General features: G+C 36.0%; 1 protein-coding gene across 2 annotated transcripts; it reads right to left on the bottom strand.

Annotated features, from left to right (window-relative positions):
• Positions 1-8,276: 8,276 nt before the first annotated feature.
• Positions 8,277-48,464, bottom strand: LOC127864228 (uncharacterized). 2 transcript variants are annotated; one of them, XM_052403918.1, is made up of 10 exons: positions 47,889-48,464; positions 25,660-26,648; positions 24,467-24,825; positions 23,751-23,816; positions 19,182-19,341; positions 16,107-18,059; positions 13,247-14,431; positions 12,626-12,739; positions 11,222-11,396; positions 8,277-10,658 (listed from the first exon to the last, which is right to left on the bottom strand). In XM_052403918.1, exons 1-3 carry the CDS (start codon positions 48,221-48,223, stop codon positions 24,476-24,478), a joined length of 1,674 nt encoding a protein of 557 aa, XP_052259878.1. In that variant the 5' UTR covers positions 48,224-48,464; the 3' UTR covers positions 8,277-10,658; positions 11,222-11,396; positions 12,626-12,739; positions 13,247-14,431; positions 16,107-18,059; positions 19,182-19,341; positions 23,751-23,816; positions 24,467-24,475. The 2 variants fall into 2 exon arrangements, 1 of the variants encoding a protein (XP_052259878.1); XR_008041603.1 differs by lacking the exons at positions 23,751-23,816; positions 24,467-24,825; positions 25,660-26,648; positions 47,889-48,464 and adding an exon at positions 23,008-23,086.
• Between the last annotated feature and the right edge of the window lie 20,347 nt (positions 48,465-68,811).

The raw sequence follows: 68,811 nt of genomic DNA, 5'->3' as shown, positions 1-68,811 counted from the left end.
AAGGTTGTACTTTGACCAAACGAGTTCAAAGATGAGCATGTGATTTACTGATACTCACTAGTATCAACATGTAATCAACGAAATAAATAAAAAACAAACTATGATTCTTTGTTTGTTCATTTTAGATAGTGTTTTCTAACACCTTCCATTGTTCGTTAAACTTGCAATAGGGGCATCACGCTTTGAAGCGATTAGTATTTGTCACAGTTATTTTACTGAGAAGGTGTAGTACCATTGCGGGTAGATAATTAAACTGTTAATTGAAAAACTACCCCTATCGGGTGAAACCATTGTTTAATACCGGTTTACAAGGTTATTAGCCAATTAACGCAAATGTAATGGTCCGTTGCCCTCAGGCATGCAGCTGCCGTCTTATGATGTTAATCTGTTGTAAAACACCCTGATGAACAAAGTGTTCATTAGATATCGAAAACAGGACCGAAATCGGAAAATAGCGCTGTTAAAAATACTGTCCGAAAAAACTAGAGACATTAATATGGACAGGAAAACTCGTGTGTCCAAAATAAGAGTCACGAAAAATAATTATTTTTGCTAAAAAAAGAGGGGTGTCCGAAAACATAGAGTTATACGGTATAATATTACATTTTTGCAAATTATGTTTTTGGTCAATTATATTACGCTTTAACAGAACCATGTTCGTAAAATTGAATGTTTGTGTCGGAACCTCAAAACCAAATTCCCGAAGGCAATGGCGGACAAGCGTTGAGCGTCGAGTATAAAACAGCAAAACAAACATATGCAATCACGAACAGAAATATAAGAAAGTGTACGTCTGGTACGACCGCTAACTTAATAACCGGCCATTAATTCAAACCACCGTCCCAACATAAGGACCCCGTGGTAGTTTTATATGTCCCATATCGTTTGTCAAACAAAAGACGAACTTTGATTTCACAATTATAACCAATATAAGAGATAATATGTTTTTCACTTAACATGGAGTACACACATGCAAAAACAATTTTTACAAACGTGATTTAATTTATATAATTCGTATCGGAAACTACATTTCCCAATGTTTGGACCGATTTGACCGGCGGTGCGCCTGGGAAACGGTCCAAATTTGGAAAATTTAGTGCTTGTCATATGACGCTCTGGGAAAACGACGTTTAATGCATGTGCGTAAATTGTCGTCCAAGATAAGTCTGTGCAGTCTGCACAGTTTAAACCACAGACGGCCCTTTCTGGATTTTAAAAAAAAGTTCCTTTAAAGAAAAAATCCATGAAGGTCTGAATTTAAACGGACATGCATTAAACCCAGTTTTCACAGAGAGAGGTTCATGAAGTAATTGTATTTGAATCCAGTCAGTACTTTCTGAGTTTTTTTAATCCAGTCATACTTTCCGAGTTATGCGAATCCAGTCAATACTGTCTGAGTTATGTGAATACAATCAATACTTTCTGAGTTAGGTGAGTCCAGTCAATACGTTCTGAGTTATGTGAATCCAGTCAATACTGTCTGAGTTATGTGAATCCAGTCAATACTTTCTGAGTTATGGGAATGCAGTCAATATGTTCTGAGTTATGTGAATCCAGTCAATACTTTCTGAGCTATGTGAATCCAGTTAATACTTTCTGAGTTATGTGAATCCAGTCAATACTTTCTGAGCTATGTTGAATCCAGTTAATACTTTCTGAGTTATGGGAATCCAGTCAATACTTTCTGAGTTATGTGAATCCAGTCAATACTTTTGAGTTATGTGAATCCAGTCAACTTTTTGAGTTATGTGAATCCAGTCAATACTTTCTGAGTTATGTGAATCCAGTAATACTTTCTGAGTTATGAATCCAGTCAATACTTTCTGAGTATGTGAATCCAGTCAATACTTTCTGAGTTATGTGAATCCAGTCAATACTGTCTGAGTTATGTGAATCCAGTCAATACTTTCTGAGTTATGTGAATCCAGTCAATACTTTCTGAGTTATGTGAATCCAGTCAATACTTTCTGAGTTATGTGAATCAGTCAATACTTTCTGAGTTATGTGAATCCAGTCAATACTTCTGAGTTATGTGAATCCAGTCAATACTTTCTGAGTTATGTGAATCCAGTCATACTTTCTGAGTTATGTGAATCCAGTCAATACTTTCTGAGTTATGTGAATCCACTCAATACTTTCTGAGTTACTAGAGTATGTGAATTCACTCAATACTTTCTGAGTTATGTGAATTATTTGGTATACTTAAACGGAGCGTCCAGGGGTAGATCAGATCGGCTCAGTGGCATAGAGGGCAGGGTTAACTGCCAAAAATGCGAGATCACGTATGCTTGCTCATATTAGTAAATGAACACGCACATAACCTCCTTGTTTTGTTTCACTGTTTACTAATAAGTCTTTAAAACGAATATTGTGTTTATTCACGCAAGAAGTTATACTTTTCGAGTCAAGTTCAAAGCGCTCTTTGCTTAATTGGGTTTTCACTCCGATAATAGTGAACACAATACATTGGAACGCAATAAGTTCACATGCTGGTCAACATGTTTATAAAGTTATATCACTTTAGCAAGCAATTATGTTTGACTTATGCATGAACAGTTCAAAGGTAATTTTATATTTGCTTAATTATGTCCATAACCCCGCTTATTTAAAACAAAAATGACCAAAATGTTGTTTGTGTTTTTTGTTGACTGATGGCCTTAACTAATTGTATGTCCCAAAACCATTAAAAGCTGATAAATATGTATGTACTATTTCATCACTTAAGCAAATATCGTTTAAAGTTACCTCGCAACACAATAATCTGACCGCTCGGACGGACTAATATACACATCCAACTGCCCATATCGTCCTCCTAAAACTTGCATGGGAAGAACTGAAGTCACCATAAGTTAGAAAACATTCATACAGATTCAAACTCTTCTGAAAGAAAGCATACAATGACTCTCCACAGACTAAGTTTTGGAATATTTCACGCAAGACATTGCCTGATGGTGCTGAAAAATCATATGAAGTCATATCAACGTGTCGTTAATACCATCTAAAAGTTCGTATATAATTTCATTTAAGTCTAAAAAAGGTGACCTTGTGTGACATTGACTTACTGAGCACAAAACAACCATGGTCTTGTTCCCATACAGACACAACCACCATATGATATATGAAAGCTCTGTAACTAATGATTCTCATGATTTTAAAACTGAATTAAAGTATGATAGCGAACTGTCTGACATACGAACAAAATGTATGCGTCCTCGAAATTTAGTGGGGGGGGGGGGATTTTTAGTAAAACAACTATTATAAGAATAAGAACATGAAACATATTTTTTGTATTGTGCTGGTAACAAATAGTCAAACGTACAACAATATTTGAACTTCAGGGATAAGCCGTGTTCATTTACGATAATGGAATAAAACACTTGATTCAACATGTGTACATATATATAGACACAGTATCATTATATAGCATCTACAAACAAAACAATGATTACAGTAGTGGTTGACCCTATCCTATAATTAGTATAATGTTGGCGCTGGCTTAAAAAAATATGGCAGTTTTTGTACAAAATAACTATAGAAATCATATTCAATTAAATTACATTGACAGTAAAAACATGTTGGAAAAACTGAAACGTATATGATAACGATTAATTTATATAGCAAAATATACATACTTAACATTAACCTAAGAGGAATGTGCGATTTTGAAGATATTGACAAAATGCACATTCTATGAAGAACGAGATAAACATGCAATTTGTAAAACGATATTGCAGACAACTGTAATGCTTGAATATAAACGGGCGTGTTTATAGATTTTGCATTTTTTACATTTGGCGTGAATTGCTTTTAAAGCTTTACAATGATAAACAAGAGGGCCATGATGGCCCTGTATCGCTCCACTGCTGAAAAAAGGGCTGAAACAATATTCTCGGCATGTGCAAATACTTAAAAAATAGGGCCCGATTTAAGCACATGTACACTTTTGTGGACCCCCTTGGCTGAGTCAAATTTAACCCCAGGGGCATAATTTGAGCAAACTTTGTAAAGGACTACTATACCCTCATTACATACAACAGGTGGTAGCCCTAGGGACTATAATGCTCAATTTTTGACCCACAGGTTAGTGTCAAATTTGACCCAAAGAGAATAATTTGAACAAACTTGGTAGAGAACTATAAGATGTTTACTGCAATACCAAATTGGGTAGCCATTGTCCGAATGGTTTTCGACAATAAGATTTTTAAAGATTTCACAAAATAGGCGTTTTTATAAGGCGTTTATTCAATTTTATGACTCCCCGGGGGCAGGGTCAAACTTGACCCCAGAGGCATTATTTGAACAAATTTGGAAGAGGTTTATTAGATGTAACTACATATCAAATTTGGTAGCCCTAGGCCCTAATGGTTATGGACAAGAAGAGTTTTTCAAGTTTTCACAAAATAGGCCTTATATAAGCAAATTTTCAATTTGGTGACCCAGGGCAGGGTCAAATTTTACCGAAGGGGCATAATTCGAACGAACTTGGTAGACAATTATTAGATTTTCACTACATTCCAAATTTGGTAGCCCTATGCCTTATTGCTAAGGACAGAAGTTTTTGAAGTTTCACACAAGAAGATTTTGTGGCCCCAGGGCAGGGTAAAATTTGACCCCTGGGGTATATTTGAAACAAAACTAAGTAGAGGACTATACAATGTCACTACATACCAAATTTATAGCCCTAGGCCGGATGGTTATGGGACAAGAAGTTTTGAAATTTTCACAAAATAGGCCTTATATAGGCATAGTTCAATTTTGTGACCCCCGGGGCAGAGTCAAATTTGACCCCAGGAATAAAATTTGATTTTTTTTTGTAGAGGACTATTAGATGTCACTACATACTTAACTTGATAGCCCTAGGCCCAATGGATATGGATAGAAAGATTTTAAGTTTTCACACAAAATAGGCCCCATATAAGCGTATGTTCAATTTTGTGACCCCAAGGGCAGGGTCATATTTGACCCCAAGGGCATAATTTGAACAAACTTGTTAGAGGACTATAAGATGTCACTACATACCAAATCTGGTAGCCCTAGGCCCAATGGTTATGGACAAGAATTTTAAAGTTTTCACAAAATAAGCCCTTAATATAAGCATATATTCAATTTTGTGACTCCCGGGGCAGTTTCAAATTTTACCCCAGGGGCATAATTTGAACAAACTAAAGAAGAGAAACTATTACATATCACTACATACCAGATTTGGTAGCCCTATGCCATACGGTTATGAACAAGAAGATTTTTAAAGTTTTCACAAAATAGGCCTTATATAAGCATATGTTCAATTTTGTGACCCTCGGGGCAGGATCAAACTTGACCCAAGGGGCATAAGTTGAACAAACTTGGTAGAGGACTATATGATGTCACTACAACATCAAAATTTGATAGCCCTAGGCCCAATGGTTATGGACGATAAAATGTGTAAAGTTTTCACAAAATAGACCCAATATAAGCATATGTTTAATTTTGAAAACCCCCGAGGCAGGGTCAAATTTGACCCCATGTGCATAATTGAACAAATTAAGTAGAGGACTATAAGATGTCTCTACATACCAAATTTGAGAGCCCTAAGCCCAATGGTTATGGACGAAAGATTTGAAAGTTTTCACAAAATAGGCCTTATAAAAGCAAATTTTCAATTTTTTGACCCCCGGGGCAGGGTAAAATTTTGATCTCAGGGGCATTATTTTGAACAAATTTTATAGAGGTTCAATTCCAGGAACATTCCTGAGAAATTTCATCAGAATTGGACCAGTAGTTTAGGAAGAATATGTTTAAAGGAAGTTAACGCACGGACGCACGCATGACGGACACAGAACCGACCATGACATAAGCATCTCTGGGCATTCGCCAGTGGAGCTAAAAAACAACAAATTTAAATTTAAACAAAAACACAGACACAATCGTTATCCCTACCTGGGCTTGAGCCCCTTACCTTGGATTAAAACAGACTGTCACTGTAAGAGCTTGTTCATCCGAATTTTTACAAAAAATCAAACAATTGTATTCATAACATAAACAAACAGAAGCCTTCAAAATTTCCAAATACTTTTGCCGTGTTACTCTCTTCTTGTTTTATCAATTTATTATTATTTCTTCATACACGCATATGTTTGTTCATGATGATCATGTGTCTATTGTGTTATGCGCTATCTGATTTACAGTGTTCTTTAAATATGTTTCAACCTATACCACACAGTTGTAAAAGTCCCTTTAAATACAAAATCCGCTATACATGAAGTTCAATGAGCCTATATTCAACATTATAAAGCCCATTATTTCACCCGGAAGTGATCATATGGTCCTATACAAACTGCCAAAGTCAATACAGATGTTGTGTTGTAAGAAGTCAGTTCTACATATTATGCCTATCTTTTCTGCAACTGGTGTCAATGTTTTGCTATCTTAAGTCTCCTCAAAGTTATATCTGACGGCTCTACGAGAGATAAGAAGATTGTGCATGTGTGTTTTGTCAATGAAAAATACAAATTGGTGCAGTCTGAAACATGGGCCATGTTCATTTTAAGGTGGGTTATTAAAATGTATTAATATATTAGAATATATTTAGCTTGTGTGCTTACAACTTTAAAATAAATAAGGCAGTTTATATTGATGTTATGTATTTGTAGGTAGGTTCCGGGTCATATACAAATAGCATAAAAACCGTGTTAGAAAATGTATAATACAAGCCTAAACAGACCTATTTTGTTGAATGTTAATAATCCTTGTAATTATATATTTTTTAAAGATATTCGTAAGTTGTGATATAGCTGCCCTCTTTATTTCAAGGTTGTTAACTTATTTAACTTTTACCTGTATAGCAAGTGTACTATAGACAGTATTAAAACAAATATTAATAGAATTGTATGAGTATAGAATTAAGTACGTTCCCTACTGATTTAACATATTCGTTTAATAACCATTATTAAGCGAGTTATTTCACCAATAGTACAATAAAAGCATAAATTAAGCAGCATTAAGGTATTTATATACTGAAAGCTAACATCTTGGCATGACAGTGTTTTACCATACATTCCTCATTTGTTTACCGTTATATTTTACATGTAGTTACATTAATATAACTTAATAACAATGGAAATCCCACATGATTGATATAGACATGTCCAAGACCGTGTTTTAGTTTTAATTATGTTAATGGTTCAGGTATGTCCTTGGTATTGCCCTGTGTTGTATAGGCAATTAGTCGCTTGTCTTAGGTAAGAGATAAGCGGGTGTAAGTACTGTTTTATCGGATACCGCCTCCGGAGGTTTCATTATTCCTATGGAGATTTTATATTTTGTATTGTTGTCAATGATTGATATGGTAAATTATGCATGAGGTTAAAGTGTGCTGGAGGACTAACAGACGGAATGACAGTCAAAATAAAACAAAATGAGCTCCCCATGTTCAATAGAGGCAAGTTATATATAAGTGACAAGACAATCATTCGGGATTTAATTGGCAAAACATGTCGTTTATTGAGAGTTCAACATCAAACTTAGATCGGGAAATACATATCATCAACATAAACATATTTAATTATTTACATACAACTTGTATACATAGAAATGTTGGACAAAAACAACATATCAGTATAATGATGTTTGTCTTATAAAACACAATTAAATATGCAAGATTATAAACAATATAAAACTCAGGGAGCCAGAACATATAAACATGTTAAATAAATGCAACAGATGTACGGTTACAGCTAAGATACTATTTTAACTTTTAATATTGAAATCCTCTTAACAGTTATCTCACCATGTTGAAGCTATTTCACAATTCAGACAGGGATAACCAATCATGAAGTAATTTAGAAAGACCCTGATCAATATGAGGTACACAAGCGATTGCATGGGGCCTACGGATACTTTCCATAGAGATATTATATTTGCTTATTCAAAATGCTTATTTGGAGAAGATGAACATATAAAGACATGATTTTAAAATTGCATTTCATTCTGTATTTCAAATAAAGACAATACTTATATTGTTACAAAATACTTATATTTGTGTTTGGTAATTAACACATACAAGTTAACTAAGATTGTGTTTTTTTCTATGTAACAATTTGATCAACATTTGTCACACAATCTACACACATCAAGCTATGTTTAGCTATTCAACAACGGAACACACATGTTTCATGCATTCAATAAAAGTAAAATAATAACACCCCCAAGTTTAAGGAAATCTGGTCTTAAAACATTTGCTGAACTTAAACAGTGGGATATTTACAAACAAGAGATGTGTTCGTCAGAAACACAGTATGCCCCCTATTGCGCCGCTTTGATTTTTTTTTTACCTTTGACATTGAAGGATGACCTTGACCTTGAACGTCCACCACTCAAAATGTGCAGCTTCATGAGGACGCCGCTTTGAATTTTTTTTTTACTTTTGACCTTGAAGGATGACCTTGACGGTTGGCCTTGACCTTGAACTCACACCACTCACAATGTGCAGCTTCATGAGAACGCTGCTTTGGATTATTTTTTTGACCTTTGACCTTGAAGGATGACCTTGACTAATGACCTTGACCTTGAACCACTCACAATGTGCAGCTTCATAGGAACGCCACTTTGATTATTTTTTTGACCTTTGACCTTCAAGGATGACCTTGACCTTTTACCACTCAAAAGTGTAGCTCCATGAGATACACATGGCTGCCAAATATCAAGTTGCTATCTTCAATATTGAACAAGTTATGGCCAATGTTAAAGTTTTGGACGGACGGACAGACGCCATAAATTTGACATTTGACTTTGAAGGATGACCTTGACCATCACCTTTCACCACTCAATATGTGCAGCTTCATGAGATGCACATGCATGCCAAATATCAAGTTGCTATCTTCAATATTCAAAAAGTTATGGCCAATGTTTAAGTTTTTTTCGGACAAAAGGACAGACTGACATACTGACGGACAGTTCAACTGCTATATGCCACCCTACCAGGAGCATAAAAATGACCCTAATGAAGGCACTGCACTGACAGCAAGTGTGGGATGGTCAACGTGAAAGGTCAAATGCGCTGTTACAAAACTAAATGAAATGTAAAAAATTTTATCAGCGTATACACGCACATATATTTATTTAAGTGTTTATTCAAAAAAATCCTTTTAGACTTTAATGTATTTACGTGTTATGTTGAGATGTAAACACAATTATTAATTTACAAAGCAGACATCTTTATTTTTTAAGCAAATAATATTGCTCTCTAATTATTACAAATAGAGACAATTGCAATTTTATACAATTGTTAGCATATGACAACACTTTCCCTTACTGTGTAATTGACTATTTTTTTCTGGTACTGTGCATTATTTTAACAGTTTAATATATATATGAGCATTCACACAGAAATGTTTTTTTTACAAAGGTTTTTACAAACTAAGGTAAACAGTTAGTTTATATTATACAAATGGCAACAATACAAGAATAATTTACATTTAAAATACAATTGTTCTACAGTTGCTTTATGTATAAATGGCAAAATATACCTACAGAATATATACAGTGATCAATAAATCTTGATTAAGTTACTCACTTATTAAAGAGGATACGCATAATGAACTATTGTGTCCAAAAACAAAGTTTAACAATTGTGAGCATACACATCTATGATCTAACAACACAAATTAACAATAATAAGTTTTGACAATTTTCATAAAACTCTTTATTTGTTTTTTTGTTTTTTATAATACTCAGTTTCATTAAAAGCTTTCCCAAACACGCAATAGTCATACTATATTATTTTACAAACAATATCCATTGAAATCAACAAAGTGGTATTTACAGAATCAATAATTTTAGTTAGATTAAATAATTTTTCCCAGAATGTATTATTATTCCAATGAAATAGTATGCTACTAAACAAGATTCATGATCGAATACCGACCCAAATCAGCAAATTGACTAGTATTGTTTTCGGAAGGATTAAAAGACAGAAAAAGCTGAAGTGTAAAAGTTATAAACCTTCGTGAACAATTCATTAAATTAGCTTATCTATATTACGGGTAAAAACAGACAACTGAAACATATCTTATAATATGAAAATACTCCTTTTTTTTTCAATTTTGTCAAAGTTACCAGCATCATTTAAACAGACTTGACAATCTTAGAATATCTTTGATAAAATTGTTTTTCCCATACATTTACCATTATAAGGATCAAAATATGTAGTGAAAAATTCATTATACAGACAAAGACATTGGATATAAAGTGCAATATGTGTGCTTTAAAAAAAAAATTAACATGCTATTTTTAACCAAAACTTTCAACATAAAGAGACTGACAGCATCATAATTCCCATGAAACATTGGTCAAATAAAAAATAAAATGTAAAATATTGTTTTTCTTTAAAAACAACTTGGCTGTTACACATACAAAATGTGGCTGTTGACATGACTTTCTGGCTTTCCACTTGAATTGTTGTGATGTGTCATTTCGAACTGAACAAGGTCATTCATTTTCACCCGTCATTAAATTAAAAGAGTCAGAGTAAGTGCTGAACAAACCAGGAGGTACGTAAAGACTAGCACATCTAAAAAAGTATTTATCTATGGACTTCTTAGGTTTGACTGGGGTCAATATGGTAACAACTGCTGCAACAGGCTGTGTTTCTGATTGAATGGTTTGATTTCATCAAATGGCATCTGAAAACAAGAAATACTTGTTACTGTAAACGCCAGTATTTCATTTTATTTTTGATACCGATGAAAAAAAACAAGAACAAGCACATGACTTGGTATTTCAAGGTTTTACAACTAATCTGATTTGAATCCATAGAGGAAATGAAGGTCCTGAGACTATTTATAAAATAATAATTGATAATACATATTTATATTGAAGTATGACCATTTTATTACCAAACAATTTGGATTAAGATTTGATGAAGATACATTTTGCCATTGGACTCAAATATCTTTTGAGAAGTAGTAAAAAGGGTTTGCCACCATGCACCCACATTTTACTTTAGTCTCAAAATTCCACTTATGTAAAAGAAAAAGAACCAAAATACAAAAGAAGGCAAGTTCACAGTTTTGCAAATATCTTTGTTTTAATCAAACTAGAAGCAATACTTTTTGAGTTTAGACTTGACATACAAATTCAACAACTGGATGCACGTATGGACGGACACAGGTAAATCCTACATGAATCTACACATCTGTGGACATTGGGGGCATGCTAAAAACATTCACACGACTTGAATACTCACCTGAGGTTCGCTCTGCATGATCTTTGCAGACCGAGGGTCCTGCACCATGGATATACCAGAATCTTGAGATGATGAGTGCCACTGGTTCATGTGCTGTTATGATGTTCAAAGACGGAGGGTTCCACACCATAGAGATGCCAGTAACTCGAGATGATGACTGTTGCTGGTGCAAATGCTTCAAAAAACAACGCTTTGATATCTGGGATTCTGCAATTAAGTATGTCATGTGTCAATTAAGACAACTATTTTTAAGAATTACTAGCATTTCATAAAAATTATCAAGTATCAAAATGCGGGTTCAACCCTGGCAACACAATACTCTCTCAAGAAGATATTAACTTTAAAAAAACTTGAGCTTTGACACAGAGGTGACGAACTCCCCCACCTGAAGAGCGGATGAAAATAACTTGAAATAGGGAACACCATGCTGAATGTGTAAAACGCACCCATGACCCCCGTGACCTAGTTTTTCGCACGGCATGGCCCATGTTCGAACATGACCTACAGATCATCTAAATAAAACTTCTGCCCAAGTTTTTTGAAGAGGGGATGATAAGTGCTTGAAATGGAGAGCAGGAGACCAAACTGAAAGTGTAAAACGCATTAAGTGACCCCATGACCTAGTTTTTGGACCAGCATGGTCCATGTTCGATCATGGCCTAGAGATTATCTATATAAAAAGCCTGACCAAGTGTGGTGAAGAGCGGATGATAAGTAATCGAAATAGAGAGCGGACACCAAACTGAATGTGTAAAACGCACTAAGATGACCCCGTGACCTTGTTTTTTGCCCTCATGGCCCATGTTCAAACTTGGCCTAGAGATCATCTAGATACAACTTTTGACCAAGTTTGGTGAAGATTGGATGACAACAACTTGTATTAGAGAGCGGACACTTAATACGGACAGACCGACAAACAGACCGACAAGTACACTCCTGTATACCCCCCTAAACTAAAAGTACGAACAGCACTGATCCCTCTTTGTAATTCAATGTTAGTTTAAGAACCATATTTACAGTTCATATGGAACACTGATTTTGTAAAGAGTGAAAGAGTCAGATATGTTGGTACCTGCTGAGAAATTGTTTGCTGTTGTTGTTGTTGTGGTTTTGAGTTTAATATAACTCTAGATGTTAAATTTTAAATGCAAATTTGAGGGTTTAGCTTTGAACTTGTGCACTGTCTTCACATTTCTTTATAAGATAAAGTAGTTTGTGGCTGAACCCTTAAACTTAGATTAGATAATCTGGTAATTAATTGAAGAGCAGAAACCCCAGTTTGTATGGGTTTTACCTATTGGGTATTTGTGAAAGCTTTATTGCATCAAAGGTTTAGGCTATTACAACTGGGTCTCCTGAATGCTTTGACACAGTGGCCCCTTTTGCAATGGCAAGGTGACTTACCTATTGATATGCAGAGTTTGATAATGTGAACATCGCTCACTGGGCTTGAACTTGTGAGTATGAAGACCTTTGTGAACAGATAGAGAAACCTTAGGGCATCCAAGGAATGTGTCCCTGTAAACAAAATAATTTAATTGCATTCTGAAATGGCATCAGTTATATAAGAAGTAAATCAATGTCGTTTGAGTGATAACAATATTTAAGAAATAAAGTATGTTTGAAGGATCTTGATAACAAATGGGCTTTAAACTAAACACTTGATACAAACATAGCCTTCTATATATTGTACACTTGATACAAACATTTTGTGTCCCTCTGGAACTAATATTTATTATTATAATAAGTTATGTGCAACACTAGAAAGGTGGGACGGACATAAGGATGAAAGTAAGGACGAGTAGAATTGCAGACAAGTACACATGTGTACGCCTCCCCCCCACTGAGCCCTTTCAAGGCAATACAAATGGCGGCTATTATAAATATTTAACACTTACATAAATGATTTGTTTAAGTTAGCAGCCAGGATAGAGTTTTATCAATATTTAACACAAACTGTTTGAATTAAAATTTGGAGTGAAACACTGCATGTTATAAATAGTTAATTACATGTACATTACCAACCTACATGTACATTATTGACAAGGTAAACTTGGCCCCTGGCCAAGAAAGTATGGAGCCCCAGGTTCAGAGTGGCTCCACCCTGCGGGTAGGTATAGTTGAGCATTTGCCCCAAGGTCCTGGGCCAGGAAGTGTCACTGGGCGTCTGGGACCAGCTGACCATACAGCCTGTTGTTCAGCTAGGTACCGATCTATGATTGCATAGGTTCCTGTAGGAACAGGCTCTTAAAACAAAATCCAAGAATTTAAATAAAGCTTGAAAATAAATGACGAAAAGACTTTTAAAATGAGCTGAAGGCTTTTACATAATTATTTTACTAAAATTAAATATAATTTAACAATTCTATTAAAGCAGATTTTTATGCAAGGATAAACTTTTGGTTCAGGGGCTTAATTTTGGTCGAAATTATACAAAACTTAATGCCCTTACCTTCTATGATTAAAATTGATATCAGATCAAGTGCTATTTGCATTTTATTTACTAAGTGTGATCAATGTAAAAGCACATAATTCCCATTTTATGCTAGGAACTTTTCAGGCACATAAAATACTGATGTAAAGTGAAGTATACGAGTCTCATTCTGGGAAAATAGGGCTTAATGTATGTGCAGTCTGCACAGGCTAATCTGAGATGACACTTTAATAAGACTATGACACTTTAATAGGACTTTATGTATGTGCAGTCTGCACAGGCTAATCTGGGATGACACTTTAAGCACATACATGAAGCCCCATATCCCAGAACACCCCTAAGATACTACTTATTTTTCTTGTTGCTGCTGCTGCGACTGGGCCATGGACAGAGATGGAGCGAGTCCTGACGCCGAAGTCGCCACCCCAAACCCGAGAATTGCCAACAACAACTGTTGTTGAATGGCGTCAATTCGCAAACTGCTCTCCAGGCCTAAGGTTCACATTATTCGAGAACAACATAATGAGGTCAGTCACATTAACGGACGTGTCACGCAATGCCTGCTCTACCTGTTGGATCAGATCGTTTCAGTTTGAGCGACTTGTCCGGCCTAATTTGTCGACGCCCATCATCCAATTGTTGCTAAGCGACATCGATGCCTGAGACGGAAGTCGAACTCACCAAGGCTCTGTTGGAAGTGTTGATGAAGCCAACATGGGAGGAGATATTGATAGGAGGCTTGGTAGTCTGACGCAAGATGTCTTCGTGCTGAATTTCTTAATAACGTAGAATCAATTTTTACGCGCACCAACTTGAAATTGGAATTTTTGGTTTTGTAGCAAGGTGTTATACATGTGTTGTGTATTTATTTTTTGTAAATCAAAAACAGGCATAACTTGAGCAATTTAGAATGTGAGATAGTACACCTTTAATTGTGTGACTATAGAACTTTAAATTTGAGACTACATAATTTTAAATGTGATACTCAGCAATTTAAAATGTGAGACAACACAACTTTAAATGTTACAATCTACGTACTAGTATTTAAGTGTGAGTCTGCACACCTTTAAATGTGACAGTTTATGACTTATACCTGAGACTTAACAACTTTAAATGTGTGACGATACAACTGTATGGCATTTAATAAGAAACAATAGATGTGAGTTCAAAATAGTAATTAAACTTAGTGAAATAAGCAAACTAGAGCTTTGTCACAGATGTGACGAATACCCCCACAAGCCCCATTGATACATAATATTTTGCATGTCGTCTTCACGAAAAACAGCGGGCACCATGCTCAATTTTTAAAATGCACTAAGTGACCCCTTGACCTAGTTTTTCACCCAGAAAGGCCCATGTTCTAACTTGGCCTTAAGATCATCTCCATAAAACTTCAGACCAAGTTTGGTGAAGATCGGATGTAAACTACTTGAATTAGAGAGCGGACAACATGCTGAATGTTAAAAATGCACAAAGTGACCCGGTGACCTAGTTTTTAAGGCCCGGAATGGCCCATGTTCAAACTTGTCCTAGAGATCATTTAGAAAAAACTTGTGACCAAGTTTGGTGAGGATTGGATGAAAACTACTTGAATTAGAGAGCGGACAACATGCAGAATGTTAAAAACGCACCAAGTGACCCCGTGCCCTAGTTTTTAACCCGACAAGGCCCATGTTCGAACTTGGCCTAGACATCATGTAGATACAACTTCTGACCAAGTTTGGTGAAGATCGGATGAAAACTATTTGAATTAGAGAGCGGACACTTAATACGGACCGACAGACAGGCCGAAAGACCGACAGACAAGTTCACTCCTATATTCCCCCCTAAACTTCGCCTGTTATTCTGATAAAAAACTTTTATATGTGCTATAACTAGGGACTAGCTTTGTGCAGAGTTTATTTTAACCATTTTTGGATTGGGACAATTCGTAAAAAATCATAGTGTTTTGAATTTAATTGGGAAAATGGTTGTAGATTTTGCTAAACATAATTTAAAAAAATAGAATAAGTGCTATCAAGATAAATTGCACTAAGGTTCAACTTATAGAGCTGCATAAGGAAACAAACTCAATTTGTAACCTATTAAAACATTGTTTGGGGTCAAATCTTGAATTGAGAACTTTAGCCAGTAATTATGGAAAAAATAAACTGTTTAAGATTAGGAATGGGACTCAATTTTGGCCCCAATTTCGACAAAATGAATAACACTGTATGATCTTACCTGAAGCTCAAGAAGCTGAGCTGATATGCTGGCCTCGGGATATTGCCAAAGGCTGAATTTGAGTTCTGATTAATTCAATGTTGCAACCTATCAAAACATTCTTTTTCTTCCAGGAAACCATGAATTGAGAACTTAAGCCAGTAATCATGGATATAGACTTTTTGAGATGAGAATTGGGCTGAATTTCGGCCCCTATTTCAACAAAATAATTAACACGTAAGGTCTCACCTGAAGCTCAATAAGCTGATATGACATGCTGGCCTTGCTGATATTGATAAGAGCCGAGTTTGAGTTCTGCTTTCTTCAGGTTGAGAGTCGAAGGGCGTACTAGACCACACAACAAAACTGCTGTTATTTTTCAAAGCCTTCTCTTGCATCAATTCAATGCGAGGCCTTTTAGGCTTGGAGTGCTAAGTCCTCATACCAAAACCAGACATGTTCACTTTAAGCACCTTGTTCACAATAGTGGGCGTAATTCGGGCTGTGGCACACCCCATGGATGTATGGATCTCTTAGTGTTTACAACAAGGTCTTTACTGCCTTTCTGTGTCATCATGGATGTATTGTGCTCTGGGTGTTTACAACCAAGTCTTTACTGTCTTTCTGTGTCAGCATGGATTTATCGTGCTCTGGGTGTTCACAGCATAGTCATGACTGCCTTTCTGTTTCCTCATGGATGTATTGTGCTCTGTGTTCACAGCCAAGTAATTACTGCCTTTCTGTGTCAGCATGGGTGTATCGTGTTCTGTGTTCACAACCAAGTCATTACTGCCTTTCTGAGTCAACATTGATGTATTGTGCTCTGGGTGTTTACAACCAAGTCATTACTGCCTTTCTGTGTCAGCATGGATGTATTGTGCTCTGGGTGTTCACAGCGTAGTCATTACTGCCTTTCTGTGTCAGCATGGATTTATCTTGCTCTGGGAGTTCACAGCATAATCATTACTGCCTTTCTGTGTCAGCATGGATATATCTTGCTCTGGGTGTTCACAGCATAGTCATTACTTCCTTTCTGTGTCAGCATGGATGTAGCGTGCTCTGGGTGTTCACAGCATAGTCATTACTGCCTTTCTGTGTCAGCATGGATGTATTGTGCTCTGGGTGTTTACATCATAGTCATAACTTCCTTTCTGTGTCAGCATGGATGTAGCTTGCTCTGGGTGTTCACAGCATAGTCATTACTGCCTTTTTGTGTCAGCATGGATATATCTTGCTCTGGGTGTTCACAGCATAGTCATTACTTCCTTTCTGTGTCAGCATTGATATATCTTGCTCTGGGTGTTCACAGAATGGTCATTACTGCCTTTCTGTGTCAGCATGGATATATCTTGCTCTGGGTGTTCACAGCATAGTCATTACTTCCTTTCTGTGTCAGCATGGATATATCTTGCTCTGGGTGTTCACAGCATAGTCATTACTGCCTTTCTGTGTCAGCATGGATGTAGCATGCTCTGGGTATTCACAACCAAGTCATTACTGCATTTCTTGGTCAGCAAGGATGTAGCGTGCTCTGGGTTTTCACCATCAAGTCATAACTGCCTTTTTGTGTCAGCATGGATGTATCGTGCTCTGGGTATTCACAACCAAGTCATTACTGCCTTTCTTTGTCGGTAACATTGCCAAAAGTCCGTTCTATTATGATATTTTGGCCGCTGAGAGGACAATCTGGGGCAGTCCGTAAACCTATTGTCGTCCAAACTATCAACAGCAGAAGCATCCCACTAGGAAAGCTTACGCTTTTATTGTTCCTTGATTTTCTCCCGTCCAATTTCTGTTTGTCCCATAAAGATTGGAACAAGTTATTGAACTTTTTATTCTTCAGGATATTTGTTGTGATGTCCAACAGCAACAACTGACTGTTAGCGTTACCATAACTACAGCTATAACTTTTCGTGTTTGTAAAACTCGTCCCTCTCAGGCCCACGCGGAACTCTAGCTTAACAGAACTACCCAGGCTTATGTGTGGACAACTTGACGTGGGCATTGTGTTTGTTCAGACCAGAATCATGCTCAGAATTTTCTGCAGAAGGGAGTTGTTCAACGATGCTGACTTTTTGAGTCAGGAGGTCAAGGGGGAGGAGTTAGAAGTCAGGGGAGGGGAAGGGTCGTTCTGGACTGGGGCTCCTGCAGGCGGGACTCGTGCGGTTGCTGGGCCAACTCGATATCAATGCTGGTGCTCTGCTGAAAACAACAACAACACAGTGGGTGATAGGAACTTGTAACAAATTATATTATTATCTATATCTATAACAAACTATGCCTCTTGACAGGTTGTGAAGGTTTTCAACAACATGAATTTCTAATCTGGCATTTTATTGGTTCCTTGTTTTTAATAGCATGAAAATAAATACAATTAAGTCATTTTGTACTAAAACAAGAAAAGTGTTGGCTAATGCTATACTTATCTGTACATTTATATCTATTATCTTTACTCCATTTTCAGAGATGTATTTTCATAAGCCAATATGCGGATCACTAATGTCAGAAAGTGTCGTCCCAGATTAGCATGTGAAATTCACATAAGCTAATAAGGGAGGGTACTTTCTGACTAGACTGGATTTTCATAAAGAGGATTATTTGTTCAATGAAAAATACCCTTAAGAGGAAAGTGTTGTCCATGATTAGCCTGTGTGGACTGCACAGGCTAATCTGTGACAACAATTTAAGCACATGCATTAGGCCCCATTTTTCCACATCACAGCTTATTTATCTATTAGCCAATTTTTTTGCTGCATAACAAAAAGAAAGAAAACCATCTGGTTTAAAATTTTATATTTTTTAATTGTACTTATTCTATTTATCACATTACTTTTAAAATGCCATTAGATATGTTTTATTGTTAATATATATTTCAATAAATGAGAGGCAACAATATTAATATTTGGTTTAAACCTATTTATTTTAGCTCGATTGCATCGAAAGCCTAAGGCTTATATAAACGCTCTCGAGTCCGTTTCCTGGGCCTAGAACCAGTACTTGGTGTCTTTGGGGAAGATCTAAAGAACGCTCCCACGGTGGGGATCGAACCCGTGACCTCCCGGTCGCTAGGCGGACACCATATCCATTACACCACAGCGACCTATAATATTAATTAATATTAATATTTAAAAATAATATTAATGTCTCACCAACGTTGCAAAAAACACACACACACATTTTATTTTACCATGCCTTTACAGATCTTTGATGGTTAAAATATGTTTAAATTCACACTAGAAAACAGTTTTAAAGTCAATCAACATGTAAGTTGTAAGACATAAAATAATAAATATAACATTAAACAACTGAAGGGCAACAACTCACTGCTGGTGCAGATCTACAGTTCTCTCCCTTGTTAGTTTCAGCTAAAATGTCCTTCATGTTGCAATACAAGGACATGGAAAGGCTGTGTCACCCTCACATCGCTGGACTTTGATTTGGCTGAGCCTTTCACTACTCCGTTGTCTTCTGTGCTTAGCAGTTGCTGTAACATTGAGAAACCCAATATGAAGTCTTTTGAAATAGTAAATTATTAATACACCAGCAATTTTTTGCCAAATTGAAAAAAGTATCTGTACCACACCAATGAGGAAAATTAGCGTAATAATATCAAACATCGGGAAAATTCTATCTTTTAATTTGGGAATTATAGGTCTTTTTAAATGCATGGAACTTAATAGCAAAAATCCAATCAAAATATATTCTTTGACATGCGTTTTTGTTGAAATGTTCAGTTTCAGTGCTCATTTTATTAGTCCACTTGCATATAAGGAAGTGCCTATTATGTGTACTTTATAAAGATGGAAAGAAAAGGCTTTTTTTCACATACACCTTGAAGTAAAAATTATGTTACAGGCCATTTGCCCTTAATAACTATCATATTACAATACTAGTTTGCCTGTACTTTGTTGAGGCCTATAAATCTATATTTTCAAAGTTACCAATAACAAAACAATATTTTGTCCAAGTTATTTTAAACATTAACTGTGTTTGATATGATATTTTGTGAACAAAATACAGCTCAAAATTTTCAATTTTGTGAAAAAATGAGTAGCCAACTCTTAAAATGGCAAACTATGTTAAATTGGGAAATTGTGAGCTACTATTAGAATTGCTTAATATGTATGTTAAATTTGCATTTATATGTACACCGATGTCTCAATTACCAGTTTTTAATCATAGTGGTTTTATACCAATTATTTGTTCTAATCAGAATTTACAAATACCAACAGACTGGAAGCAGACTGAACTTGAGCCATATTCCGGACAACTGGGCTTAATGAATATGTATAGGACCACATTTGCCTGTGCAGTCCACACAGGCTAACTTGAGACTACACTTTCCACCAAGACATGATTTTTGTTTAGAAATAATTTCTTTAAAGCGAAAATTTCCTCAAAAATGGAAAGCATTATCCCTGATAATTCTGAGTGCGCACTGCACAGGCTAATCTGTGGATGGTACATAACATGCATTAAGCACCCTTTTCCCATAACAAGGCTCACCTGGTATCATCTTGTACAGCTCTGTAACAGACAGTAGGCGGATTTACTTTGAGCCTCATTCCGAGAAAACAGGGCTTTATAAATTGTGCACTCAGTGTCTGCCCAGATAAGCCTATACAGCCACACAGGCTTATCAGGGACAGCACTTTCCGCTAGACAAATTTCTTTTACTTTACCTTCAATTGGGAATTTTAGAAAGTTGTTTGGGAAAAATACATAGTTCCAGCATTTGATATGGGGCTTATTTTGGCCCCTATAATTGACAAAAAAAAACCGATAACACAGTATACACATAAAGAATGTAACAGCTCCTTGCAAACAGGCTCTATAGAACCAAGGCATTCAAAGCTTAACTAAATATCTCACAACTTCATACAAACTCAACACTGTAAACATGATACATAAAAGAAAAGACACAATTTTAACTTCTATGAAATCATATCATATTCTTGTCCACTTCATATTTAGCATTTTTAATACAGAGGTAACACTGTAAAACCATTATAATGCGTTTGGGGCTATTTTTTGTTGATTTTAAGGTTTTACCGATCCACAAATTTATCACAAACACACGGGAAATGAACTGACACAAATTCCTCATTTATTTTTCCAAACTGAGTAATCCACATATTAACTAATAATATGTCCATGAAATACTTTTGTAATCACCAAAATTTGATGAGGAGGAATATCAATGATTTAAGAAATAATCCACGGGTAACCGTTGGTTATTGCAGTAATAATGAACGGTATGGAGTTCCGATGCGTAGGAATTAAACCACGAGGGCGTAGCCCGAGTGGTTTGATAACATGCATCGGAACGACATTACCCGTGGATTATTTCGATTCTAACACGTTTTCATTAATAAGTTATCCGCGATTTAAAGGTTATAGATGAGAATTATATTAACCGAACGTCCTCCACTTTTCCGCGAAACATGACGTCACCACAACAATTACAATCAAATGACGTCGTCTTCATTCATAAAATGTGCGCGGACAATCAAAGTGACGTCACTTTAAACAACCGTTGGTAATAATAATCGGAGTAATAACCAACAGTAGTTTTTCTTCTTTGTATATAGAAAACAAGTCACGTGACGTGGGAGAATTTGCAATATACAAACAATTTAAGAGGGTATTTTACCAAATGTAATATACAAACAATTTAAGAGGATATTTTACCATATGTACAATATACAAACAATTTAAGAGGCTAATTAACCCAATGTAAATTCATTATGTTCTTTACCACCTCATCTTTTTGCATCCTTAATAAACAGGAAATACACAAGACGGCGCATTCCTGGTGTATTTATGGTATTTATGGATCTGTAAAACGGACCCATACCCGAAGCATTTTATTTGTTTTTAAATAAGTGCCTTACCAGGCTTTTTCCGCCCTATGCCACGGGTCCGAAATTCGGCCCCATTCCCAATGCAAATCTGGTCGTTTTTTTCCCAATTGATTTTTTTTTTCCCAATTCCAAAAAAAAAAAAAATAAATATTTTTTATTTTTTTACCTTAAAATATATAAGTTTACCTGATCCGGTGTAGAAAATAGGAAGTGTTGCATAATTAAATTATCTGTTTCATTGAATTTATTTTAAAAACTGTAAAATATGTTAATGATTATTTAAGATTTGCACGATTTTTTTCACCTCAAAAAAGGCCAGGCCTTTTCCCCAAAATCAGATTAAAAAACCTGCACTTTTCTCACATTTTCATAATACTTTGTAAAATTTTAATAATAAGTTATCAAAATAGTCGTTATTTACCAGTTAACAGTTCTTTGAAATATAAGAAACACTATTTACATGCGATAATTTTTCCCAATTGAGCCAATTTTGCAAATATTTTTTTCCCAAAATGGGGGTTTTCACGACGCCAAATTCCCAAAATTCCAGTGTCGAAAAAAGCCTGCTTACATGTATTAAAATTACAGTGCTTTCAACAAGAATTTATTCAGGCCCCCCCAGGCCATGGGGGGGGGGAGGGCTGCACCCTACATATGTGGATTTTTTTTTTACAGAGTGAAATGACGTTATGACAGTGCGTTATGACTCTTCAAGAAACAAGGGCTGTTTGTAAAACATGCATGCCCCCCATATGGGCTGTCCGTTGTAGTGGCAGCCATTGTTTGAATACGTTTTTTGTCACTGTGACCTTGACCTTTGACCTAGTGACCTCAAAATCAAAAGGGGTAATCTGCGAGTCATGATCAATCTACCCATGAAGTTTCATGATCCTAGGCATATGAGTTCTTGAGTTATCATCCAAAAACCATTCTTCTTTTTCGGGTCACCGTGACCTTGACCTCATGACCTCAAAATCAATAGGTATCATCTGCAAGTCATGATCTATCTAATGATGAAGTTTCATGATCCTAAGCGTATGCGTTCTTGAGTTATCATCGGGAAACCATTTTACTATACCGGTTACCGTGACCTTTGACCTAGTGACCTCAAAATCAATAGGGGTCATCTGCAAGTCATGATCAATCTACCTATGAAGTTTCATGATCCTAGGCGTATGCGTTCTTGAGTTATCATCCGGAAACCATTTTACTATTTAGGGTAACCATGACCTTGACCTTTGACCTCAAAATCAATAGGGGTCATTTGCGAGTCATGATCAATGTACCTTTGAAGTTTCATGATCCTAGGCCCAAGCGTTCTTGAGTTATCATCCGGAAATCACCTGGTAGATGGACCGACCGACAGACAGACCGACCGACCTGAGCAAAGCAATATACCCCCTCTTCTTCGAAGGGGGGCATAAAAACAGAAATATAGTCATTAACAACAAGATTTAACAAAAATTGTTTTAACCCTTTTCTGCATAGATACGCATAATCCCGTCTCGATTGATTCCTTAATACATCCATATGAAACCAAACTTTTCATCTATTACTGCCAACTTACTACTTTTATCGTTGCTACTCATTGCCCGATACTCTCGTATATTCCATTATTAAAAGGACATTCTGATAAATATTTACGATAAAAGTGCTCAAAATTTCCAATAAACACAAACATTCACCATTTGTTGTCAAATTTTGGCATATATGTAACTGTGTAAAGATGTGATAAAAAACGTCCAATCGGGGCGTTTTTTTCCACTAAACACGCGTAAATTGTCTGACGTGATGTTCCTGTTTTTATGCATTATAATTATTATATCTCAATCAAATTTCACTTAGATTTATAAAAGTATATAACTATCGTAAAATGATTTTATTCGTATAATTTGATATATTAAAAAGAATGATATTAAATTAGTTTTTTCCCAAATCAATTGACTTTTCACAGGAAAATATTCCAAAACCACAATGGCATTTTCCCCCAAAATGACAAAGAAAAGGTCTGACAACGGGTCTATGTTACCTTCTGCGTAGTCATGTCATCCTTGTCCACCACATCCTCAGCATCCTTGTTCTGACTCAGCAGCCACTGTAGCAGCAGAATAGCTTGATGTATTTCTTGTATGTATATTTAGGAATCAAACAAATTTATAAAAAATGTAATTAACACACACACGTTTATATAAATGTAATGAAAAATCAATAACAAATTTTCAACAGCATAAAACATGGCAAATTAATAAATCTCACATCAAGTGTTACATTTCTGTAAACATTGCGTACAATATCAATATATGCTCCTCCAAAGATTGCTTAAACAATTTCATATTTTATAAAAAAAGTATTCATCCATATACATTTCTTACATGGCATGGTGTTTATAGAAATGAAAGTCTAAAAATAGCCTCAGTTGCTATGTACATGTGCATCTATGTAGAAATATTAAATTTTCAGTTGAAATGCTTTGTTTTTCCATTCAAGAACTTTAGTTTACAAGAACTAAATTTTAGGACCATAATGACACAAACGTTATGACAACATAACATAATATGCATTAGATCTAATGTTGTAACAAAAACCCTCACATTGTATAATCAGATAACAATATGTGCACATAAATTATTTGTATCTTTAACTACACACACAATGTTGTATTGTAACATCACACACTATGTTCGCATGCTAAACAACACATTGTCATTGAAATACTAATCACTAATTACAACAACTAATACATACATGTACACACTATTCCACTCTGAACACCAGGATGTTGTCCCTCCTCTGTCCCACAATGATGGATGATGTAGTGCTGCTGTAGCAGACTGACCATGGCCTCCTCACTCCATCCTCCTGAGTAGCAAAAGTAGCCAGCTTACTCTCTCCCTCCCAGCCCACCTGTAGTACAGTGTCGGACCAGCGTCCACAGACCAGCACCTGGTCTGCAGGGGTCACATGTAGACCATGTGGGCCACCTAGTGCTGTGTCTGTGTATGTAGCCAGGAGTGTGCCATCCCTGGCCAGGGTGAGAAGCTTGTGCTGCCAGAAGCTGGTGATGTACAGCCTGTCTCCTGTGGGACTCACAGCACACTTCCTTACTGCAAAACAGAGTAACATCAAGATATTGAATTACTGTCAATGTTAAATAATCTTATTAAACATACTGCAGTGATATTGTATTACGCATATGTTGCTATAAAGAGGCCTTTACACATCTAAAATATATGCATACATTTCAATAATTTAATAGTTAAGCGTGACAATAAACTTCAGTAGCAGAGCTATTTAGTTAACGTTTGACATGTTGAAATGCGACTGTTGAGTAAGATATGAATTGAAGCAAAACAAGTACACAGATGGAAACAATTACACAAACTGAAACAATTGAACAGTTCTATCAACAGGTAAACATATTGTACATGTACAATCATTTTACAACCACAAAATTAAACCCAGGTCAGAAAGTGTCTCTCTCCCAGGAACACAGTTTCTATTTATAGACATGTCATGTAGTTACTGTCAAAATATTTCATTACTCATGTTTATAAATCAATAATTCTGAATCTTCTTTTGGCTACAATGTACTGTAGCATTCAAAGGGCACATATGAATTAAAGAACAATTTTTTTATAATACATCAGCAGGTTTTTTGCTATTACATCTGAATTTTATTTTATTATCATCTCACAAAGTATGTAACTATAATTTATATTATTTTTTCAAAATAACAAGATAAAGGCCTAATGGGTCAATATTTGTTGATTAAAAAAATAAATCCCAACTCGGTTCATTTAGTCAATAAAAATTCCCAAATTTGTCATTGTATGAATTTAAAATAACACAATTTGACTAGACTCCTTTGTCCACAATGGCTAGACAAATCCCTGTACATAATACACATGTTATCAGGATGGATTCACCATGATTCTTACCTGTATAATCACCTGATCTATCTCCATAGAGACTGCAGATCAGTTTGCCATTCAGTGAGTATTTGTACAATTCTTTACCAGAGGTGACAAAAAGGTCTCCTAGGTGATGGGCAATACCTCTACATTCATGTTGTAACTGAAACTTCCTGCCAGGAACAAGCTTTCCCTGGTTGACAGTGATAAACTGGACCTCATGTATCTTGCTATCATCGTCATTCACAGCCACAGCAACCTCATTCGGTGTGATCAAACATATGTCCCGTGGATAAGCATTCACATCCCAGTGACTCACCACCTGGTACTGCTGGCTCAGAAGCTTGACTCTCTTATTATCGAAGTCTGCAACCAGGACCTGTCCGTCTGGAAGAACACATATGCCTGAGATATCACATGTAACTGAATCACTTGGTATTCTCACATTGTGCACAGACTTCCGCTGGACGTTAAACGCCTTGCCTGACTTTCCTAGCAGAGTCAATGCCTGCTGTATTATATGCTTACATTTTATGCTGGCTATAAGACAGAGCTCCTTATTATCTCCAATTTTCTGAACAAGTTCATGGAATTGTGACAAGTCATTGTGAAGAGTGGTGCATTTATGAATAGAACTTGTAACTGACTCTTTAATACTTATAACTTCATCTTTCATCTCGTTAAGTTCCTTCGCAGTAATATTATCAAATTCATTCACGATAGAGAGAACACTCCTACACATCTCTTCTTTTAAATATTGCTCATTTCCGCCTGATGTACCCACAGAACTATTATCACATTCATCTATATAAGTATTTAAATTGCCAAGCATTTGCTCTATCATAACTGCACTATGTTCCTTGTATGTTCTCTGCAATGACTGAATGCTGGCCTTCTGACTGATTTGCAGGGTTTTAATTTCCCCCAGGACAGTTTCCAGCTCCACTGACAGCCCCTCTAGGCCTGTGGGCTGCGAGTTGGTCAGCTCCGAAATCTGGGTCACTTTACTGCACTGGCTGAAATAAACAATTAGTACATGTACATACTAAGGAATAGTAAGTGATATTATGTAATGCTTCAAACAAGTATAAAGTGTCAAATAAAAACATACATGGACAATAAATTAACGCTTCTTGGGCTTAACCCTTAAAGCGCTGGAGCTGAATTTTAAAGGCCTTTGCAAACAGTTTGGATCCAGATGAGACGCCACAGAACGTGGTGTCTCATCAGGATCCAAACTGTTTGCTATTCTGATAGTATTCTTTGAAAAAAATGAAGAAAATGCTTATTTTACAAATTCAGCAGACGACATTTTAGCAGACGACAAATTTCCCAGCATTCAAAGGGTTAATATGGAGGTATATAGATTTGCACTTTTCCATCCATCTGCGTGACTTTTCTGGCTTATATAACTCAACATGTATTCCTGCAACTTTAAAGTACAGTAACCAGGCATGTGAGCTAATGCACACCTCTATATGTTGTTTCTGTTGTTTTCATCATAATTGTAGTAATGTCTCATATTTATACATAAATGACATTTTAAAATATGTGTAGAGTGTAAAATAATCAGTATTGCTTGCTACAAGAGGACTAACACTTTACATAAATATTTATCATTGTGTAATTTTACCCACATGCATAGTTTGATATATCTGTACAGCTGATAGAGGGATGAACTAATCTTAAAGCATTACCCACCATGTGAAATTATGCACCTTGATATTTTTTTTTATTTTTTATTTTACATAAGAAGAGTTATGTGACAATCCCTTTAACCAAACAATAATATTTTTTCAATTGCGAGAAGCGTTACTCAAATAGAGGGATACTTCTACAGTAACATAGTAATTGTCAGGTTAACGTGTGCAACTCCATATGTTTGTTCATAATTTAAAGACATTTGTGCAGTTGTGGGACAAATTGGATTGTAGAGGTATCCATGTACTAAGAATACATTTCTAGTAGTTAATATTGTTTTCAGTTTTAGTATCATTGTACACCTTGACCAAACTATCCATAATAACACATGCAAGAAAAGATCATTAATGCTCTACCATCCCACAAAAAACAAGCATGACGTATATTAAATGTCTATTCCCAAACTCAGTATGTACAGTCTAGCCTGTGATGAGCGACATATGACATGCAACCTGGTCTACCATCTCCCAATATTTGTTGTTATTTAACCTCTTGTGATTATTTTGCTTTTGTTGTTGTCATGTGATCTATTTGTGGAAAAGTAAAGACGCCATTGTTAAATGTTTGAATGGTCAGGTTAGCGTGTGCAACTCCATATGTTTGTTCAAAATGTTCCTAATTATTCTTGAGTAATCATCAGGAAACCATTTTACTGTTTCGAGTCACTGTGACCTTGACCTTTGATCTAGTTACCTGAAAATCAAGAGGGGTAATCTGCCAGTGATGATCAATGTACCTATGAAGTTTCATGATCCTAGGCGTAAGCATTCTTGAGTTATCATCCGAATACCATTTTTCTAAGTTGAGTCACCGTGACATTTTAATTGTCAGGTAAACTCGTGCAACTCCATATGTTTCTTCATATTTTTTTGACATTAATGCAGTTGTCTTAAATGGGTTAAAATTCAATGATTAAATGCATTTAATAATAGCAGTACTGTAATATAACTTTTATCATCATTGAAAATCTGCTTATAAAATTATGGGTATAACAGGAACTAAAACTGACTACTAAGTCTTTATAATTTCATGTTATAATCTTCTGTGACCTTTGACCTATTGACCTTAAAATTGATTGACCTCTTAATTTTCCTCAATGTAAACACAAAACATGTTGCCTGGCTGTAGGTCAAAGCATTCCCTAGATATACTGTGGAACACAATTGGTCTACGGACCAACGGACTAAAGAACAGATGCAAAGCAAAATAACCCTGCTTCTTACAAAAGGGTCCTCTATTTCTAAATATAGTCTGAGTATTAACATTCTAGCCTGTGATAAGCATCTTATGACATGCAACCCAGCGATTTTTTTTTCTTCTTTATAAAGTACCTGTAAAGGTATACTTTCCCAATTGAAGAAAAACTACGAAATTCCAAATTGCTGTCTGAAAATTTCCAAAAAGAAAGACAAATTCATTCTTTTTTTTTCAAGAAGTGCATTTTTTGCAAGTTAACAAACAAGTACAAGAGGGCCATGATGGCCCTGTATCGCTCTACTGCTGAAAATATTCTTGGCGTGTGCAAATACTTAAATATAGGCCCTATTTAAGCACATGTACACTTTTGTGACACCCGGGGCAGGGTCAAATTTGACCCCAGGGGCTTAATTTGAGCAAACTTTGAAGAGGACTACTGTATCTCACTACATACAAAATGTGGTAGCCCTAGGTCCTAAAGTTAAGGACAAGAAATTTTGAAAGTTTTTACAAAATAAGCAAGATATAAGCATACACTACGGTGGTCGGTGATTTAGGCAAAAATCGCGGGGCGCGTAGTGTATTATAATCTGTCTACTCCAAATTAACATTGACCAACTCTAAAATATATTTGACCTCTGACCTTGAAGGATGACCTTGACCTTGAACTTTCACCACTCAAAATGTGCAGCTTCATGAGATGCACATGCATGCCAAATATGAAGTTGCTATCTTCAATATTACAAAAGTAATTGCAAAATGTTAAAGTTGGCGCAAACAGACCAACAGACAGACCAACAGACAGGGCAAAAACAATATGTCCCCCACTACTATAGTGGGGGACATAAAAAATGAGTTAATGGTTTTGTGTAGAAGCGTAGTGTTGAGCACCCCTTTACAGTTTACAGTTTTTAAATTATACTATGTTAATATGACAGAAGTGGTTTCATTTTTTTTTAGATGCTTGATCTACATTACAGCCAACGCGGAACAAACATAATCTGCGGCTACATGTACGCCACTACCCAAAATTTAGTTTGCGGCGGGCGTGTCGAGTGTTCACGGGCGTATTGCTGAGGCACTCGGCATCGATCTGCGCAACGACGCAGAGTCTGTTTTAACCTCGCATACTTTCACGGAGTAAATCCGCCGCATACATACTCGGCAAAAGATATACACCAACATTTGTGTAGCATAGAAAACTAGATTTATGCTACTTTCATATTTATTATTTTCACGTTTTAATAAGCGATATGGCACGTAGTGCGCTTTAACAAATTATCGTTGAATAAATTACGCACAATGTTAATGTTTCGTTCGATTCTGAAATGAGCTTTCTTAAATTTGTAATCCGCAACACGCTTCCGAATGTTAATGCAAATGCTACATTAACAAATTCTAGCGTCAAATAAACAGTGCTAAAATATCCTTTGTCTCCATAAAAAGCGCGCGAAAATTATGCAGACATGTACAACGTCGCATGGAAAGTTTGGGTGTATTTTGTGTTGTATAAAAACATTCATCACGTCAGGCGATTTATGCTTGTTCAATGGGGAAAAAAAAACGCCCTGATTGGGCGTCATTTCATCACATCTTTTAATGGTAACAAACGCCAAAATGTACTTGATACTTGAGAATAATTGGGAATAAGTGCGTGTCTTGAGCACTTTTATCGTAAATATTTACCGGAATTTCCTTTAAAACTGGAATATACCGGATTATCGGGTAATGATAAGGGATATCAACTGTAAAATATAAACAAAATGAAACTAATTTATATACACATAGTCAAACGATAGTTATAATAAGCTGATAATTAACAAAACAACAATTTAGTGTTGGTTATTGATGTGGCTTCAAACTGCTAATTGTCTCAGCTAAAATATAATAGCAAAAACAACAAGCAATTATAAATCAACCAACTGCTGGATTCTTGACCACTCGTATGTGCAAACACATAATTACGTGACATTTATGTGTGAAATACATACACTGCGGGCAGGAAACAAACTAACTTGGCCAGCCACATTAAATGTGCTTATATGCTAATACATGTTGTCGTAAAAATTAAACCCAAAACAAATATGACTGTTGATCGTTTTAATATAAAGACAATAATCATACAGTGCAATAATTAAACGCACAAAAAGTAACTTAAAGTACTTAAGCCGATTCTATAAATGACAATGGCAAATGATTATTGGAATTTTATTAATACATGCCTGTGATAATCGTATTTTGTTTTAATTAATTCGATTTTTTTTATTTGCATTCTTTATAAATAATAATTATGTATATCCGGATGACAGCAATTTCTTTAGAAATGGGAATGCAATCACTAAAAACAAAACAACAGCATGTTTTTTTATTAACTAATTTATCTATTTTGAATCTGTGCGCATTAAATTAATTATGATTATAAATATAATTATAATTGTTCTTTTTAATTTCTTTGACTAACTAATCATTTAAAAAAGATTTTGATTTGAAGATGTGCATGCCGGACTCTGCGTCCTGTCGCGGATAGCGGCTTGCCTCGGCGGAAAGATGCGAAGCTTCGCTGCGAAATGCTTTAACGGCCGACTCTGCATTGACTTGTTGCACATTGCCGCCTCGGATCGCAAAATAATGTTTGTTCCACGTTGGCTGTACTGTAATTAATCTATTCTATTTTTTTTTTAAACTTCGATCATTTTTTCCTCTTTGTTCTTTTTTTTGGGTACGAATGTCTTAAAATTTCACCCATGTTGTATTAGTCAAAGATTGTTGATGAATGTCCCAGAAGTGGTTTAAATGCAATGCCAAAAGCTTGAATAATGACAATAAGGATAAATCCAGAAATAAGCATTAGTGAAAAATATAATTGCCACTTAAGGCAAATGTGAAGTAAAGTACAAATGGACGGATTGGTCAATCAATATATACCTCACACATCAATCAAGGCCAGGGCATACATACTATAATTTTACTATCGACTGATAAAATCCTAACAAGGGCTGTTTGTAAAACACACATGCCCCCAAATGGGCTGTCATTTGCAGTGGCAGCCATTGTGTGATTACGTTAGAAACCATTTGACTGCTTCAGGTCACTGTGACTTGACCTTTGACCTAGTGACCTGAAAATCAAAAAGGGTCATCTGCCATCTGTCATAATCAATGTACCTATGATCCTAGGCATAAGCGTTCTTGAGTTCTCATCCAGAAACCATTTTACTATTTCGGGTCAGCGTGACCTTGACCTTTGACCTAGTGACCTGAAAGTTGCTAATCCACTGATAATTACGAGTAACGCCCATATTATATAAACTGGTATCACAGTTCATTTTTTATACTAACAAGTCATAATACTACACATAAACATTAAGAAAACACATTTACTCGATGAGATACATAAATTATCCGAGTAGAATTAAATTGCTACGTCATTGTAAATGGCGGAAGTATTGTAAATTAACATTGAACCCGCGTTCAATTAAAAAATGGCGATTCAAATTACAAGTAATGGTGATTCAATAACGGAAAAAGCATTAACTGGATGTAGCAAACATTTGATAAGGTTTGTTAAACCAGATAACAACAAGGAAAATTTGGATAATTAAAGTTAAACTACTACTGGTAAGGCATTCTTAAGTGTATATATTTCGGACATGTATAGTAATCGGATAAACAGTAATAGATATACAAGATGTTTCATGCATTAAGATTGTGTTTTTGTACAAAAGCTATCATAGGGATGATGATAATATAATGAGGATAAATATGTGATGGAACGGTGCTACTGGTACACTACGCGCCCTGCGATTTTTGCCTAAATCACTGACCACCGCGTTTGGGCAAACGTGGCAAATCGCAGTGATTCGCCGCAAATTGCTGTGAATCCACTCTGTGGTTGATTCACAGTGATTCCGCGGTGATTTCACTGTGACCATCTGGCAATAAAGATCAGCTGTAGAATCATTGCGAAACACCGCAAATCGCCGTGATTCGCTGTAACTACTAGACTTAAATTTCAACTTATTAACTAATGTCATCACTATTGACGATCACATTAGATCGCGAAAATGTATTCCAATATGAAAGTAAACAGCGTACTTGCTGAATGTGGAATCCTGATTTACAAACAATATCTTTATTTGTTGAAATAACAATTGTACAGTACGGCTCACACAAAACCAACAAAGTTTGCAGCTACAGATTCTTTTGTTCTCAATGTTTCTCCGCAGCCACAACGAGTATTCACTCCGAAAGAAACAGGTACATATAATAACCTGATATTTTTACTTCTACGCGATTGTTTTAACATTTCGTCAGCTTCTCTGCATACTTCATACAATTAGCATCGGATGTTATCTGTCAATGATTGTGTAGGTCTGTAACCATACCAAAGAAATTTACATAGTTTAATATCGGAAAAGAAACTTGCTTTAACCGTCAAAATAAACGATATCTATTTGCTTAAGAGTTGCTAAAATACACAGACGACACAAATATAAATAATGTCGACCATTTAAATAAAATCAGGGCCCTCACACTACTTTGGGGGAAGGGGTCCGCAGCCCTTAGGAGGGGGAATTTTCGCGGCGTTTCCCTTTTTGGGGGATTTTTTTACTTACTCTCTCATTATTTCATTTGTACATGTTTGCACTATATTCATTGCATTTTTCATAATTTAGTATGTTTGAAAAGATTAAATTGAAATAGAATTGAGATTTAATAATCATGAGACACATCTTTCTATTAAAAAAAAAAAAAAAAAAAAAAAAAAAAAAATTTAAGGGGAATTTTTCCCCAAAAAAGGGGAAAAAAGTATCCTTTTCAGGTGGGGGACTGCCGCCGAAATTCGGCGGCAGATTTGATAGATTGAGGGCCCTAAAATCAAATGTTAGTTTATTTGTAAAAGGAATACTTTCACTTCGTCCCGATTTTCAGAAAATGACTTAAATGTGCATCTAAATTTAAATTAACACATTGCTTCAGGTGATGTACGCGTCTCCAATCGCCATTGGGCTGCTAGATCTATTTAATAAAATAGTAGCGTGTAAAATTCATTTGATGGAACAATAGTAAACGTTTGTCTTTACTATTTCTCGAGTTGAACAGCATATACTTTTGAAAATGGAAGCTGTGATCATTCGGAATTGTCGTTATTTTAAATGTTTCAAACATAGTTTGTTACACTTAAAATTAGGCGGTGAATCGTTTGATTTGGTGGCATTCTGTTTCATTTCGGACCCCATGCAATTTTTCAGATCATAATCTCTGTGCTTTATTACTCGAACTTGTTAGTTTCTGACCACGTGTGCTACTGAATTTAACCATTGGACTGTGTATTATGGTCCATGCAAGTTGCTTGGACCCGTTTGATGATCCTTAAATGTTAGATAAGCATGTGCACTGTTGATTAAGTTGGTTAGTACAAAAGTTCTACTGAAAACCGCCGACTGCATCTTTGTTTTGTTATCCAATCAAGCCCCAAACATCCAATATCCTGTGTATTACCAGAAACAAACTTAAGATAATTTTAAGCACGCGTCCTCTGTCAAAACAATGATTGTATAGTGGTTAACATTTTGAAGTAGCTCACACAGTTAATTCCCATATATGCTCTCAGAAAAAGACTTAAATTGCTTTAAACATTTAAAATAACGATATTTTTTTTCATCAGTATTGCTAATATATATATATATAAAAATTTGACAAATTTAATAAACAGATATTGGTTTATTTTCACAAAATAAACTCGCTTTCTCGATTCCAGAAAATGATGTGTACATGTTGCATAAAATCTAAATATAAATGAAGTTGTTTATTGGTCGTTGAAGAAGATTATGAACTGTACATGACATTTAAGTGTGTAGTCAGTATACAGTACAAAAATTGTTTCAATAATGAAGGAACTGAAACAGCGTAACGGTTACAATACAGCTTGTATGACATTCTTTAGGACTCTTATCGTCAATATTAACCAGAATTCGCTTTTAAAATGGAAATAGGGCATATGCGGGATTATCGAGCAATGGATAAAGATGGAAGAAGCTGCATGTATGTGATTGAGACAGTTGAAACATATGTATCGGGGAATTGAGAGACTCGGGGGAAAATACAACGATTACATTACAATCAGTTATGAGTTCTCAATGGCTTCAAACTGTTAATTGCATCAACAAGAGGGCCTAAAAGGCCCAAGGTATCCCCCGCAACATATGCTTTGTTTGAGGATGGGTGCAAATTGGACGGATGAACATAATGATAGATGGACGGACGGAGGACAATTACACAAAACTAAGACAAAGGAAGGTTCTTAAGCCTTCACAATTTATTTAGGTGAATAAATAAGTCGTGCGTCCGCCAAAACACTTCCAAGATATGGCTCCGGACACAAAAGTGCCGGACGGACGGACAACGCCAAAACAATATCCCTCCGCCTCTGTCGCGGGAATATATTCATACCAAGTTTCAAAGAAATCCGCCAAAGTGCTTCCAAGATATGGCTCCCGACACAAAAATGCCCATAGTAAAAAGCATTTTTTCAAGATACAAAGGGCCATAAGTCTGTTTTTAACAGATGGTGTACAATGCCATTTGGCGTGCATCATCCTCTTATGCATATCTATACTCATACCAAGTTTAAATGAAATCAGCCAAAACACTTCCAAGATATGGCTCCGGACACAAAAGTGCCTATAGTAAAAAGCATTTTTTCAAGATACAAAGGGCTATAAGTCTGTTTTTAACAGATGGTGTACAATGCCATTTGGCATGCATCATCCTCTTATGCATATATATACTCATACCAAGTTTCAATGAAATCCGCCAAAGAACTTCCAAGATATGGCTCCGGACACTAAAAAGCATTTATTCAAGATACAAAGGGCCATAAGTCTGTTTTTAACAGATGGTTTACAATGCCATTTGGCGTGCATCATCCTCTTATGCATATATATACTCATACCAAGTTTAAATGAAATCCACCAAAGAACTTCCAAGATATGGCTCCGGACACAAAAGTGCCGGCCGCGAGACGGACGGCCGGACGGCCGGACGGACGGAGAACGCCAAAACAATATCTCTCCGCCTCTGGCGGGGGATAAAAAACGCAATTATCACTCCTCCGGTTGCGGTATCATACAGCTAGGTGCGAACACTGTTTTTTTTATACGCAGCATTTAAAAAGAAAAAAATAACCTGTCAGGGACATGGGTGTGAAATACATGTTGACATTTTCAAAAGGCTACTCTCTTATATCTGCCAACAATGCTAATAATTCCATATTGCTATAATCTCTGTGAAGATTAGACATGTACATGTAACGCCGGAAAATCGTTCTTGAGTTATCATCTGGAAACCATTTTACTATATTGGGTCACCGTGACCTTGACCTTTGACCTAGTAACCTCAAAATCGATAGGGGTCATCTGCGAGTCATGATCAAAGTACTTATGAAGTTTCATGATCCTAGGCCTAAGCGTTCTTGAGTTATCATACGGAAACCATCTGGTGGACGGTCACATACGGACCGACATGTGGACCGACATGTGCAAAACAATATACCCCCTCTTCTCTGAAGGGGGGCATAACAATATATAGGGCTCTTAAACCAGGCAATCACTTTTCTAGGTTATCGAAGTAATCTAGGTAATCATAAGTAGTTTCTTGACAGCTTTAATTTTTTATTGCAGCTGGATAGAGATTTCTTCAATATTGGCAATAAAACACTAGACAAAAATTCTAGTACACATATTAGAGGTAGTCTTGTCTAAAAGGCTTGTGAAAATTGCTCATGCAGTGTGACTGGTCTGACAGTGATTATAGAGCTCATAATTTGTGTTGAATGCACTTTGTTTTACAAGTTAGAACAATACAATCATAAATCAAACATGAGCTCTACTTTGGACAAAGAATCCAGTGTATAATATAAATCTATTCTATAATAGCTCCAAGCTTAAAGACCTGCCATACCTGAGCATTTAATATATACTAAAATTTAGTTCTGTACTGTTTGAATTGAGACCCACCTTCCAACTTCTTGTTTTTCTGATGCATGGTTTTTAAGGACACAGGTTATAAATGCCATCACAGGAAATATTTAACTCCCATGAATAAGAAGTTCAGGAAATTTCTTAATTATACAGTATTTCTGCGAATACAAATAACAACTCCAGAAAAGACACAATTTCAAATTAATTTCATAAGTCATTTCTAAAAATTTGAAAGAAAGTGTTGTCGAAAAATTGAATTGTATTTGATACTTTTCACAAAAAATTCAGCAAATAAAAGTGTTTGTTAAAATACGATATATATAAAATTGACAACTTGACAATACTTAATTCTCATTTAAATTGTGACATAGATTATTGATATTTAAACACGTATGTGCCAAATTATTCTTGAAATAGCTGTGATTATTGAAGGCACACTTTGTGCAGCACAGCTGACTGTGGTCATCACATAACATTTCAATTCTGTCCTCCCTGTGCACTTCACACTTTAATATAAGTTCCTCCACCTGCTTCGAAACGGCCATTTTTTCATGTCATTCCTTCCATACGCTGAATGTTTTTTAAACCACTTATCATGCAACTGAATACATTTCCCACAATAAAATTTCAAACAATTGTTTTGCAGCAAAAACCTGCATCCGATTGCTCTTTGCATGACAAACAAATAAAATCGTTTACTCCATCGGATCCTATGGCAAGAGAAGACATAGAAAAGGCTGCCATTTTTATAATAGACTTGTAGCAAACAAAACGTAACAATTTGTTTATAGGCAAATTCTTAATTTAACAGTATCTCTGTGAATATGAATGAATAGTCCAGATAATACATAATGTAATTGTTTGTGTATTAAAACAGTCAAGAAATCACGAATTATGTCTTGATTAGAAACCAAGATTAACCTTAACTTTTTTAACTGAGTACAAACCATCTTAAATATCAAGGGATATTCAATGGTCTGATAGTAGTAAACAGTGTAACTTTAATGGGACTATTGGGTCACTGGAGTATTGAATATACAGTGAAACCTAGCTATAACGGCCACATGTGCACGCCGTGTATTTCGGAGTAAACAAATCGTGGAAAAAACAGTGGATTATAATAAAAAAGATAAAATTCCATCAATAATTATTATGGATTCGATTATCAGTACATATTTAAACAAAATAAAAATACTTGGAAATAAAGCAAGAACGTGCCAAATAATCGAAATAAAAGATCAATATGTCCATTAATGTTAAAACATGTAAAATTTTAGTTAACTAACGTATTTGAGGAAAAAATTCAAATGTTTTAAGAGTCGGATGCCAAATTATCATGGACACTTGTTTAACCCATCATCTCAAAGACAACGGCACTTCGATTCCAGATTACTCAACACTTTTTACCAGATACAACAAACTCTATTTAATGAATCAGAAATGCATAATTCGCTGTGAAAACTGTTATAGTAAGCAGGCAATAAATAAAAATGTGTGTACTGACGTAAATTAAAAATGAATTACCAAAACATGTTCTTATCCTTTTGGAATATGATTTCGTATAAATGTGATAGACACACGTGAAACTACTTCGATATGCCTAATACCATAAAATTTCCCGTTTTCGAGTCACCAAACAGCTGGATCTTCGCATAGTACACACGCTTAAACAATTTCAAATTACATTTAAAATGTAACTCATTAGACATATCAAAGGTGTTAATTTAAAATTGTTTAACCTTGTGTACTATGTAATTTTAAATAACATTCTTTGTAGTGATACAGCCGATCTAAAGCATGTATAATTATGTCCTAATAAAAGTACGAACGCCGCTTTGAAATTTTATAAAAAAAAATTGACCTTGAAGGATGACCTTGACCTTTAACTTGCACCACTCAAAATGTGCAGCTTCATGATAACGCCGCTTTAACAAAAATGTTGACCTTTGACCTTGAAGGATGACCTTGACCTTAAAGGAGGACCTTGACCTTGAACTTTCACTACTAAAAATGTGTAGCTTCATGATAATGCCGCTTTGATTTTTTTTTTTACCTTTGACCTTGACGGATGACCTTGACCTTGAAGAATGACGTTGACCTTGAACTTCCACCACTCAAAATGTGCAGCTTCATGAGAACGCCGCTTTGACATTAAAAAAAATAATTTAACCTTGAAGGATGACCTTGACCTTGAACTTCCACTACTAAAAATGTGCAGCTTCATGAGATACACATGCATGCCAAATATCAAGTTGCTATCTTCAATATTAAAAAAGTTATGGCCAATGTTAAAGTTTTCGGACGGACAGACGCCATATATTTGACATTTGACCTTGAAGGATGACCTTCACCTTAACCTTTCACCACTCAAAATGTTCAGCTCCATGAGATACACATGCATGCCAAATATCAAGATGCTATCTTCAATATTGAAAAAGTTATGGCCAATGTTATAGTTTTCCGAGGGACAGACACCATAAAGTTGACATTTGACCTTGAAGGATGAACTTGACCTTTCACCACTCAAAATATGCAGCTCAATGAGATACACATGCATGCCAAATATCAAGTTGCTATCTTCAAAAGTGAAAAAGTTATGGCCAATGTCAAAGTTTTTTTCGGACGGACGGACAGACTGACATACTGACAGACAGTTCAACTGCTATATGCCACCCTACCGGGGGCATTAAAAAATTATTTTTTGGGGGTGGGGGGGGGGGGGGGTATAGTATGAGGGTGTGGTGGTCATTTATTAGATATTCTTTAATAATAAAAAAATAATAATGGGGGGGGGGGATTGAGGGGGGATTCGGGGGGGGGGGGCATGGTTTGGGTGGAGTCTATTGTGGTATGTCAGGTAAGAGTTGTTTTGTCAAAGTATCAACCGAATCGAATCATTAATAAAGAAGTTATGGCAATTTTAGTAAAATTTAATCATTTGACCTTGAGAGTCAAGGTCATTCAAAGGTCAAGGTAAAATTTAACTTGCCAGGTACAGTACCCTCATGATAGCATGAAGGTATTTGAAATTTAAAAGCAATAGCCTTGATACTTTACAAGTAAAGTGGATCTAAACACAAAATGTAATCATATATTCAAAGTTACTAAGTCAAAAAGGGCCATAATTCCGTAAAAATGACAACCAGAGTTATGCAACTTGTCCTTTAATGTCCCCTTATGATAGTTTGTGAGTGTTCCAAGTATGAAAGCAATACACTGTATCTATGATACTTTAGGGGTAAAGTGGACCAAAACACAAAACTTAACCAAATTTTCAAGTATAAAGGGCCCATAATTCCGTCAAAATGCCAGTCAGAGTTACATAACTTTGCCTGCACAGTCCCCTTACGATAGTTAGTAAGTGTTGCAAGTATGAAAGCAATAGCTTTGATACTGTAGGAATAAAGTGAACCTTAACACAAAACTTAACCAAATTTTCATTTTTCTAAGTAAAACAAGGGCACATAATTGTGTCAAAATGCCAGTCAGAGTTACATAACTTTGCCTGCACAGTCCCCTTATGATAGTTAGTAAGTGTTGCAAGTATGAAAGCAATAGCTTTGATACTTAAGAAATAAAATGGACTTAACACAAAACTTAACCAAAATTTTCAATTTTCTAAGTATAAAAAGGGCACAGAATTCTGTCAAAATGCAAGCCAGAGTTATCTAACTTTGCCTGCCCAGTCCCCTCATGATAGTAAGTAAGTATACCAAGTTTGAATGCAATAGCATTGATACTTTATGAGAAAAGTGGACCTAAACGCAAAACTTAACCGGACGCTGACGCCGATGCAGCGCCGACGTCAAGGTGATGACAATAGCTCTTTTTTTTTTTTTTAAATAGATGAGCTAAAAAATAGCAATTATGGTACAGATTTTATCACACGATAGTGGTGTCAAAGTTGTGCATACCGGTCGTCGTTATCAATTTAAACACAAAACATTCTGCATACGAACTTGGATATACGTGACATTATTATATAAGCAGAAATAAGCATTTCAATCCTATTTAAAATTTGCACTTACAATATTAATTATATAAATTAATAGGAATAAGATTTTTGTAAACAAACAACGCCATTGGTTATATTTCACATGTGTATGTAATTACGTTATGCATAGATTCACAATGTGTCGCGCTTGACAATGGAAATTGATTCGTACTTCAAAATGTTTGGTAAGAATAGCCATAATATACATAAATGCATTTCATGTAGAAGATAAAACTTGGTTATTAGAGTGCCCAATTTGTTGAAAGTCTCTGTCATCCAAAGTGCCCTATATTGGGAATCAAAGTATCCACAACTTCATGAATACCACCTATTAAAACATGCTCTATCTTCGTTTATATTTCATTGAATACTACCAACATTTCAGTATTTGAAGCACAGTGATTACTCTACATGATTACTCAAACAATTTCTTGAAATATTTCCGAGTAGTTTTATTTTGTAAAAATGTTTACTGTTCATCCAGTTCATGCTGTTTTCCGACCGAATTTTCTATTTTTGGGAGAAAAATCTACCATTCTTCCATGATTTTTTTCTTTCCAATATAAAAAGGGTACACCATTTATAAACTCGACCATGCGCCTTGTCTAAAAAAACTAATCTATATGATATAACTTAAAAAAACATGAGGAACTTACCTCTCGCGCGTGGCTTTTGTTGTTATCTGGTATCGAAGTGCCATCTGTTATCAAAGTATCCGCTTACCCATGCAGCGTGATGTGGGACTTTTGAAAAGTGGTTGTTACAGGAAGGTAGTCTTAATGCTGAGTTTTCATGATGGACCGATACTACACATGTTTTAAATTCAATGAACTTTAAATATATTTGCCAAAATGTACACATTGCAGGTGTATGCCAATATTTCTGTACCACAACACTTGGCCAACTGTTAATTACATATAGTTGGTTTAAGATTAGTAAAATCTGCACAGGTGGCATGCACAATGTAGTTTCTTATTTAGCCTTTTCCTTGCACAAAATAGCGAATTTGTGTATGTTATTGTTTCGTATCCCAAATGCACGCATGTAATGTGCTTGCATGTTGAAAAACATCGCAAGAATGGCAAGAAAGAATGAGCCACCACCGCTGTGTTATCCTGTACCACAGGACCCTGGCACTGTCATCCCCTACGCCACCCGTTGCAGCGAACCTGTCAACTATTGAGTGTTACAAATTAAAACTAGAAATGGCGCTGCACAGGCCGACGCGTATCCTGACGCCGCATATTTGACCCAGGGGCGCCCCAGGTTTGGTAATGGGGCCATGCATTGTTGAGATTGACCGTATTGCCATAATAGAAGTTCAGTATCAATTAGAAGTGAATCTGTGTAGAAATGAAGAAGTTAAGTAAAAGGCAATTTTAGGTGGGTGTGGCCTATGTGGGCGGGGTGCCCCAGGGTTGGTAATGGGGCCATTCATAGTTGAGATTGACCGTATTGTCATAAGAATAGTTCAGTATCAATTAGAAGTGAATCGGTGTAGAAATGAATAAAGGGTTGGTACTGGGGCCATGTATAGTTGAGATTGAGCGTATTGTCATGCATAGTTGAGATTGACCGTATTGTCATTAGAGAATTTCAGTATAAATTTTAAGTGAATCGGTGTAGAAATGGAGAAATTATAGTAAAAGGCAATTTTGGGTGGGTGTGGTCTATGTGGGCGGGGCGGGGCGCCCCAGGGTTGGTAATGGGGCCATGCATAGTTGAGATGGACCGTATTGTCATAAGAGAGGTTCAGTATCAATTTGAAGTAAATCGGTGCAGAAATGAAGAAGTTAATGTAAAATAACATAAAAAAATGAGTGAAAATCTCTGACCTGGCCCCGCCCCAATCAACATCACTTTTGACCCAGGGGTCAGATCAAAATTCCAAATAGTGCAGGGTCGCACATATGCTTCAAGGTTCTAGTGCTTATAATGTTGGAGGAGATAGTGGTTGCTAAGGACGGACAGACAGACGGACGGACAGACGGACGGACGGCGGAGATAACCACAATATCCCCACGCTTTTCAAAAAGCATGGGGATAAAAATACACATACATTGAACATTCATTTAATAAACCAATTATGATACAAACTTACCTTTTATCAAAAGCCATTGAGTTTACAAACATGTCATACCTGTGCATGTATTATGGAATCACTTGCACTAGGTTGTTGGCAAGTAGGAGAATGACGTCCACAGTCTAACTCTAATCAAATCTTAACTTGATCAATGCCCCATATACAGGCGTATTTTTGACAAATTGGTTTTCTCATTTCATCTAAGGAAGGTACTTATTTTATTTACAATAACTGCTTATATACTTTAATATTAAGAGTATTATTGAGTATCACTTATGTGATTGAAAAGTATAACAAGAGTAAAGCATAATGGGTGCCCAATCGGCTGCAGGTGCAGTTTTAAATAAATGAAAGCTTGTCAGAATTTTTTAGAGGTCACAGTGACCTTAAGCTTTGACCCTGTGACTCAAAAATGGGTTTGGCATGTAGAACTCATCAAGGTGCAGCTACATATGAAGTTTCAATGTTGTAGGTTGAAGGACTTTGATTTTAGAGTCAATGTTAAACAAAATATCAAGGTTTTAGCACGACGCGGGCAGCGGGCAACAATTAGCTGGCAATGACAATACCTCGGGTTTTCTCTGAAAACAGCCGAGGTTAAAATCAGCATATACCAGTCAATGCTTCATTACAGAGATAGTTCCAACGATTTTCCACCATTATGATGTGGCAGAGGTAAAGGAAAATGAGAGCCGCGCTCCGTCGCTTCAAAGATCAAACGAACATATTATATAAATTTATTTGACTCATTTTTGTGTGTATATTGATTGTTCAACATGAGTCAATATTTTTCCTATGTATATAATGTTATTATAAGTATGCTATTATGTATTGTTTATTTATAATCTAATTACGTATTTTTCACCAAATTGTCATTGTTGAAATTAAATTGTGTTCATTTATGTAAACAAAAGTAAAATTTTGCATTACATTAAAGTGTACAATTTAATTATCTTGTAATTATTTAAAATATACTTGTATATTTATATTTTATTTTTATTGCATATCTGCTTTTCAAAACTTTTGACATAATGCCATTTAATCAACTTTGTAAAGGCAAAAGATGCACCTTTAACGCACATGCGTGCTTTTATAAGTGCGTTTTGACTACCTTTCAAGTGCGTTAAATGTGGGCTTTTATGTGGGTTAGCACTGCGCTATAAGCGAGTTAAATATGTGCTTTAAAAAAAAACTGACTAACAAAAAAAAAACCACAAATTTAACTCTCTTAAGCGCAATTATAACTTGCCAAAAAGCGCACATTTCACCAACATGTATGCTTTATGTGGGTTTAAACTGCGCTTTAAGTGTGTTTAATGTGCACTGTTTAGGAGTTCTGTCTTATCAAAAGCTCGCATTTAACGCACATGAATGCCAGCAAAAAACGCACTTATACAAATTCACACATAAACTCACTTAAAAGCGCAGTTGTTACCCACATAAAAGCGCCCCTTATGACATAGTCATATTTGACGAAGTTTCTTGTTGGTTTTGGTAAAAACTCACTTGGTAAGAAAAAGCGCACATAAAACACATTTCCAATACAGCCACGTAACACACACGCAAAATGTACGTTAAACGCATGTTTTACACACTTTTTCGAGAAGGGATATACATAGAGATTTATTGAATATTGGAAAAACTTAACTTCAGAGACATTATGCGTAGATGAATTCTGGTTAACCTTAAGGTTGTCTAACGTTCAAAGCATGTGACTAATTTCCTAAGACCTTGAATTCTGCCATTGACCTTTCACCAAGGGATATGAGAGCTGTATCAGAATTATCGTTTGATCACTAGGAAATAATAACCACATGTAAAATTAAAATCATCAAGAATTCAAAAGTTACATGCTAAAACATGATCCAAACTGGTGGACTCAAAGAAAACTAGTGACCTGAAAATCAATAGGGGTCATCTGCCAGTCATGATCAATGTACCTATGAAGTTTCATGATCCTAGCCATAAGCGTTCTTGAGTTATCATCCGGAAACCACTTGACTATTTCGGGTCACCGTGACCTTGACCTTTGACCTAGTGACCTCAAAATCAATAGGGGTCATCTGCGAGTCATGATCAATCTACCCATGAAGTTTCATGATCCTAGGCGTATGCGTTCTTGAGTTATCATCCGGAAACCATTTTACTATTTCGGGTCACCGTGACCTTGACCTTTGACCTAGTGACCTCAAAATCAATAGGGGTCATCTGCAAGTCATGATCAATATACCTATGAAGTTGCATGATCCTAGGCCCAAGCGTTATTGAGTTATCGTCTGACAACCACCTGGTGGACGGACCGACCGACATCATGAGCAAAGCAATATACCCCCTCTTCTTCGAAGGGGGGCATAAAAATGGGGGGGGGGGGGTGGGGGGGGGGGGTAGGGAGGGGCGGGGGGGTAATAATGTGGGGTGTGGTTATTTATTGGATGTTTAAAAAAAATTGGGGGGGGATGGGGGGGGTAGGGGGGAGTGAGAGGGGGTATAATGTGGGGTGTGGTAATTTATCAGATGTTAAAAAAAATAATTGGGGGGTGGGGTTGGGGGGTGGAGGGGTGCGGGGGGGTAGGGGGGTGAGAGGGGGGTAATAATGTGGGATGGGGTAATTTATTAGATGTTGAAAAAAAATGGGGGGTGGGGGGTAGGGGGAGTGAGGGGTGAGAGGGGGTAATAATGTGGGGTGGGGTAATTTATTTGATGTTTAAAAAAAATGGGGGGGGGTGGGGGGCAGGGGGGTGAGAGGGGGTAATAATGTGGGGTGTGGTTATTTATTAGATGTTGAAAAAAAATGTTGGGGGGTGGGGTGGTGGGGGTGGGGGGTTGGGGGAAGGGGGGAGTGAGAGGGGGGTATAATGTGGGGTGTGGTAATTTATTAGATGTTTAAAAAAAATTGGGGGAGGATGGGGGTGGGGGGGGTAGGGGTGTGGGGGGGGTTTAGAGGGGGGTATAATGTTGGGTTGTGGTCATTTATAAGATGTTTAAAAATGGGCGGGTGGGGGGGGGATGCGGGGTAGGAGGGTGAGAGGGGGGTAATAATGTGGGGTGGGGTAATTTATTGGATGTTTAAAAAAAAGTTTTTTCTGGGGGGGTGGGGGGTTAGGGGGGGGGGTGGGGGGAGTAGGGGGGTGAGAGGGGGGGTATAATGTGGGGTGGGGTTATTTACTAGATGTTTAAAAAAATTGGGGGGGTGGGGGGTAGGGGGTGAGAGGGGGGTAATAATGTGGGGTGTGGTAAGTTATTAGATGTTTAAAAAAAATTGGTGGGGGGAGGGTGGTTGGGGGGTCGGCGGTGGGGGGTAGGGGGGTGAGAGGGGGCAATAATGTGGGATGTGGTAATTTATTAGATGTTTAAAAAATAATTGGGGGGGGGTGGGGATGGGGGGAGTAAGGGGGTGGGGTGAGAGGGGGTAATAATGTGGGGTGGGGTAATTTATTAGATGTTTTAAAAAAATTGGGGGGTGGGGGTTGGGGGGTTGGGGGGTGGTAGGGGGGAGTGACAGGGGGGTATAATGTGGGGTGTGTAGTAATTGATTAGATGTTTAAACAAATGGAGGGGGTGGGGGTAAGGGGGAGTGAGAGGGGGGTATAATGTGGGGTGGGGTTATTTATAAGTTGTTCAAAAAAATAGGGGGTGGGGGGGGTAGTGGGGGGGGTAGGGGTTGGGGGGTAGGGGGTGGGGGGTGAGAGGGGTGTTTAATGTGGGGTGTGGTAATTTATTAGATGATGTTTAAAAAAAATTGGGGGGGGGGCGATATCCTCTATTCATTAAACATGAAATTTTAACTTATTGCATTTGTTTCCCCTGTATATAAGAAAGATATAATAGTGTATTACCTCCTCTGTCCTGCTTATATTTATATTAATCAACAAAATTAAACATTAACACAATATTTGATATACAAAAAAATCATATTCTGATAATATTTTTACTGATGCACTTTATTTTACTCAAAGGATGATGTTTCATTGGACTGATAATTATAGATTTAGGATTACAGACCAGTTGCTTCAGTTATATTGTTCAGAGTTCGCCCTGTTGGCCGCGTATGCATTCTTGAGTTATCATCCAAAAACCATTTTACTATTTCAGGTCACCGTGACCTCGACCATTGACCTAGTGACCTCAAAATCAAAAGGGGTCATCTGCAAGTCATGATCAATGTACCTATAAAGTTTCATGATCCTAGGCCCAAGCGTTCTTGAGTTATCATCTGACAACCACCTGGTGGACGGACCGACAGACCGACCGACATGAGCAAAGCAGTATACCCCCTCTTCTTCGAAGGGGGGCATATATATCTCAAACAGCAAACTAAATTATTGGTGAAATACCTTTTGTTTAGGTTGGTACAATTCAAGCAACACAGCTTTCAAAGGTCACACCAGAATTTTCTTTTTAAAATGGAAATAATTTTTCATTGCATGGTATAATATCATAGTGCACCGTGTGACAAATAATAAGTATGTTTATATGAAGGGAGGTACATTTTAATGAAAATGTTATATCTGTGTGCATGTATATTTTTATATCAATATAGAACCAATTATGATTAATAGATCCTTAAATAAAGTACTGCTAAGAGCTAAACAAATGAATGTGTGTGTATAAAGAGACAGATTGTCTGGTCAATGCAATAGATGGTACACTAGCTTCGAAAGTTGGTGACGCAAGTTTAATCCCCATTGCGGCATGCACATTGGGTTTGTGATCATCATAGCTGACAGATTGTTATAATTTCCTCCGGGTACTCTTGCTTCCAGAAAAGCACAAGACTACAACCAAATTGACTATCTTGTAGTAAAAATATATACCACCAGCCGGAAATTTCAGTACTCTACACAGTAATTTCTGTGAATGGGCTCCAACTTTTTATTTTTAGACAAGATTTTATGCACAAATGATTATGAGCAACTTTAATTCCAACTTCAATTCCTTTATTATAATCTTTCTTACAAAGTGTTTGTGTCCAAAATGACAGTTTGAAAACAAGGATTTTCCAATACAATGATACAAGCAAAAGATGTTAAAAATAACATGTTGATCTCTTAATACATAAAATTTTCTGTCTATTCCCAAATAATCCAGAATAATCAAGATTTCTCATTTCAAAAGCCAAATTTTGCCAATATTGAGATACAATGTGCTTGAGAATTTATTAACACAATCATCCGCTTTTACTGGAAGTACATCTGTAAGGCCTAGGTACACGCATGAATCATTTATTTAAAAATTTTGAAAATCAAATGTATTGGTATCTTAATTATTTATAACTAAAGGAATATAAATGTGTCCCATACCTGTGGATTTTTACAACACAATCAGAGCAGCACAGCTGAGTGTGGTCTTGGCAAAACTGTGTCAGTGTTTTATCCTCATGTGCTTCACACATCCTGAGAAAATCCTCCACCTCCTTTGGAACTGGCCATTTCTTAATATCTCCCACTCCAACAGTAGTATGTTCTGTAGAAAGCTGATTATGAAGGTGACCACATCTTTTACAGTAAAACTTCTGACATGCCTCACAGTAAATATCTGCAGATTCCTCGAGATTCAGCTCTTGACAAGACGTGCACCGAAAGTCTTCAACCATACGCAAACGTTTTGGAACCGAAGACAATGAAACTGTTGCCATTGTATTTTTTGTGTATAAATTAAAATCTTTTTATTTAAATAGTAAAAGTATGTTTCTGGAAAAAGGTCCATGAAACACAAACATATAGTAAGATTGAAAAGTTAATCAGCCCAAGAATTTAACACTGAAATAAATTCAAACACAAATCAAATTCAAGCCCAATATCATTCAAGCTTTACCGTCACTAAACAAAGTAACTATGCACAATACCACGTAAGCAGCCGAATCTCAACTGCTTGATTATGCGGTAGTCAAATGTTAACCTGCAGTAACTAGTAGGCTGGGTTTATATGCCAGTGATTTCCTGCTGACATAAGAGTGTTTATAAATAGAAACACGTGTTTTAGCAGACAGCCATTTGGTATAGCATTGCATCTGTATTTACATGTTAACTTGATTTGAGTGATTCGCTAGCAATTGGCTGAGAGAATTTCATAACCTTTCAAGTGGGCGGTGCTTAGCATTTACAGGGAAATTTGAATTTCAAGCAGTCAACAAAAAACTTTTTCTGTAATTCAATACCTATATAACTTTCAACCACAAAATTACACATACATATTGTTTGTATACTTAAGTATATGTATGCCAGATTTCATTGGAAAATATTAAATACAAACTTAAATATTATGATAATAATCGTTTTTGTTTTCTGCTGTTTACACACCATTATACAACTGAAAAGTAGACATTTTGTGAGTTTGTGGCCCTTTTATACTGCTTCTCCGGTACAGTAAACCAAATTGTTACATATCCTTATAAAGAAGGTAGTTTTAACCCTTGTGTAAAAGCAAAGGGGAAATATCTCACTGCTTGAAGTTAAACAGTGAATAGTTCAAGAGTCAGTGTTGCCCAAATACTTGGGTCAAAAATGCAATTTATGAAGATTATACAGTGGCTTTATTCATAATTGTAAAAATAATAATTTTTTATTTATAAAATCAAAATTCTAACTATATGCAATCCAATCGTCTTATTGATTAATTTGGAAATAATTTCTATAGCAATAAACATTTTATTTTGTTTAAAAAATTTCATTTCAACACATGTTTGACCTGTGTAACAATGAAATTCAAAATGTGTCTCACTGATTTAGATTTAATGAACAAAAGGGCCCCAATAAATAAAAGGTATTATACCGTATAATGGCTTTTCGCTTGAGTATTCAAGCTCATTTTTCAGTTGGCATTGTAAACAAAAGTAATATAAAAGTTTCTTGTTGAATCACATTAAACTGAGAGATGAGTAAATGACACAAAGCACACATGTTCTACAGCATGTAGCTCTGCAAATAAAATAGCGAAATATATGAAAATATTAAATTGAGAGAAACGTTCGGGACTCACAGTACACATGTGCAGCGTGACACACCAATTGACAGACCAATCGGCACATCCCCTGTAGACCAATGCACCCACTTTGTTTGCAGGGCTATTATACAAATGACAAATGGCAATAGTTCTCAAAAACTAATTCATAGCAAAGACTTGTTTTACTATCAACCTTAACATAAAAGTCCTCCACCAGTGAATGCTTGGGTTATAAAATGAGCCAAACAGAATGGAGTTAATCACACCAAAATATGGGGACTAGTCAAAGCCGAAATGTCTTAATTCCTTTACAATAATCCACATAGTTAGATCGTTCAGCTATGAAAGAGAAATCCATAAAGTAATTGAAGGTGCCTTTACACATGTATTGGAGTTCGTCATTTATGCTTTATATTGATAAATGTAAACATTGGATCTAAAAAAGATGTGTTTGTGAAACACCATGTCCCCGTATATGACGTTTGACCTTGAAGGATGACCTTGACCTTGACCCTTCACCACTCAAAATGTGCAGCTCCATGAGATACACATGCATGTCAAATATAAAATTGCTAGCTTCAATATTGCAGAAGTGACATTACATGAGCAATTTTGACCCATACATTTGACCTTGAAGGATGACCTTGACCTTTCACCACTTAAAATGTGCAGTTCCGTGAGATACACATGCATGCCAAATATCGAGTTGCTATCTTAAAATATTGCAAAAGTACTCATAAATGCGCGATTTTGACCGCATATATTTGACCTGTGACCTTGAAGGATGACCTTGACCTTTCACCACTCAAAATGTGCAGCTCCATGAGATACACATGCATGCCAAATATCAAGTTGCTATCTTGAATATTGAAATATTGCAAAAGTGTACATTAAATGAGCGATTTTGACCCATATATTTGACCTTTGACCTTGAAGGATGACCTTGACCTTAAACTTTCACCACTCAAAATGTGCAGCTCCATGAGATGCATATGCATGCTAAATATCAAGTTGCTATCTTCAATATTGCAAAAGTTATTGCAAATGTTAAAGTTAGCGCAAACCAACAGACCAACCAACCATAATATGTCCCCCACTACTATGTGGGGGACATAAAAAACTCCAGAAAAACATCAAGAATCAAATTTATAAAAAAAGAAAACAAAGTAACCCGCATCAGGGCTTTATTCTACCAAGGCACGTGACTTATTTTCTATATACAAAGAAGGAAAAGTATCGTTGGTTATTAGCCCGATTTACCAACGGTTGTAAGTATGACGTCACTTTGATTGTCCACGCACTGTTTATGAATGAAGACGACGTCATTTGATTGTCCTTGTTGTGGTGACGTCATGTTTTTGCGGAAAAGTTTAGGATGTTCGGTTAATATAATTCTCAATTATAACCTTTAAATCGCGGATAACTTATTAACAAACTCGTGCTAGAAACAAAATAATTGACGTGTAAGCGTTGGTTATTGCGGTAATAACCAACAGTATGTCGTTCCTATGCTTGTTATCAAACCACTCGGGCTACGCCCTCGTGGTTTAATTCCTACGCATCGGAACTCCATACCGTTGGTTATTACCGCAATAACCAACGCTTACACATCGATTATTTCTTAAACAACTGACCCCTGGAGTCCTGGAGTAAAAGTCAACCACTTAGACCACTCGGTCAATCCGAGCTCATACGATGCAGGATGTATTTTATACTATATATAAGCAATCCTCGTAGCTTAACAAAATATAACGACAACAACAGAACTCTCCAAATTATTCTGAATCAAAAGTATCATGTTGCAACCCTTTAAAATTATCAGGTTTTTAAAACGTAAAAGTTTACATATAATGGCCATTTTAGAGGAAAGTAATTGTTCAGTTTTACTGTTTCCTCACAAATATCATAATTAAAACGAAAATTTGGGAATCTGAAACAACTTTTTTTTTATTTTGTCAATTTACCAAAACGTGAAAAGGCCCCTTTAAAATGGAGTTTAAAACATACGCTTTGGGACACAAATATAGACTTTAACTGATGGACTGACAAGTGCAATTCTTAATGCCTCCCACTTTGTGAAGGCATTAAAACAACTTGACCTTGAAACCAAGGATGCCACGAAATGATGTTGTGCCTCACACACTGACTCATACAGGTTCAGATTTTATTCAAAGTTACTAGAATTATGTTTTAAAATCCTTTAACCCTTTAATCATGATCTAGTTATAGAGCATAAATGCCACATTTGATAATTAAGTGCTATCCACGTCTTGTGTAGATGGACATTTTTGGAAAAGTTATTTTGAAATCTGAATTACATAACGAAAGTGTAGACCTGATTTTGTGACATACACAACAAGGAAGGAGTGGCTGATAAAGAGATGCACAACGACCAACACTTCTTACAAGAAGGGCATTACTATCATTTTAAGATCAACTATGTTTAAATTTTTTCAAGTTAACAGACACATGGTATCATTCAAAAATAATATCTTGCTTTAGTTTTAAGTAAGAATACACACAATTGAATTGTATGAGAATCCTCAACACTATACTCTTCTGCAGTGAAACAAATATAACACTTTCCAGTTTGTATGTTTACAATTAACCAGATTCACAGTGTTTAATTTAAATATACATATGGCAATATAACTCAAGTAACCATGGAGTGTGTCTCATTTTGGCATCTCAGGGGCATGATCTGGTCAAAATGTATAGAGGACCATCAAATGATGCTTGAAACCAAATATCTACCCCTTGCCTCTCAGTTTTAGAGAAAAAGTTGTACATGTTATTTACTACATTAGTTTATCATATGACCGGTGGCTGTGGTAAGTTTTGACCCAGGTGTATGGTTTGAGAAACCTATTACAGGGAAAGAGGAGAACACAACTTTAAATATCAAACCCCTTACGCTTAAAGTTTCAGAAAAGAAAATATTCAAAGTTTATCAATACTTACTTTACAAGAAATTATAAATTACTTGATCAATGAGGTGTGTCAAGATCGTACCCAATTATATCAAGATTTGAACAACTGTAGCAGAGGACTGTTATAAGACGTTAAATGCCAAATACTAGGCTGCAGTGAAATATGACATATGATTCCAGGAATTTGGAACGAGATACCATGCTGCACTGAAATATGGCATATGACATGAGTAATACTCAACAAGATACTTGGTGGCATTGATATTTGACATATGAAAATATTCAGAACATGATACTAGTCAGTAGTGACATTGACATATAATGACAGTAATACTCAATAAGTTACCATGCTGCAGTCACGTATGACATGTGATGACAGGAATTCTCAACAGGATGCCATGCTGCAGTAACATTTTTAACATATGATTACATACGTCCTCAACAGGATACTATGATGCAGTGACATATATAATAAGACATATGATGACATGGATACTTAACAGATAACAACGCTGCAGTCACATATGTCATTAAAGGAACCCTCATCAAGACTATTGGCAGTAACAAATGACATAACATGACATAAATCTTTAACAGGGTACTTTGCTGCAGTGACATATGACATATGATGACAGAAACCGTCAACATGATACCAGTGCTGAAGTGACATATGACATATGATGACAGAAACACTCAACAGGAAGGTATCCTGCAGTGACATACAAAAAATATGACATATGATGACAAAAATACTCAACATGATACCATGCTGCAGTGAAATATGAGAAATAATGACAGAAAACCTCAACAGGGGTAACTTTGCTGTAGTGACATATGACATATTATGACAGAAACCCTCAACATGATATCATGCTGCAGTGGCATATGACATATAATGACAGAAACCCTCAAATGATACCATGCTGCAGTGACATGACATATGATGACAGAAACCCTCAAAATGATACCAAAGTGCAGTGAGATATGCCATTATGATTGCATATACCCTTAACATGATACCATGCTGCAGTGGCATATTGCATGATAACACTTTCCAATTATTATTCAAACAGGAAACTGTGTTCCTATGCCAAGCATAAAAGTTTACTGTGTACAGGTTTTCTTTAACAATTGAAAGAGCATATTTACTTTAACTCCACTATAAAAGTTACAAAATAATTATAAAAAAAATAAAAAAATAGTTATTTTAACTTTATTGCATCAAACGCCTGAGGCTATTTAAACAAATCTGAGTTTGTTTCCTGGGTACGATCAGTATTTTGTATGTTTCAGAGGTATCATAGTAACGCTCCCACAGTGATAATGTAACCTGTGATCTCCCGGTTGCAGACACCATATCCACTTTTGCTACGGCGACCTCACATTTGTTATCATTTTACTAGCATTAATACATATTCTTTTGTATTAAGGAATGATTTATGCAGTTTTTTTTTAAATGTATTTGGGTCTTTATAATTTGACATGATTTTATGATCTGAAAGCAATTACATTTGTTGCAATTTAAATTGCCTTACATGACAATTGCAAAGAGTTCTACAAATCAGTTATAAGTTAACATAGTTTGTTGATCAGTACTTAACAATGCCAGTTCAACCCTTTTCATTTATTTTGAAATGCCAGATATACCTAAATGTCAACCTGAGGTGTACATAATGAACAACATTGCACAACAAAGAATATTACATGTGTATACAGTCATAAGGAAGATCTTATACAAATAGATTCATTGGGGAGGGCAATCTCTTTATATTAAGTATTTCATAGCATCATAACTTTGTCATCACATGTTTTATGGTTTATTATTTCCACTTTACTTATTCACATAGTTTTAACCTGCAAAGGAACTTACCCATTGAAATTTCCTGTAAACATTATTTTAAAGAGAGCTATTTAAATAAATCACAGATAGTGATTGTGTGATTTAATTATATAGGTATTCCGTGCACCTCAATTTCTTCATTCGTTTTTAAGATTAGAAGTGCTTTATTTGATGTTCCTTCTACTGATCTATAACCAAACCATAACGTATTAACAAATTTAAAACTATAGTGTTAATGTGAAAGTACGCTTACCATTACATGTTTGCACAAAAAATTATATTAATGATACAGGGACATTGTGGATATGATATCCTCCTAGAGGCCCCGAGTTCTATCCCCACTCTTTAAATGACTTTAAATGTGTCTTGCATGTCTAAACTGTATTGCCATGGAAGATTTCAAATGTAATTTAAAAAGCTTCAGAAATTAAGAAAAAGTTGGCTGCACAAACTTAAAACATGTTATGCCTATGCCATAAAAATGGGTGATTCCAAAGGCACATTACACAGGAACAAGTGAAATACAGTGCATGAAAAAGGGGCATGCACGGCTACTTCTCCCATTGATTACACGAACAAGTGAAATACAGTGCATGAAAAAGGGACATGCACGGCTACTTCTCCCATTGATGACACGAACAAGTGAAATACAGTGCATGAAAAAGGGACATGCACGGCTACTTCTCCCATTGATGACACGAACAAGTGAAATACAGTGCATGAAAAAGGGGCATGCACGGCTACTTCTCCCATTGATGACATATTTACAATTTAATTTGATCACTTGAGAAATATAAAAGTGTCCTTCTGGAAACATAAGCTGACAAAACTGGCCGTCAAACAAACATTATTTATATATACTTCCTAACTATAGGACGTTCACCTAATTGAGTCGTATTTTGGAATGGAGAGAAGCAATGTTGAATTCAGCTGAAACATTATGTTAATGCTTGTGTTGATCTGAGTTTCAAGGTGAACAGGAAAAAAACATTTGGCTTCTAAATTTTTCACAATCATATGGAACACTTCAAAGCCCTTTGGCACTCATATTTTTCAGTAGACCTGAACTCTTTTTAAACTCAGCAGATATACCATTAGTAAAAGCATAATTAGCAAGTTTCGTGACGTTTGAGTAAAAATGTAACTTCTAGAAAGTTCAGAAACTTATCATTAAATTTGACCTAGGGATCTAGTTTTTGGACCCAGTTTTGTAACCGACACATTTATTTTTTAGACCAATTGTCAGACAAAGTTTCATGAATATTCAAAATATATATTATCTCAAGTGTGTTAACAGTGTGACATTTTGACAACTGACAATGCATGTTTAACAATGCATGTTTAACAATGGACCAAATGTCACCATAAAAGCACTCAGTAAGCACCTTGTGCTAATTTTAGATAACAAGAACACACACTAGGTACATCTGTGTAGATATGACAGAGCACTGTCAACAGGGTTTATATTCAACAAGTTTTGTAAATAGGCTGGGGTCCTTTGCGTTGCAAGGCGTTTGACTGAAACTGGTGAATGAAAATTGTTTTTGCTGCTAACATAAACTATAACTTGACTTTAAAAGTGTTTCATCGTAATAATACACATTGAATCTTCTGAAAACAAAGTTGTTGACCGGACTGGGGTTTTCATTCGATAAAAGCAAAATACTTTTTCTAGTGCATACTCACAATGAGGGTATTGTTCTAGTCTGTATATGCTTCCCACATCACTTAGTTAGGATTGAACACTTCTCACTATCAACAGACCAGCTGTCACTAATCTTCCTTGTTAAGAAGAACACTCATGGTTTCCAAGCAGTGGTTAAAGTGTGCTGACATGACTAAGTATTAAAATCTTCCTTTCGCAGTATCTAGATGGTGTGTATGTAGAGAGTGAATATTAATTTCTTACAATTGTCATGTTATCATAGCAAATTCAACTAAAAGCTTCTATATATTTCACAAGTTCAGTGTTTTAAACTTGAAATTGGCATTGATAAGTCAATGTTAACTTCATAATGTAGTATCCCTGTTTAATGCTAAGTTACTATTGATGAACATATTAAAATATATTTATATTAAATGTAATTTCCATGTCAGTCAGCAATTAAGAATTTTATCAAATAATATATTACGTTAAAAAGTACTACATGTTGTGTATAGATGATTGCTTCCGAATGTAGTAACCCTTTACCACTAGTTTAAAGTTTAAAGGCTTCATTTCCAACCATGAGCCGCTGATGAGCAGCAAACAGCATAAAACCTGAAGAGCATGCGAGTTACTCGCAGGATGTTCTGGTTTTATGATGGTTGCAAAAGCCATTTCCACTTTGCTTCTTCTGGGGAAAGGGTTAGCCAAGAACATACATAACCAATCGGAATTATAATTACAGAACAAGTTCATTGTTTGATTATTATACCAGAAAAATTAATGATATAGTATACCATCAATAACATAATGGTGTCAGCACATTTTAAATATATTATGTCAATAAATGGTATATAAAACTGTATCCACATGAGGGCTCTTTTATTTCAAGTGGCATGATATTAAGACACTTTATTTAGGTTTAAACAAGATATGTGTTTGCAAGAAACACAATGTCCCAATTTGAACTGCTTTGAATCTATATATTTGACCTTTGACCTTGAAGGATGACCTTGACCTTTCACCGATCAAAATGTGCAGCTCCATGAGATACACATGCATGCCAAATATCAACTTGCTATCTTCAATATTGCAAAAGTATTCATAAAATGAGCGATTTTGGCCCATATATTTGACCTCTGACCTTGAAGGATGACCTTGACCTTTCACCACTCAAAATATGAAGCTCCATGAGATACACATGCATGCCAAATATCAAGTTGCTATCTTGAATATTGAAAAAGTTATTGCAAATGTTAAAGTTGGAGCAAACAAACAAACACAAAAGCAAACCAACAGACAGGGCAAAAACAATATGTCCCCCATTATAGTGGTGGGGGACATAAAAATATATTATCAAGATCTCTGATGTACGTTGCCATAGAGGTGACATTTATTCCTCTTTTGTTTTAAATGCAATCCTCTTGTTCTATCTCGTTCCCGGGACATAATAACTTGATGGAACGAGTTAGCTATGTCGTAGGAATGACTTACTGAGTCGAGAAAACGCGAGAAATAAAGAGGGATGCAAAACTAAATGCATGAGTGATGCAATGAAAAAAGAGCAGTGCATTAAATAAAGGAGGATTGCATTAAACAATATACTGCACTCCTCTTTTATTTCGTTTTGCACTCCTCTGTTTCCTTTCTCAATATTTCCCTAAACTAAGTTAGCTGTTCCCACGACATAGCTAACTTGTAACATTCCCACGAAAAATAAGTCAATCCCTTCAATCGGTAAGTTGACAAACCAATAACCACATTAGCTAAAACTATTTTAAGAGGACCAAAATACAAGATGCAAGGAATATACTAAAGCAAAGAATATTTAACAGTCATTTTGTTATATAAATTATGTCAACCTCTTTTTGTGACAACTGCATTCAAATTTAAACCGCTGTTGTAGAGTATATGCATTAACAACAATTAGACATAAATTTACAAAACCTAAGTGGCAAGTCCAGGATCATAACTAACATTTAAAACATTAAGGATGTTAGTCAACATAAAAAATAGTAATCCTATAAGCTTTGCATGTTGAGGGCGCTGATGGTGCATAGTATGTTGATATTTATAAAATCTACATAAACCATGTGACCCTTAACCATTCAGACCACGTTTCATTTGACTAAAACACTTAACTTAGAATTGACAGTTTTTGTGATATTGCGATGATACAAATTCGGACCAATGAATCATAAGGGTAGCTTCTACAGTTTCAACAATTTTTGCGTAACCTTTAACCTGTTGACCAGTTTTTATATCCATTGACCCAAATTTTACCGAGACCTAAATATTTTTCAGATAAACATTTTTATTTCTATAGTGAAATTATGTGCATGAATTAGCTTGGAATATGTTTTATTTGGCCTTATCTTAATGTCGGAGTTTGCTTTACTAGATCTGTACTGTAACTGTGATCTACTTTTAGTGATTTTTTTCACCCAATTGGGAAGGGGTCCGGTACACATGCCCTTGGGAATTTTTCGCGTCGTGAAATCATAAGATTGGGAAACAAGAGGGCCTGAAAGGCCCAAAGTCGCTCACCTGAGATAACAAGATATTATTGGGACAAATCTTCTGACCAAGTTTCACGAATATCGGAAAATAAATGTGGCCTCTAGAGTGTTAACAAGGTTTTACTATAGCCATATAAGGAAAAATGCCCCGCCCCCTGGCAGCCATGTTTGTCAACCAACCGGCATCATTTTTAAACTCGTCCCAGATATTATCTGGATGAATCTTCTGACCAAGTTTCATGAAGATTGGACAGTAAATGTGGCCTCTAGAGTGTTAACAAGATTTTACTATAGACATATATAGCCATATAAGAAAAATGCCCCGCCCCTTGGCAGCCATGTTTTTCAAGCAAACGTAACCATTTTCTAACTCATCCAAGATATCGTTGAAACCAATCTTCTGACCAAATTTCATGAAGATTGGACAATAAATGTGGACTCTAGAGAGTTTACAAGGCAAATGTTGACGGCGCACAACGGACGACGGACAAAATGCAATCACAAAAGCTCACCATGAGCACGTTGTGCTCAGGTGAGCTAAAAATGAGTCGCGAAATCTCCCAATTGGGAAAATCAAGTTGTGATTGTACCAATTGAAGAATGGTATTTTAATGAATTTGCCTACACCATCTTCAACTTGTCCCACTGTTTCCAGTGTTTCAAGAGCACCATTGCTCGGTGCATAGACTTTGTCATCAACATACTCAAGTATAATAGGACTTGTACAAATAGCTTCGTCATGTTCGTCGTCAATCTGCATTTGGCTACTGTCATCTTGGACAATTTTTGTTGCAATTTGGGTGTGGTGTTGTCATGAAAACACATTTATTAATGCAAAATCAGAATCATACATGCCATACGTCCCGGATTGTCCGGGACAGTCCCGGAAATGAAGAACTTGTCTCGCTGTCCCGGAAATCCGTCAAATGTCCCGGAATTTACAAAATCCATATATACATGTACCTTATCTTAGGCTTAACTGCACCTCGAATCTGTGTAATATCTGCAGCGTCTCCATGACAATGCCTACCGGAATAGGCAGACTACGCTACGTGTCAAAATCGATCAATTAACAGGGGTCCTGTTATCATATCGATTGTCTCACGTTCGCGGTCAAACCGAAAAGGCAGCATTGTTTAATGTGGTTGTTAATTGACTTTAATCTACTACGTCATTATTTCCCGCTGCGTAAGGGCAAAGGATAGTTGTTCACACATCTGAAGTCCAACATCGCTGATTAAAAAATTAAAAGCAGTTTATGTTCGCACGTTTAACCGACAAAGAAGTTGAGTAAAAAAGTAAGCATATAAAAACGTCATCCTGTCTGGGTTTTAAGTTGACGATCTACCGGTACTGTTTTGTTGTATTTGTTTTAATGTGATTGGTTGTATGCATTGTGAATTGATTTGAGTTGACAATCTAACGGTACTGTATTGTTGTATTTTTTTATATATAAATGTATAAATGAATAAAGGCGTATCAACAGCTATGCGTTACACACCGGTCTTAATAACAATAACGCAGTGACGTCACCATCTATGTTCAGAACGCTTACACTGAAAACACGTGGCTTGTATCTAGTAACGGAAGTAGTAATGTTTAATTTGACGTTAATAGATCAAGTGTATTTCGGATAGGCTTTCGAACTTTTGCAATTAACGATGCGAAACAAAAAAAAACGTACCAAAAAATGCATATGTCTATAAATATCGCTACATTTTACACATGTCCCGGAAAATCGGCAAAAGTCCCGGACAATTTAACTCAATGTCCCGGAATTGGTCTGAAAAATTATGGCATGTATGTCAGAATACTTGTAGAAATTGTAAAATTATGTTTCTATGCATAGATATAGTACACTATTATCATAATTTCTTTGGCTGGGCACTTGTGCGATCAAAAAATAAAATCATATATCATCTGAGCAACATTATTCTGACAGGTTAACTGTATCGTCAATGATCCATAGTCAATACTTTTGACAAACATTAAAATGTTCTCTATGTTATGTCTATTGCTTGGTTTGACACATTAGTAATAAACTGATTTTTGTTCTCTTGTGAGAAATGTTAGGAATATATTTTTTTCCAAGTTGAAACGCTTTGTCAATAACAATTGTTCCATATCACATGCCGCAGGATTCCCTACAATGTCTGAAACTTTAACGCATTTCACGAAAATGCAATTAAATCAATTTGTAAAGAAAGATTCAAACAATATTTAAACTTATAAATGGATAAGACTACAAAATCAACTCCAGATTGCTGCACTTGTCTGGCTATCGGTCATCACCACATTACTCATGTGTTTTCACTTTCGTCACATGATCTTTCTTATTCAAGCTATTTCCGTTGTAAAAGTGCATGCTTTAATCTTATGTGATTTCTTTAAAGTGAATCTACACTGACTTTTTTAAAGGGGCCTTTTCATGTTTTGGTAAATTGACTTAATTAAACAAAGTTGTTTCAGATTCGCAAATTTTCGTTGCAGTTATGATATTTATGAGGAAACAGAACTATTGAACATTTATCATTATCTAAAATATCCACTATATATGCATCTTTTGAGGATTTAAAAATCTGATAATTATAAAGCGTTGCAATGCAAAACGATTTAATAATTTGGAGCGTTCTGTTGTTGTGGTTATATTTTTTGAAACTACAACGATAGCTTATATAAAGTATAAAATACATGTACATCCCTCATTGTATTAGCACAGATGGCCGAGTGGTATAAGAGGTAGACTTTTACTCCAGGGGCCAGTGGTTCGAGTTGAGGGTAACTATTTAATGTTTATAATTGAATTTTTGCTTTTTTCCTTTTTAGATCCAATGTTTACATGTATCAATATAAAGCATTTAGTGACAAACTTCAGTACATGCACAAATCTGTGAAAAAGCACTTAAACAAGAGATCTCAAGTTTGACTATACAACTTACTTATGGTCAATTGCAATGGTGTGGTAACTGTGGTTTATAAGCCGATCTTATGTTACAACAGTGGTTTCACCAGTTTTATAATTTTCAATTCTTAACAAAAAGCAATTTCGTTGAATTGATATCCCCCGCCTTATCCTCATTAATATCTATACACCTATGAAGTTTCATGTTGAAACTTATATAGTGTCTGAGATATAGCCCTAAACGTTAGTGACAGACAGACAGATGGACGAACTGATAGGCGGACTGATGACTAATGCACGGACAATGACAAAGCTATATCCCTGCGCCTTTTGCATTTAAATAAGCATAACACGTAAACTGAATGGGAAACATAATTTGCAAAATCAGAAATGCAAACAAAAAACAGCAACACATATTGTACTTTTGAATGTCAAATGTAGGCTTTTGACAGTGTAAAGCTTAAAAGTACATGTCAAACAGTTTAGAAAGGCTGTTTTTGTGACATATTGTGAATATATTCGATTTGTAAAACGCTTGCATCAAAATTGTGAGATGGCTGACCCATGCAGGTCACACTCAAAGAAGTAAAAAAGCCCATCAATATGTATAGGTTTTGATTGCAGAATAACTCCATGATTTATTGTAGTAAAACCACATGATTTATCGCAAAACATCCTTGAATTTTAGTCTATGTCTACAGAAAATAGGTCGCGGGTGTTTGTAGAAGGATAATTAACAAGACTATAATTGCCAAGCAATAAAAGTCCCCTACCGGCTCCACCATTGTCAGAAATTCCACCATTGTCGGAATATTTTTTTTATTTGTTGCCATAGCAACCATAATTTTTGACGTAGGAACACAATGAAATGACGTGCATAATGTCCATATTGCCATCTATCCATGTTCCAAGTTTCATGAAAAAATATTACGAACTTTTAAAGTTATCACAGGATCCAGAAAACCACCATTTTCAGCATTATTTGTAGTCTATTTGTTGCCATAGCAACCAGAATTTTTAACGTAGGAACAAAATTAAATGACGTGCATAATGTCCATATTGCCATCTATCCATGTTTTAAGTTTCATGAAAAAAATATTAAGAACTTTTAAAGTCATCGCAGGATCCAGAAAAAAACACCATTTTCAGCAGTATTTCTAGTCTATTTGTTGCCATAACAACTTGAATTTTTGATGTAGGAACAAAATGAAATGGCGTGCATAATGTCCATATTCCCATCTATCCATATTCCAAGTTTCATGAAAAAATACTAAGAACTTCTAGAGTTATCGCAGGATCCAGAAAAGTGTGACTGACTGACGGACTGACGGACAGACGGATACAAAACCATACAAGTCCCCTCCGGTGAAACTGGCAGGGGACTAATTAAAACAAAATTAACTAGAGCTTTGTCACAGACCTGACGTATACCTCCACATGCTGCATTGACACAGACTATTTTGCATGCTGTCTTCACAAAACAAGAGAACCTAACTTATGGCAAGTTTTAAGAATTATTATGCCATTATCATTTATGGCCATTTTGAAGTTTTAATTCTTGAATTCTTTTACATGACACGCCGTTCAATGACTTTGAAAAAAAACATTGATATAGTTATGGCTCGGACAAGATCATTTATGGCCATTTTTGACCTTTGAACTAAAAGTATACTGACCTTGACCTTGGAGATATCCACACAATTATTTCGAGCGACACACCGTCCAATGATGGTGAACAAATGTGCCAAATGATTTTAAAATCTCGCAATGAACGACATAGTAATGGCCCGGACAAGCTCATTTATGGCCATCTTTTACCTTTGAGCTCAAACTGTATGACCTTGACATTTAAGATATCGACGTAATTCTTTCTCAGGACACACCGTCCGCTGATGGTGAACACATATGGCAAATTATTTTAAAATCTCACAATGAACAACAAAGTAATGGCCAGGACAAGCATTTGACTTTTGAACTCCAAGTATGACCTTGGCCTTGGACATAGTTATGGTCCGGACAAAATTTCTGGACAGACAGACCGACAGACAGACCGACAGACAAAGTTATTCCTATATAGGCCCTATTACCAATGGTGAAATTATAATGTTAATTGCAGTAAAAATTTTAACTCATTAAAATTCACTTATGACTTCAATTTGAACCAATACGTTTGCTCAAGACATTATTATAAGGCAAATGGGACATTATTTATTGTATCTAGGTATGAAAACCATTGACATAAATGATAACAATTGTATATGCAGTTATATGCAAGTACTATACTGTCATAGATGATCTAGGAGAAAACATAGCACATTGATATATTTTATGTTAACATATACATGTCCGTCAATTACAATTTGTTTGCAAAGTTTATTGTGGGGCTTGTTTGAAATTGCATAATAAGAGTGCGGATTGAATCTTCTAAATACAAACCTCTTGAACCAATGCTTAGTAATACTAAAAATACTTTTCCAAGTAAGAAGTAACAATGAAAGCATTGTTAATTGAGTGTGTCTTTCAGTTTCAGTTTAAAATTTGTCATTATTAATAGACTTGCCATCCTAAAATCTTCCTTGTTATGGAGAAAACTGATTGTAATTAACTAGTGGTTGGAGTGTGCATTCTTGACTCTGTATTAAACCACTAAAGAACAATGTACAATACATCCTCCTCCAGTCTGAATGTTTAAACATCAAAAGTGCTTTTTGAAAGAGGCAATAACAAAATTTCCAACTAAAAGTGTTTTTTTATAGATTGAACAATTTCAAGCATAAATGTTGTAAAAGAAAAGTTGGATTTCAGACTGAAATCTGCAAACAAAACTAGAGCTTTGTCACAGACGTGACATATACCCTCATGTGCCACATTGACACAGACTATTTTGCATGCTGTCTTCACAAAACTAGAGAATCTAATTTATGGCAATTTGGAAGAATTATTATGCAATTATCATTTAAAGCCATTTTGACCTTTCAATACTTGAATTCTTTCACATAACACGCCGTCCAATGACTGTAAACAAAATTAATGTACAGAGTCATTTTAAAATCTAAAATAAACCACATAGTTATGGCCCGGACAAGCTCATTTATGGCAATTTTTTACCTTCGAACTCAAAGTGTGACCTTGAGCTTGGAGATATCGACATACTTCTTTCGCCCACCACACTGTCCAATGATGGTGAACAAAATTAATGTGCGGAATGATTTTAAAATCTCACAATGAATGACATAGTTATGGCCCAGACAAGCTCATTTATGGCCATTTTTGACCTTTGAACTCAAAGTGTGACCTTGACCTTGAAGATATTGACGTAATTCTTTTCTTGCGACACACCTTCCAATGATGGTGAACAAATGTGCCTATTGATTTTTAAATCTCACAATGAACGACATAGTTATGGCCCGGACAAGCTCATTTATGGCCATTTTTGACCTTTGAACTCCAAGTGTGACCTTGACCTTTGAGATATCGACGTAATTCTTTCGCGCGACACACTGTCAAATGATGGTGAATAAATATGTTGAATTATTTTAAAATCTCACAATGAATGACATAGTTATGGCCCTGACAAGCTCACTATTTTTTACCTTTGAGCTCAAAGTGTGACCTTGGAGATATTGACGTAGTTCTTTTGCACGACACACCGTCCGTTGATGATGAGTTAATGTGCCAAATGATTTTAAAATGTCACAATGAACGAAATAGTTATTGCCTTGACAAGCTCATTTAAGGCCATTTTTTTATCTTGAAACTCAAAGTGTGAACTTGACCTTGGATATATCGACATTCTTTCGCGCGACACACCGTCCAATGATGGTGAACAAATTTGCCAAATGATTTTAAAATCTCACAATAAATGATCAAGTTATGGCCCGGAAAAGCATTTGACCTTTGAACTCCAGGTGTGACCTTGACTTTGGAGATATCGACGTACTTTTTTAACACGACACACTGTCCCATGAGGGTGAACAAATGTACCAAGTAATTATATAAAATCTAACGATAAATATCAAAGTTTTGGTCTGGTTAAACTTTCTGTTTAAAACACACTAAGTGTCCCCGCAACCTAGTTTTTGACCTGGCATGACCCATATTCAAACATGACCTAGACACCATCTACATACAAATTGTGACCAAGTTTGGTGAAGATCGGATGAAGTTTCGGGACAGACCGACAGAGCAACCGACCGACAGACCAACCGAAAGACCGACAAAGTGACTCCTATATAGCTCCCATTACCAATGTTAATGGGGATATAATAAAAAATTCTTACACAAAAAAAGAGAACAAATGTTAATATGTATCATGTGCCGCTTTCAGTCCATATCATACAGAACTAGATATGTCACAGACACTCATCCCCCATGGCCACAGTCAAATTTAATCAAATATAAATTATAACCAACAAGAGGGCCTGAAAGGCCCAAGGTATCCCCCGCAACATATGCTTTGTTTGAGGATGGGTGCAAATTGGACGGATGAACATAATGATAGATGAACGGACGGAGGACAATTACACAAAACTAAGACAAAGGAAGGTTATATTCATACCAAGTTTCAAAGAAATCCGCCAAAGCGCCAAAAGATATGGCTCCGGACACAAAAATGCCTATAGTAAAAAGCATTTTTTCAAGATACAAAGGGCCATAAGTCTGTTTTTAACAGATGGTGTACAATGCCATTTGGCGTGAATCATCCTCTTATGCATATATATACTCATACCAAGTTTAAATGAAATCTGCCAAAGCACTTCCAAGATATGGCTCCGGACACAAAAGTGCCTATAGTAAAAAGCATTTTTTCAAGATACAAAGGGCCATAAGTCTGTTTTTAACAGATGGTGTACAATGCCATTTGGCGTGCATCATCCTCTTATGTATATATATACTCATACCAAGTTTCAATGAAATCCGCCAAAGAACTTCCAAGATATGGCTCCGGACACTAAAAAGCATTTTTTCAAGATACAAAGGGCCATAAGTCTGTTTTTAACAGATGGTGTACAATGCCATTTGGCGTGCATCATCCTCTTATGCATATATATACTCATACCAAGTTTAAATGAAATCCACCAAAGAACTTCCAAGATATGGCTCCGGACACAAAAGTGCCGGACGGACAGACAACGCCAAAACAATATCCCTCCGCCTCTGGCGGGGGATAAAAAATCTTCTTAATATACTTAATACTTGAGCAAAATACTACAAAGTGTCATATTTTTATGAAGCACACATTTATATCTCTCACCACATGAAGTTGAACAATGACAGACATAATTTTGCAATAATTGATTGCACAAAAAATGCCTCCCTTTAAGATCACTTAAATATGATCTTTCTTAGGCTGTTGAGTGAAATTTGCCAGCATTTGAAGAAAAGTTGAGTTAAAAAACATATGTTTTTAAATTAATATACAGTAGACTCTGCCAATACCGGACTCTCGGAATACCGGAACTTTCCCGATTCCGGACGGTCGGGCCAGTCCCGTATTTTCTCCTTCTATTTCTTTGTTAAAAAAGGTTGAATAAACCGAACTCTCTGAAAACTGGAAACCGGACGGGTATCTCCGTAAATTTTGTCATTTTCAACTTAAAATACATTGAGTATACCGGACGGTCTAAATTCTCAAGATGCCCGAGGCGTGAAAATAACAATACCTAGTCGGGAAAGCGAGTGCGGTGTCACAATTTAATTAAGAAATTAATGCATGCCGTTGCGACGATCACTTTCTTGTGATCTTCTTGGGTATTTTAAAAGATCTTATAGCCATGTTTTTAACGCTGAAATGGTTGTTTGTTTGTTTGTCAGATAAACTGTTAGAAACAGACTGTTAAATATCCATCCATCTGTATTTGCTTTTAATCGATTAAAAACACATTTTTTAAGAATGCAATTAACATCATCAGTACCTGCGTACAGTTATCACATGGTGCATGTAAATGTAAACGGTTTGTTTTATTTTTATGTGATTCTGTACACAATGAATACCGTGTATATTTCGGCAATATGAAAACTCTTGGTAAACCGGAACTCTCTGAAAACCGGACGATTAGGCCGGTCCAGAGACCGTCCGGTTTACAGACAGTCTACTGTATTCTTCCAAAGAAATGCGTCACATTTGACACTGATGACCCCACGGTACATGTTTGGACACACACAGAGCGACTATTATATTCTACAAATGGCAAACAAGGGACAAAATTGTCACAAAACCAGGTTTTCAGTTGAAAAAAGTCTGATAAAGGGAGACAATTCGAAATGTGTATTGTTAGCCCCCTTGTTTTAAATTTACCTTGATTTCAATTTAAAAAACAACAAGAGATGTGTTCGACAGAAACACAATGCCCCCTATTGCGCCGCTTTAAAATAAATTAAAAAAAATATTATTTTTTTTACCTTTGACCTTGAAGGATGACCATGACCTTGAACTACTAACACTCAAAATGTGCAGCTTTATGAGAACGCCGCTTTGAAATTTTTCTATTGTTTTTTTATTTTATTTTTTACCTTTGACCTTGAAGGATGACCTTGACCTTGAACTTCCACCACTCAAAATGTGCAGCTTCATAAGAACGCTGCTTTGAAATCATTATTTTTTTACCTTTGACCTTGAAGGATGACCTTGACCTTGAACTTCCACCACTCAAAATGTGCAGCTTCATGAGATAAACATGCATGCCAAATATCAAGTTTCTATCTTCAATAATGCAAAAGTTCTGGCCAACGTTAAACTTGAAGGTTTTTTTTCGGACGGACAGACAGACTGACATACACACATACTGACATACTGACGGACAGTTCAACTGCTATATGCCACCCTACCGGGGGCGTAAAAAGTCTGATAAAGAGAGACAACTCAAAATCAAAATGTGCATTGTAACTGATTGTTCATAGTTACATAGTTGTTTCAAAATCAATACATTTTTAGTTGTGGCGACCTTGACCTTGGAGATATTAACGTAATTCTTTTGGCAACACACTGTCCAATAATGGTGAACAAATGATCCATATGATTTTAAAATCTCACAATGAAACACAAAGGAATGGCCCGGACAAGCTCATTTATGGCAATTTTTGACCTTCAAACTCAAATTGTGACCTTGACCTTGGAGATATCGACGTAATTCTTTCGCGCGACACACACACTAATGATGGTGAACAAATGTGCCAAATAATTTTAAAATCTGACAATAAACGACAAAGTTATGGCCCGGACAAGCTCATTTATGGCCATTTTTGACCTTCAAACTCAAATTGTGACCTTGACCTTGGAGATATCGACGTAATTCTTTCGCGCCACACACCGTCTAATGATGGTAAACTAATGTGCCAAATGAATTTAAAATCTGACAATGAACGACAAAAATATGGCCCGGACAAGCTTGTTCCGCCCGCCAGCCCACCAGCCCGCCAGTCTGCACGCCGACATCGCCAATCTA

The sequence above is a fragment of the Dreissena polymorpha genome, chromosome 1 (assembly GCF_020536995.1).
Source record: "Dreissena polymorpha isolate Duluth1 chromosome 1, UMN_Dpol_1.0, whole genome shotgun sequence".
Taxonomy (NCBI): Eukaryota; Metazoa; Mollusca; class Bivalvia; order Myida; family Dreissenidae; genus Dreissena; species Dreissena polymorpha.
Note: the sequence above shows the minus strand (reverse complement) of the source record. Positions and strands in the feature narration are given on the sequence as shown.

Coding starts and splice junctions, on each gene's coding strand:
- LOC127864228 (XM_052403918.1), bottom strand. CDS start 48,223: ATGGCAACAGTTTCATTGTCTTCGGTTCCAAAACGTTTGCGTATGGTT. Junction 26,649..47,888: donor TGTGTTGTAAAAATCCACAG/GTATGGGACACA, acceptor TGTTTATTTCAG/CCAGTGCAGTAAAGTGACCC. Junction 24,826..25,659: donor TAGATCAGGTGATTATACAG/GTAAGAATCATG, acceptor TCTGTTTTGCAG/TAAGGAAGTGTGCTGTGAGT.